Consider the following 56,459-nt stretch of genomic DNA (forward strand, 5'->3'; position numbering starts at 1 on the left):
TGCGTCAACTCACACCAGGTGCGTGTAGGCTGCGTAACGGCAGCGTAGCGAGCCGTCCGTATTCACGCGAGATCACGCAAGAATCCTGGATGTATGCGAGACCCCACAGTAAACTGTGTATAAAGAAAACAACAACAACAAACAGCTGACTTTGCTTCTGCAATGTGGAAGAGATTATAAAAAGCATCTGTTGTGTCATAAATGATTGTGTGTTGTTCCATTTCAACAATTAGTCTGTTCATGTTGAGACCCTTTGATCGATTGACTGCTCACCTGGTGCCACCGGTCATGACGTAACGTTGATGTGAAGTTGTGATAGGCGACATGAACTGCGTATTATTTCGAATAGGGGCGGAAGTTTATTATGTTGATTCTGTGTCGGATTTCCTGTCAGGTGCGATCTGCTATTTTAAAATTTACGAGGTTTAGCAGCTGCTCGCGTCAAAAATAGGAATGTTACGAAATGCTCACACCGTTTGCGCGGAGAGACGCTTCTGAGACGCTCCGCGGCTTGCCCTGTGTGAGTGCTCTCATTGACTAGACTGGCAGCGATCAGCTCCGAGAGTGGGCCTTGAAGAGGCCTTTACAAGTGCTGTGGACTACGCACTTAAGAAGCTTCCACTTAAAGAGGCACTGATAAAGCACACGCAATTTGTAGAGGGCTGAAAGTGGCATTGAAGATGTCCTCTACTTTGTTGAAAGGTTAGTTCTTTCTTCAATTACTGTCAGTATCATCCAAACTAAAATATGTTTTATGATGAGATATGTTCACTCCTATACTGTACATGAGTTGTTTTTATGTGACTTCCTCTAAAATAAACTTTTGCAGGTTGATGAAAATGCACCTAAAGTGCAACAACCTGTAACTCTTTCTTAAATAAGTTTCCCCATCTCCTCTCATTCCATGGGCCAGAGGAGCACGACCACCTGGAAGAGGAGTTTGCAAATTACCAGACAATGCCAATGACCTCCGTTCAGGATGACACGGAAATTGAAAGCTTCTGGGCTGAAATGGTGGCACGTAAAAATAAGGTACACATCTTATTTGTCTTACTTTTTGGCAGGAGTTTGCTATACTTTGCTACAGTATATGTACAGTATTACTCAATAAAAATATGGTATGTTTCTCCATTTTGTTCTTTCTTTATTTTCCATAGGTGACAGGAGCCAAAGAATTTGAGAGGCTTGCTGCCGTCGCCCAGCTGGTCCTGGTGTTGCCCCATTCCAATGCTGATGCGGAGAGGGTGTTTTAACAAGACCAAAACCAGAAATAGCCTGGCATTACATGGCACCCTGTCCTCGACAATGGTTACAAAGATGGCCAACCTGGAACCCTGTTTCAGATGGGAGCCCCCCGCTGAGGTCATCAAGGCCTCCAAGAAGGCCACAGGAAAGTACAACATTGCCCACAAATCCTAGCCTGTCATTGTTATTTTCATGTTCTTATGATCCATTGATTTATGATGTTTTGCTTCAAAGGCCGATGTGTAAGCCTAGTATTTGTGTTGCTTGTGGGCTTTCAATAGTGAAGCATTTCTCCCTAACTAATCTTGTGTAATTTTCTTGTTAAACATAAATCTGAGTGGTCTTACAAATACACTTATTAAATGGATTAGGTTTGAATGGAGAATTGGTCGAATACCACTGATTGTCAATGAATACCTTTGTCAAATCTTAAACAAAAGTCTATAATTTAATAAGGCGATATTGTGGTACATACAGTACACTCATAGGCACAACAGTGGTTTTCTGGTTGATGAATATTTAGCTCAAGTTTAGAAGGCCCTACAAGTCATGATCAGATGAACATAAAATCAGAATAAAGTATTACACATTTTTAGCATACCACCCCAAAATCCACTTGAATGCAGGAAATCACATCTCCTTAAACCAAAATTTTCTTCAGCTGTCTTTGCTTAACAGACTGTAATTAATATTGTCCAGCTCCTGTAGGCCGCCCCAATCAATGGCGTTTGGCCCCGCAAACCACTAGAATGCAGGGCACAACATGCGTAAAACGCATACGTGTCTGTGCGCGGTACAAATTTCTGGCCATCCCTTACAGAATCTCACTCTCTCACAAAGCTCTGGAAATGGTACTGGAAGAGTCCCCAAAATCCCCATTGTTCAGCTACTGAACACGATAGACACCCAAATGGAAAGAGTTAGATTGCTTTAACCAAATGTCGGTTTTGAAGCACTTTGTTGTTAGCAAGCTTATAATCATTCTTAATAGTTATAGATAGATCAGGTGTCTCTCGTATGTGTGTGCTGTTACAGACACACATAAACTCAGATCTGACTACATATATTCCCTGTCATAGCTACAAGCTGCTGTTGCATATAAGAGACGTCCCGTGTCACGTTACGGGATATTTTCCTCTGGATTCCGCTTAGGAAACGAGAGCAGTCTCAAGCCCTACATGCACTGACATTAGATAACACACATGAAAATGATGAGAAACCCTAACGTGATTATGTTAGTACACGATGTAAAAAAAAAAAAATGTTGGAAATTGAAATAAAGTAATGGAGCTGAAAATTCTGGCATCCAGGGAAGATGCATTTTCAGGATGTTGAGGCCTTAGCTTGCTAGTAACAGCTGTAAGTGTTGTGCTGAAGGCTTTTATACCGTTGCACTAGAGGGGCGGAGGTGCTCACTGCGTGGCGTCATGCAGTCTTGTTGCTAAAAATATGTGGAAAGAGTTTAAATAATATATTACTGAAATGTGGAATTGTTTTTCACCAGTTTTCAGTCCAGGATTTTTTTTGGGTGGTCCTAAAACGAGACTGCCCAAAGAATCCTGGACTGAAAACTAGTGAAAAACTGTTTGAATATTTTGTTCAAACTCTTTCCACATGTTTCCAGCAACTATTTTCCAAGAAAACATGAAATTGCCTTTACACAGACTTTAAGTCAAAAACTCGACCTACACCTTAGTCGACTTTCACTTCTAATTCTACAACCAATTAACCAATTTCAATATCATCATCCACCTAAATTTGAGACCAATCCTATCTTTAACGTAACAGGTACCAGACGAGTTCTAAATTTGACCACTGTATCAACTATAGTATCATACCACAAGTGAGAGGTACACAGGTGGCGCACTGCATATGTGTCGGTTTATTCTCTGTAACATTAAACAAAACAACTTCAAACACACACAAAGAAATTTAAAACACAGACACAATAGTCACAGTGAGTATAAAAAAAAGGGGGGGGGGGGGGGGATCCTTTATTACAACATAAAACATTTTTTTATTAAGTCAGTTTTAGCCCCAACAGCTTCCACGAAGTGGAACTAACCTCTTCTTTAAGCTAGTCGTGCTGGATGGTTGTGCGTGTGTTGTCACGACTAGTGTTCAATGTCTTAAGGCCCGCGGTCACCGGAGCAGATAGCTGCCAGTCTAGTCAATGAGAGCACTCACACAGGTCTCACGTACGTCCAGGATTCTCGCGTGATCTCGCGTGAATATGGCTGGCTCGCTCTGCTGCCGTTACATGGCTGACACGCTCCTGGTGTGAGTTGACGCTGGGCAAAGGACGCAGCTAAAATGCGGCACAGCCGTCCCGCTGCCGTTACACCTCCTGTGTGAGTCCAGTGTTACCTGCTCCCTTACTGACTAACATGTCAGTTATTTTACAGCACTTCGCTGCATCTGTTTAGCTTTTTAAGCCTCTCCCTCTCTGCTCCACCTTTCCTCTTGTGGTGTCGATCTCGCTCCATTTTTCAAGAATGTAGAACTACAGGTGCGGGAGAAGGGAGGCGGGTCGGGTTTTTGATTGGTTTGCGGGATGTGACGTGGGGCTCCGGTTTCCAAAAAGTTGAATCTGGCTCTACTTCTCTCCCGCTGCTGGTACGGAAACGCATGACCCCCACTGAAATGAATTGAAAGACCTCCATCTTTGCCGGTTTCCCGGTTCCTGTCTGAATTCTTACCCAGTCTGTGTGAGTTTCAGCGAGGCAGGAACCCTAATGAGCCACACGATTGATTGTTTATTTAAAAAAGAAGTGGGACCAGAACCGAGCGTTTGCTCCCAACTGTCGGCAATCGCAGAGCGGGCCAGTTCGGCGACCAGGTCACACCTGGTTAAAAATTAAAATACATGAAGGGTACAAAATGTAATATTAATAATATTTACTATATTAAATCATAAAAAATAGCATGCTATATCATCAGAAATTAAGGAAATATGCTAAATTGAAATACTAGCTCCTTGATGACAAAATTACAGTCACTATTTTCTCCTTTTGAAATTTGCCTTCCGTCCAGGAGGTCTGGTTGCGTTTTGCTTAATTATGTTCACCAGATAACAGCACTGATAAGAGCAGTGAACCGGGCAGCAGTAACATTTGCTTGTCAAACAAAAAAGCAGCGTGTACAATTTATCAGACACAGACCAGGATGTCTTTAAATGTCTTGTTTTGCATCACAGAAAATCTTCAAGCTGTTTTTATTTTTCTTCTTTCTCAATCATAATCTGTGTAGATTAGTTATATAAAACCTCTGCACCCTGTAGTGAAGCCACTGGGGGTCACAGAGTCTAAATAATAGGTGGGTGGTTTGTGAGACTAGTGACTCTGAAAGCACATGGAACCTGGAAAAGGTCTCAGAGTGAAAGCTAAAAGAGAACAAGTTGCTACAAGGGCCAGATATGAATTTGATTTATCCTATATTTGCACTTAAAGCCGCAGGCTGTGCTAAAGTAAGTCCTTAACAAGAATGCACTAGACAATTTGACTTAATGTACCCTGCAATTTTTTATGTATTACAATATAAACCATATTATTTTGACCTATAACAGAAAATAGAAGGAAAAGCAGGACAAGTCAGCAATTTATTACACTGTTATACCATAGTGGAACAAATAACTTATAAATATGCTTCCTCTGGCCCATAACAAACTCCTCTCTGCTCCACTCATGCATGGTCCAGGAGAATAAGCAGCACTCTTAATGGGATAGTAAATTGTTGTTGTCAAGAATGCAAATTCAGCATGTATGTCTTCCATCTTTGTAAAGTGGATCTTTTTCATCATTACGTCAATGCAGTAAATTGCTTTTTTTTTTTTTATCCATCAAGATCTTAAAAGAGTCACCAGGTTAATGTGGAGAAAGCATCATGTAAGTCATTTATCATTCTGCTGAGGGGGAGGTCAACGAAAAGTCCCATCGTGATTATATTCATGTCAACCTACACACCACATCTTTAATGTTAAATCCATGTTTTTACGTTAACAAATTCAGTTACATTAGCCGTGGTTACAGTTCTCGAGCGCTCCAGTATATTTGTCTTTGCTGTTTGTCACGATGCAAATCAGCTGATCGATGCCAATGGATTTTATGTCCATTGATCTGAAGAGAAGGGAACCACATTGTAAGTACATAAACATAATCAATTATGACATGTTCATTCATTACCCTAGGTTGTTTTTTTCCTTCGATATGACTGAGAAAATGGGACACCAATAATCACCTGTGTTAGATTTTTTTAAGAAATGTATTGATGAAATATGTCACAGTCTCGTATGAGGAAATGGTAAAATTACTAATTAATTACCTAATTAAAAACATTACAGTGCACCCCTGCAATACACTGAGGGTGTATTAGACTCGTCAACCTGATATATCCTCCTAGAAAAACAAAAGTAGAAAATGCTTCATGCAACCACACCCTCTCAAACAACAAATTCACCATCTTTGCAGATCTGTCTGTTTTAATCAAAGATCTTATAGCTCAGATGTGGCCTATAGGTCAAAGTACTCAGGTTTATGTTGCTGACTCATTTCTCAGCAAGGTCTGTTGGCAATTTCACATCTCTGTCACCATTTCCCAAACGTCAAGTGTTTTGCGCTTCAAGTCCCAAAAGCATTGTGAAATTTAGACTGAGCAGGCTTATCCACACACTGTGGTCAGAAGGACTATTGTTGTCAAGTTAAGAGAACTCATTGCCCATTACAACAAAGTAAGAAGAGTTACAACAACTTCAACTTGAAAAAAGCGCGGAAACTCGTTAAAAACCCACAAGGTGGGCATTTCAACCAACATGCATGCGTCCGCAATGTGACGTCACGCAAAGTCCTGAGCCGAGCCGTTCAAGTAAATACATTTAAAATGATTTTAGCTTAGTTAGTTCATCTGTTGGTAGTGAATTGATCGTCTAATGTCTCTCTGTCTCAAATGATCCGTCAACATAACCTGGGATGAATATTTCATGTTTGCTTGTTTTCGGAAATACGTTAGCATGTAGTGCTAGCTGGCTAGTGCCGCTGGAGTGAAACAGCAAATATTTAATGTAAGTAAGCCTCATATTCGACTGTAACAAGTATTTGGCACCGATAATATACTCTCATACGAGTTAAACAGTGTGAGACCTGTCCTCATTATCACTAAAAAATGTGTCAACAGTGGAAACATTATACGTGTGTCAACCCGCTAATTTACGTGACATTGCGACTCGTACAAGAAGCTTTGCATACACTCAATCAACCTGGCACAGTATTGACATAAACTGTGTGAGACCTATCCTCATTATTACTGAAAAATGTGTGAACAGTGGAAACATTATACGTGGGTCAACCGTGCTAATTTACATGACGTTGCGACTCGTACAAGAAGCTTTGCACACACTCAATCAACCTGGCACAGTATTGACAAGACAGCGAGATAACAGAGCAACTCATGGTCCGTGGGGAAGAGGAGTGGAAAAAACACTGACCACCGCCGTAGTGTATGGACTATATTTTTTTATGTATGTATTTTTCATGTGCGTATCCACTCGGTATCCATGGTTTGAAAACAGGTCAACCCACGTTTAAAAAAAAGAAACGTGTCAGGCCGCTAACCACGAGCTGCTTCCCCACTGAAATAAGTAGCGCGTTGCCATGGATACCGAGTGTAACAGCACAAACTCTCTTTTCTCGCTGTCTTGTCAGTGCTGTGCCATGTGGCTTCTGTTTTTACAATGTAATCACTTACCATTCAAATGCGTAACATAGATTAGATTATACTTTATTTATCCCATAAAGGTGAAATTCTTTTGTTTCAGCAGCAAGGGTGTAATATACATTATTACAGAAGTACAATAGAGGATAGAATAAAAGAATAGAAGTAGAATTAAAAATAGAAAAAAAAATGGGACCACTTTCTAATAAATTCATGTTTATTTCACGTTAGGCTACATTAAAATCTGAACTGTGAAATTTTTCGGAAACTTAGTGATGCACAGTACATTTATACAGTGTGTGTGTGTGTGTGTGTGTATATATTATATATATATAATATTATATATATATATATATATATATATATATATATTATAGTTAATCAGGTAATCTCATTCAACCTCAAAGAGGTTTCAAGGAGGGTCGTGCAAATAACAGGAGGAGACAAAGACAGAGGCTGATGGTGTATTCTTCTGGATTTACTGAGGCCAGTTTTGTATTGAGAGTTTTGCTGTCGTAGTGAATCAGATGTTGAATACATGCAGATTTCAACCATACGCACACACAATGAAAGCCACAGAGCACAATCCAACATATCCACTGGTGTCAATTCATTTGTTAGGATCAGCAGATGCAGACAGTCAGTGTCCACGTGTCTCATTATCTGTCATCTGTATTGTTGTTCCCTTTTTGTATCACATGTCAAAGGTCTGGTTAGTCTCTGACGCATGAAAGGTGTCTCCACATTGTACTGAGGCCTGTTTTTTTTTCTTTTTCTTCCCCCAAGCGATTCTGGATTCAGTTTAAGTTTGGTGATTCAATTTTAATCTCTTTGATGTGTTTCATGTTTGACTTCCTCACTCAGACATGCAGCATTTTGCTCCACTCAGGCTTAAATCATGTTGATGTGTGTCTTTACACGTGTTATGGAGTACTAACCCATCAAAACAAGACTGTAGAGGACATTAGGCCACAATAAATCTGTAGCATCACTCACCAGCTGAAGGAAAAGTGACAGGCCAGGAGTGTGTCAGCAGGTTTGTGTCTGATGTGAGCGAGCACACAGCCATCTGCCAACGCGGATGTTTTATTTAATCAGGACCATACTGTGTCTGTCTAAGCATGCATCACGTAGATACAATTTTACACTGTGACAGATTTTGAAAGTCACTGACGATGAAAATCAATATAAAGAGACAGAAGATGAATTTCTGACTGTTGCTGTTGCCAGGAAAGTAAAACTATGATAACTTTGGCTTTGAACCAGTTCATTACTTTAGACAAAAATTAAATATGTTGAATAAAAATATGTTCCGCTTATAATAGTTAAAATCTAAAATGCGGTGTCATTCACACTTTTAACTATTTTTTCATTATTAGAGGTGCACCATTTATGGACATCTATGAATCAGAGTCTGACCAATAAATCAGGCAATATTAGTTCATTGCAGATATATACTGTGTGTGTGTGTGTGTGTGTGTGTGTGTGTGTGTGTGTGTTGTCGTGAACCAGTGAAACGTCAAAAATGTCAGTGATGTTATGTCTGGCCTTTTCTCATTGAAGCCTTGAATGTCAGTGTCCAGCCCGTTTAAAATTTAATGAACAACTTTTTAAAGTCATCTGAAGCAGAAAAATCTATCAATAACTGTCCTCAGAACACAGGCAGCACAGACTGATGCAGGAGTATAATTATCAAGCTGAAGTTATCCAGTGGCCTGGAATACAAGTTAGTCACAGTCCAGTCAAAATGCCATGTTAAGGAAGCCACTGTGCCCCTGCAAATTGTGAGGTTATCTTGAACACCATGCTCTCATTTGTTGGAGTTCAGTTGAAATCTGTTGACTGTGATGCCCATAGCACAGATTTTTAAACCATGATTATTTTCATACAACAAAACCATGCAGCGACTTTTTATGGACGCATCTGCATTTATTATGTTTGGTTAGGGTGGTTTAGTTTGGTTTTAGTTAGGTGGTACCACTTTTCTTTCAATATTTCACCTGTTTGTACCTTCACAATTACAGTAGTCTTTTGCAATTTTCCCACTCACAAAAACATTTTTTATGTAATACTGAAAGGTTTCCTGGAATGAAACTGTATTTTCAGGCTTACATAAAAAAAATGTCTTTGTGAGTACTTTGGGGGTACAGAGGTGACATATTGAAAGAAAAGCAGTACCACCTAAAAGCCTAAACAAATGTTGCAGGTGTTGGAGTGACTAGGTAATTTCCCCTGCAGACTTCATCTGTATGTAGATGACGTAGATTGTTTATTTATTTAGAGCCCCATTAGCTGTTGTGGCAACAACCAGAGGTACTCTTCCTGTGGTGCGCATAAATATATTTATAATAATGAGGCTGTGATTGTTCAGATGTGAACTGAGACTTTGTTACTGCTCAGAATGGTACCAACAATCCAACAACCAATCCTTTCCATCCATCATCAAAAGAGTGAATGTGTCTCTTGAGTAACTGTGTGCATCAGAGAAATTTTAGAAATGGGACAATACTCCTGCTGATCCGGTATGGTAAGTACAAAAAGACCATCTTGTTGGGTAAAAATATGTCTTTCTTTGCTTTTAATACAGAGTCTATAAGCCTTGTTTTGCAAAAGCTGTGTAAATACACATATGGCACTTTGATGGAAGCTGTGGTGATGTGATGGGGGAGGAAAAGTGTTTCTTATTCACATCCTTTCTTTCCGGTTTCTGTTGCGTGAAACAGTCAGCACAAATTCATGTTTAATCAACTTCATGTATATCTGCTTTATGTATGGTTGGCTCGTATATATATGTTTTCATGACTTCATATCACAGTTTCTCTTGTTATGACAAAGAAAATCCATTTTCCATCTTACTCTAAATTGTAATTCTTTTCCAAGAATTATAAACAATTATAAACAGTCGTTTTTGCAAACTCTTTTTAAAGATACTCAGAGCTGTCATCTGGTTTAACAAAACATTTACGTTTGTGTTAGTAATCTCAGTATCTGGTAATATGCTGTCTGTGAGTCACAGGAGTCAGACCTAGAAGGGGCAGTGTGCTGCAACTCTTACTATACATGGACCAGATGGGGTGTTTTCTTTCTTTCTTTTTTTTTTGTTTATTTTTACTCACCCTATGATGAAATTCCAACAACAAAGATAGGGACTTCTGGGAAACAAATGAAACATCAGATTGAAATAGATCCACAATGAGGGAGGAAAGAATCTGTTCCGTCTGTCCTCTCACCAACACAACACACCTCAGAGTGTGAATAATTGATTTGATACCTCACCTCCACACGGTCAGGAGCAGGGAAAAAATTCCCTCCGGCTCAACCTGCCAACACATCCATCTCCTCCATGTTAACACTGACAACTCATTTCCTTACTCAGTTACTCAGGATGTTTCTTTATTCTAATCTTTAATCTGATGGACTCCCGTTGGAGGAAACATAAACACATGGTGTACTGACGACTCCTTGTAAAAGCGCATAGACCCGATATGTGTCAGCAGTAATAATCAGGAAACAAGAGGCAATTTTCTGCTTGATCTGTTTCCATGCATGTATGCAGAGGACAGCTTGTTATGCTTTTGATGGTGCAGATTTTAGGCCCAAGTAGAGAACATGCACATGTTGACTTTTGGGCACCATGGTGACATTCGAAACAGACTCTGCATCACAGCATTAGTCCACCAAAGTATCAGATCCCCGAGCTGTGCTGTTTACCAGCTGTTTGCTCTTTTAAGTCGAAATTTCGCCACATAAGGGATCATGTAGCCTGTCCACTTCATAATGTGTGGTCATATAAGTGTGAAATCAACCCTCTTATGACTGATGACTTATGATTTTCTGTTAGCACAACGTTCATGCTGATGTTTTTAGAGCCAGTGAAAGTTGGTTACTGTTATTGAATTTTCTACTCTTAAGTTTCACAAGGTCACGCGTGGGCCTTGAGGTCCTTGGCAGTAGTAATTGTTTGGCTTTGCTTGAGAACAGCAGGTACCAGCATATCTCAACTCTGTGGTGGCCAGGGTCAAAGAGACCTAATGTTGCCTTCGTAGACATAATAGATAGCTTGCGGTTAGCATTTCTTCAACATAAACAGACAACAATGTCTCCAGAGGAGAATGCGCTGATGGTAACAACAACATGGGTAAATACATTGACTATTTCTGGGTGTATAGTATTTGTGGTGTTATCTGTAGGGGTTTAAAGTCTATCCACCAGCATGAGTTCGGCAGAATGTGAGACCGACTCAGGCACTTCTGATGTACTTTGAGAGTGTCTCTAATTCTCCTTGGCCAAGTGTCAATAAATATTACAGCATCAGGCATGAGAGGCTCCTGAACACTTTCTTCCCTCCTGACCTCACCATTGACCATTGACTTCAGCAATTTCTCCACAAGTTACTCTTTCAGTTTTAGTTTGTTATATATTATACTGTAAGAAATACTGTGCAATAGCATGATATAATTTCATTATTACATTTATTTGATTATCAATAAAGTATTTATTGAGGTCTTGGTGCTGTTATTGTACTGCATTATATTGAAAGGTGTTTCTAATATTTGGGCCCTCTCATGTATGTAAAAAAAAACTAAAATATTAGATACACCTCTCAATATAATACAGTCCAGTTTAAAACTACTGCATACTACAACCTCAATGATAAACATAATAGTTAAATTAATACCTCTTAAACAACAACATAAACTGAAAAAAAATTCTTAAAAGCAGAATTTATGGCAGAGTTGTTGTACTGGATCACATTGGACTGTTCAAGTGTACCTAATGAAGTGGCCTGTCTATGTATATATTCAAAAGGAACTTTCCTTGAGTTGCTTTCTACTGTATGGCATTAAATTTCACACAGCGACTCTTGCCAAGAATTTATTAACTCTGTGCTCAATCCAGATAGAAGTTTCTACCAAATGGAGCATACATAAGCACAATTTCATTACCCTTGTCTCTTGCCGGCATCACTCATGACCTTTTCAATTCAAAGCCACTGGGTTGTACTGCTCATCAATATTTACTGTAACAAGGATGCAGACAATTAAAGCCTTTTTGTTGTGGCCAAAGCAGGTGTTCAACCTTAACATCTCTAACAATAGTGTAATCTATCACTTTGTTGAGAGGTCACCACATCAACCACGTTTAACCTTGAAGATAAAATGCTGGTAAAGATTTGGCACTGAAACATTTATGTCTGCAATTTGATTATACCTTGTGCGATGAGCGTGAATGTTTTTTTCCTTTCTGCCTTACGTCATTATATTTAATGGCAGCAGTGTTTCAGCAGACAACGTACTGTGAGTCATATTACAGAGAAACTGTCCATGTTCAGGTAGCTGACTTCAGTTGCTGTTCAGTTGTGGGTATAAATGGGTTAACTAACCACTTACACGCTGCTGCTGATGCTATGGTTTCTAGTTTTCCCAGAACAGCAGCAAAATTGACAAAATTCAAAATCAATACAGGTCTAATTATGTTCTTTCACCTTTCAATGCAGAGTGGTTGACAGCAGAATGAGGACTGAAACCCTTGAAACTTGTAATTATCGTTTTTGGTATACCTGACTGATGATCGGGTGTCAGTAAGCGCTCTTTAGTATTTCAAATCTAAATATAGATCCACACTTAGCATAGTGCAGTGATTTTCACTCATTAGCTGTCAAAAAGAAATGAAGTACTGTGTCACCCCTTGATCAAACTTTACAGTACAGAGAGAATGATCTTTCTTGAAACTACTGAATAACGTGAAAATTGTGGCCATTTTGTGTTCACTGGCCTAGAAACCATGTCAAGTGTGAGATTAAACTCTGTGTACACAGTATGTTAGTGTGAGAGCAGGCAGGGCTGACATTCAGGGCTGCAGGACCATTTATAAAGAACAAGGAGTGAATGGCTGTGCCATAAAAATGAACATCAATGTGGACGTGCGGAACAACTAAGCTATATAACACGGCACTATTCATGAAGTGTAACGAAGGTCAGCTGCACTAGAGTCACGTTTCTACTGCTCTTGTATGCTTGCATTTCATTTCAAGGGCCTTTTTAAAATATAAATTACATTTAAATGAAATAACAAAATGCCTTATTGAGCGTATTTTGTCATTTGTCATCTGTTTAGGTGGGAGATAACCAGAGAAAGCTGGTCAATGTGGGAGACAGTTAATGGGTTCAGGGACCATTCATTATCTCAACTCCCAGCTCTACACCCAATGTTTGACCAAATGGAGTTCTTTTACCAAACCAACAGTCCCCAAAATAGTGAATTTATTGTTTTGGTTAGACATGAGGTTTAGAGGCAGGTTTAAAAAAAGACACCAGAGAATCACCAGCGTAGTAATGTCCCAACTGAGCTCACTCAGTAAAGCGTCTCACTCTCAGAAGCTTTTGACCGGATCACATTCCAGTCATAGCAGTCACTACAGCACAACACAGTAATTTTGACTTATTTTGGGCAAGTTAAAAACCTGACAAGGGGGTGGCGTTTAGCTCAGTTGGTAGAGCATCCGCCCCGCGTGCGAAGGCTCAGTCATTGCTGCGGAAGCCCAGGGTTTGAATCTGACCTGTGGCTCTTTCCTGCATGTCATTTCCCATCACTCTCTCCCTGCATTCCTGTCACTCTTCAGCTGTCTCTGTCAAAAATAAAGCTTGAAAAGGCCCAAAAGTCAGAATCAGGATATTCACAGTCAGCCATCCTGCGTCAAAGCTTGTTGTATTGTTCAGATCATTTTGAGACAAGTTTGTGAGTTTATAGCCTGTCATGCTGTTTTGCTGTGTTGCACCTGTTTAAAATGCCAGACCTAAAAATAATAAGTGTTGTGATTAAACTGGAAAAATGCGGGTCATTTTGAGGGTATCTAGACTGCAGCAACACATTCCCAACTAGCTGAGATGCTATAAGGAATATTCTGGGAATGTACTCATTTGTAGAGAGTTACATAGGATTAATATCACTCTCTGTATCTGTATGATGATAGCTCAAGAGAGACGCCATTTAGCTTAGCCATCTGTGAAGCTCACCGATTAATATTATATGTTGTTTTTGTAATTCGTACAAAAAGACTGAAATGTAAAACAAGTTATGGTTTTACGTGGGATTATGCGCTGGACTGTTTGTTGCCTGGGAGCAGTGACAAGACTCCATGAAGCGACTGCTCACGGTCAAGAGACGGTTCGTCACATAACCCCACAATCAACCATTTGATTGTCCAAGATGAATTATTGTGTCAACTGTAGCTGTCCCCTGGTTTGAGGTGGAAAAACCGACTTAAAGGAAAATGTTTACCATCTGCCAAAGAGCAGTAAGTAAGCACTTTATCCAGAGGAAGATGGACTCGCTACTTGTGTCTTTCAACTCATCTCTTGTTAGTATACTGCAATTCTCAAACTGTTCACACTGACAAACAAATTCTTGAATTCAAGTCAATTGTGCAGTCACTGACACAGCAAGTTGCCCTCTAAACCTCTGTCTCATTTGTGTAAATGAATGTCATCTATGAGTCCATGTGATGGAGTGCAGATGGCCTCTAATGAATGCAAGTGGGTGGTTTCTTTTTTTAACTGTGATGCAATAGATTGAAATTGCACATTAGGAGTCATAACTTTATGTTTATATTGTCCACATTTGCTATATAAACTACTGATAACACATTATTTAGCAGTGAATGTAATACCATGGTCACGTCTGTAAAATAAACACCTCATACAGGTCATACGCCACAACATAAATTTATTGACACTGTCAGACCTTTATCCATGTTTAAGACTAATCTGATGAAGACGTGTTCTCCAGAAAAGGCCCTGGCTGACTGACAAACACAGAAAACCTGCACTGGATGATGATGTTTTTGAAAGTAACCACACTCTGTGAGAAGATCCCACAACATGAGTCAAGGCTGGCAGTGTTAAGAGCTGAATTTCAAACACCTCAGTAGCACCTACTTTTAATGCAACGCCTAACCTAATCCTGTTTCCATTTAGACCACCACTTTCCCCAAATCTATACAATCTAAGCGAACATGTCAGGTTTAATAATGTAGCAGTGTTTGGCGGTTGCTATGGCTGATTTCAGAGGCTCCTCAATGGTGTAAAATCAATTACATGGTCATAGGTAACTAAAAATTTAAGTTACAGTGAACCAAAACCTTAGAAGATGATATCAGATCTTCTAGAGAGGATAGAGTCCTCAGGTCTTCTTGTGGAAACATTGACTGTTATGGTCATTAGGATGTCAACTAGCTCATTTAATCCATCAGTTAAAACCCCAGCATGCAGCCCACCACTAGACACGCTAAATTGGATTTGGCGTATTGACTTCCTATGGTTACTGTTGCCAAACTCACAATTACACTGCTCGTGTTTGTACAACGGAATGGTTGAGAGGAAGTGAGAGACGCAGCAGAGACACATACTGCAAAGTGATTTTAATGGATTTGTCAGTTACATAAAGCTCATCGATCTTGAGTAGTCAGTCCCAAATGAAGAGTGTGTTTGAGCACTGATGTGATGTGCGTTTAAAGAGGGGAAAGCTGAAGGAGGGAGTGCCCAAGTGAAACCATTGTCTGAACAGACAAAAAAAAAAACATGAGTCCTGACCCAAATGCGTTGACTTAAGGTTCAAGAACACACATCAGATATCATTCTGAGAAATATTCCTATGAGAGCCTTCAGTTGTTTTCATGAAAAACCTTCAACATTGTCATTGCAGGGAAACTGCTCTCATAATAAGACAGTGTACCAAACACTGCCTCATTTGTCTTGAAGAACACTTGATAATATCAGATTTTTGCAAAACTAAAAATGCTGTTTTTTTATGGACTTCTGCATCCACATACTTCTTTTCTTTTTAATAGTTCTCAAGAGGCTCTAAAATCTTTGATCAGTGAAAAGAAAATTTCTGAGTTTTGGACAGCAGGTGGCGGCATTATTTTTCTCTGTAAGAGACTGATTAATCTGACTAATTGGAATTCATTAATACACATCTACGTCTTACAGAGCAAACTGTGCCAGATAGAAATAGGGAATTATTAATATAGATTACAGTTGCAGATGTACTGTGGGGCAGTGACATAAAACTATCCATTTGGAGACTTCTGTGCATCAGTACAGGGATGCAACCTGAAATGTTTGCAGGTTTTATAGAAAGATTATACAGAAAAGTTTGTGTTGGTGTTTTTCCAGCAGAAACTGTTCATATCCGTCTGAATAGACTGGATAAGACTCCACCCCTTTAAAGCTTCCAAAACAAAAACACATACAAACATAAAAACAAAGCCTGCATGAGATAAATAAGATTAGAACTGATGTTCTAGTAACGTAGGCATCAAAAAGATTCTCATGGCAACAATTGGTTAATTATTCACAGATAGTATGATTTGTATTATCTCAAAGTTGTTCCCTGATAGGTGAATCTCTGCTGTTTGTGCGCTGGACTGAGGTACCACACGTTGATCTGCGGTGAATTAAGACTTCGGGTATCTCTGGTCTTCATCGCAACCCCGACTGATTCAACCTCGGCCGCGAGGACGCCCTGAAGACATTTCATTTCTTCTTTGGATGCTATTAAAAAGCGAAAGTGACAAATGAAATCAATACTCATTTAGTCCACATCCAGGAAGCGTGGGACAGCCATGAGGCTAAAGTTAATAACATGCTACATGATGAGCTGAGGCAGGATGCCAAAATGTCTGCAATAAAAGGCAAAAGCAGATTAACAGAGGGCCCATCAGAGATGAGAACGGTCAATAAAACACCACAGGACACGTAATTTACAGCACAATGTTATAACTGGCAATAGCCCACCAAAGAGTTCCAAATGATTAACCAACCAAGTTTGTGAATCAAAACTAACCGCTGCATGAGGACATTTGACCGGAAATCTAATTGCCTACCCCAATTTGACCTGCCGTCCCATCCAATTAAACGTTTCACCCGTCAGAGGTGCCTCTTCCTGGGCCCACAGACAGTCAAAGAGATATTTGTCTCCATTTAATTTCCATTTGCTACAGATGGGCAGCAGAGGGATTCAAAGACATTATCTGAATCCAGAGGAGAGGAGGTGCAGGCGGGCATGAAATGCTCTAATGAACTCAGTAGGTGGGACTTTGTGGTGAACCATCCAAAACCAGCACACTAAAATGTCAGTTAACAGTTTCAATGTGATAAAATGTTAACCAACTTGGATCTTTGTGTGCCAAATCGATTGTAAATGAGCTGTTGCATTCAAGCCCTCCTCCCCTCCCTTCAATTGCCACATGTATAATTTAAAATACACATGTACAAAACTTCCACACTGGAAAGAGAAACAAACATTTGAAAATAAAAAAGGTCACCATGCCAGAGCAGAGAGAAAGACAGAGGTGTAATAAAACCTCAGATGTCTACACCACCCTTTGGAGCAGAGAGAGAGCTGTGATAAAAATGCAGATGTCTGGATGAGCCAAGACAGATCTGAGGGGCAGCGGTGCACAGCAGTGCACGGAGGTAAAAATAATAATAATAATAAAAAAAAGATGAAACTGAAGCAATGAACTTGAAAGTGGATTCTGGGAACACTGCAGCACTTCTGATGAGCCATCTGCTGGACCTCTAAGCAGAAATACTTTGAAATGTTTCCACTGCAGTATCACTGTGGAAAAGCATACAGGCGGTATAGAAAGCATTTTTAAGATATGACTGCACTTGTGAATCTATAAACATGTCCCATACTTTAATAGAGTAACACAAAAAAGTGCGATCAATATAAACTGTCAGCGATTTGCTGAGCAAGTGCAAATGGAGGAATATCCCCAATGGACTGTACTGAAAGGGACTTACCCGAGACTGCAGAGCATAGATACAGAAACCTCACGGTGCATCTGGTCGTGCAGTGGGGTTCATGGGGAGGGTGGATACACCGCAGCCCTTTACAAAGTGCACAGCATGCAACCACTGCATACCTAACTCAATCCTGGTCTGCGAGTCTTCCTGGCCTGGCTTGTCCTAAATATTCCCAAGATAATTTCCACTTCTTTTCCAAGCCGAATTTTGTCGTCAGCTGTGCCTTATTCTGCACAACATACAAGTCAAATATAAAATTTGATGTGTGCTTTGATAGTAAGCAAGTGGTTTGCTTCATTTCAACTAAAGATGGGAACAGTTTCTTGGCTTTTGCAATTAGATTAAAATTTTCTGAAGATTCCTAAAAATTTACTCCCTGGAAACTTGAGTGCAACTTCAGTTTTTGTGAAGTGCACCCATGTTACTCGTGTGACCCCACAAAGATCTGAGATTAAAGATAACCTTGTACTTGTAAAGTACACAGAGGCACAGGGTGCCTTTATCTCCTGATTAATCATTAGCAAATCTCACATGTGGCAATCTGGATCCCTTTCACAGCATTCAGACTGGAAAGCTTTGTTGGGATTAAGGGGCTGTGGGACATTAAGTCCAAATGAGAGTTTCCTCCGAGAACAGAGACATTTACATGAGCACAAAACTAAATGGCCGTGTTTGGCACTTATTGTGGATGTTACTTACAGCAGCAGCCAGTGCTTGCTCCAGGTCTTCAATGATATCTGCCTCATCCTCCAGTCCCACAGAGAGTCGGACCAGTGTGTCACTGATGCCCAGGGCAGTCCTCTCTTTTTCTGGCACTGATGCATGAGTCATAATCGCCCTAAATTATGATGGAAGACAGTGCAGTATTCATATGAGCCACATAGAAAAACATCCTGATATTTTAATAGAGATAAGAGCAGAGACATTGACTTCATAATACAAATAAAGTGTCACAATTAAAATTTTCTGTGTCTGATGATTTCTTTTCCTGTCCTCTGCTGCCCCCTTGTGATGCAGTTTGTTACATTACACCTTAGCTTTATTTGCATGCTTTTAACGTATAATTTGGATTATTTTACTTTACTACCATTTGTCATGTTAATTCCTGTCTAAACTGTCTGAGGTTTAAGGACAGTTGAATACCAAAATAATGAAAAACTGATGTATAATACTTACGGATGTTCTGCTAAACTTTCATAACCACCAAGACTCTCAGCTACCGCAAACATCTGAAATAAGAAGACAACAGAACATGAAGTGAATCATAAATAATGTGTACACCAAGAAAAGGTTTTCCTTCACCCGTTTTGTCCGTGTGAGAATCTAACAATTTTTAAGAATTTTACAAAAGCCCTCCTAGTCTGACACTCTTCACATGACCCATTTAGAAAATACAAAACTGAACAGTCCAGATCAGATCAGATGAAGTTCTAGTGAAAGTTCAGCCCGGACACACTTGCTTAAGCCTGTTCTTACTTTGAGGTTACTGAGGAAGGTGGTAGCATGCTCAAGTTTCCCCTTAATGAGGAAGGTGATCATCCCCGGACACCCGGTGCACTGTCTCTTCATCACATCGTGCTGCGGGTGAGAGGGCAGGCCTGTGTCAAGAGAGCGGGGAGAACATGAACAGTCAGGTGGTGATTACAGGACCTTTCTTTTCACTAAAGAGTGAAGAAATGGAGGTGTGCCCTTTCATAGACACTTTGTTCATTTGCTTAGTGTGAATTTCAAAATATATACATGCATGTGCCTTTTTAAATGTGGATAAATAAGGGCATTAGTGCTAAACAAGATAGAAGTTTATTCTAATACCGGATCCTTCAAATAGACATAAGGTGTGGCGGTGGATGTCATCAGAGGTAACAACTATGAGTTCATGAGTATACGGTTGCTTTTTTCTGCAGTGGAAAACCCTGTTGGTTTCAACAAGTCTCTGCAAAGAAGAGAACAACCTCCTATAAGCACTCTTAAAAGAAAATGCCACGTTTTAGGAGGTGGGAAGTGAATTAATTCTGTTGTATAAAACGATTGTAACAGATAACTAAAACTAAAACAACTTGTCTTTAATATTCTTCCATACACCATGAGTTAAAAAGTGATTGCAGGTGCCTGTGTACCGAACAGTTCTTCGGACAGTTGAATAAACTGACATGTCTCAACAATATGCCATCTGACAGGAGTGCTGACTATTAAGGGTTACATATCAGTGTTAGGTTTTTCCACAGTGTTGTGAAATCACCTGGGAAGATGACACGCTCAACCCTGGGGTCAGCCTCCAGAAACTTGGCAGCAGCCATGGCATTCTTGAAGTGTCGCTCCATCCTCAGGTGTAGCGTTTTCAGTCCTCGGTTGCACAGGAAGCAGTCAAATGGAGACGGTACACCACCCAGTGCTGAACCAAGGCAGGATCACATGAAACAAACAAAAAAAAAAACACAAAGAGGTTACAAAGCCTCCCAAAATCCAGATCTGGCAAACAATAAAAGCATAATAACAAACATTTGTTGTGCAAAGGTTTTAAAATTGGTTCGGAACATTGGACCCAGGAGCTTGTTTTTTTTTTTTTAAATGAGTGAATGTAGGTCAGGTTGAAATAACGAGCCTACCAAACACTGAGTGTGGCAGAACCGTTTTTTAGGTGAATAGATCACAGAAGGACTGTTCACTCTCTGAGGTAGGTGTCCTGAAATGAACTAGTAAAACTAAAGCCAGCAAACATAATGCTTCAACCATTAACAAGATCTTTGGTGACGTTCTGTTAATTGAATCTTTATGTTTGTTGTGGAAGCTTCTCATAAAATGAGTTATGAACTTAAAACTTTGCTTCAATTAGATTTAATTAACTTACCATTTTGGAGAAACTTCAGTCGTTCGTACAGATCATCCCGGTTCAGTGAGACCAGACCCATTACCACATCACTGTGACCTGTCAAATTAAAAGGCAGGAATTATAAAGATAAATAAAGGTATGGGCTGATATGGAGCAGGAAATCTTTCATTGGTTTGTATGAGAATGTTTTCATGAAACCTTGTGTTAATAAAATGAGTACATACCGTTCATGTATTTGGTGGCCGAGTACATGCAGATATCTGCTCCCAAAGCCAAGGGGCGCTAAGGAGCGAGAGTACAAGACAAATACACAAGTTAATCAGTGACTCGTCTTTCACATGAACTGAAATTTGAGTGCAGTAAGCATTACATTAAACTGCTGTTTTAAAATCAAAAGAGCATGAAGTGCACATCAGCGCTCTCACCTGGAAATAAGCAGACATGAAGGTGTTGTCCACAACCACCACTATGTTTTTGTCGTGTTCGTGGACCAAGTCAGAACAGGCCTTGATGTCAACCACCTTCATCATTGGGTTGGTGGGCGTCTCGATCCATACCAGCTACACAGAGAAAGGGAGCGGGGGGGTTTAAAGGTTTGGCAGTTCATTGCGTGGGTGCTTTTAACTTTAACAAGAACAGTGATCACACAAAGTGCTGATTTACAAACAGGTTTGCACAAATGACACACCCTGTTATTAAACACTAGTGAAATGCTAACATGATCACATCTTCACAGTCCAACAAGCTGCACACAAAGAGCACTTTATTCTAACAATATCAACCTTTCACTTACTTTGGTGTTGGCTTTCAGAGCAGCCTTCAGCTCCTCTGGTTTTGTACAGTCAGCAAAAGACACATCCAGACCAACTGTGCTGGCAACTTTTTGAAAGTAGCGGTTCGTGCCTGGAATATGCGTGAAAGTGAAAGTGTTCAAAATGTGCTTCCTCTTTCAAACTGAATGAATATTTTGTAAGAGTAATGTATGATTTTTTCTTACTACACAGTCGTCTCAAGTTACAAAAGGGTGTCTCACCTCCGTACACGTCATCCATGCAGACGATTCCATCGCCAGCCTTCAGCATGTGAGTGATGGTCACCGTGGCTGCCAACCCAGAGGCGAGAGCAAGACCTGTAGAGGAAAAAAGCACACAAGTTTCTTCATGTCTAATGTCATGTCTAGTTCAAGAGGGAACAGAGACTGCAATTTGGATACAAAGTCATACTTTATGATTGATGATTTAATCTGTTAAATACAGAGTTGTAAAATACTTCCTGTTTCTGGGGATTGCTGTAATTGTGTGAGAGTCTGATGCAATAGTGTTACTCACAATACTTTGCTCCATCCAAAGCAGCTACGGCCTTCTCAAGACAGTTTCTTGTAGGGTTTCCACTCCGGCTGTATTCAAATCCCTACATAAAAACACAAGACAAATCTAGTCAACAAACATTTATAATATGTTGTGTTCAAACAAAAAGAGGAAGCAGTCTTTTCACATTCAGGTTGCCCAAACACAACTGTGTACTAATACACTTTAGGTGTTGTGCACAGCTGCACTAGAACATTCCTTAATGCACTGTAACTTTTATCACTTTTTAACAAAGACCAGCTGGGAGACACCTCAACAACAACAGCATACCATCTCTACTTGTACTGGCTTGCCATTGTCAAAAACAAGGAACCTCAGTGTTGTGTTTTGAATAATCTGTTAATACGCAGGTGTGTGCACGAGAAACCTGTGGGAACCACTATCCACAAACCATTGATTATGCATTATGAGATTACGTGGATGTCTGGTTAAAGTAACAGGGTTAAATGGTGAGAACAGAAGACTTCAGCCAGTAATTTTCCACTGATATGAGCTGCACTAGTTTAAATAAAACGCGATACATAAGTGGAACTATTTAGCACTTCTGAAGGAGATCACGGAGTAAAATACTATTCCAACGCAACATAAAAACAAAACATATGTTTGGATAAATGATATGAACACTGGAGGTCGTTGCCTTTAGTCATACATGGAGCTTGAACAGCCTTGAACAGAGGGTTTGTGTAGTCGTCTCTCTGTGAACAAAGCCATTTGTAAATACGTGGTAGTAAGTGGATAAACTGAATGTTACTGTTCTAGTGTCAGATTTGGAATATCTTTATATCTGAACAACAGCAGCAGCAGCCTCTGTAAAGTAAAATAGGTATTCAAAAATCTTTAAAATAGAGAGGCACTGTGTGCTCTGGGAGAATACTGTGGGAATATTGGGGCCATGCACACCAGGTTCTACAAAACAAGTTCAAGAGGTCAGGAGATCAGCGGGAGCGGTGGGTTGGGAGTTCTTTTTTTTAGCCTGATCATTGAATTAAGGATGCAGTTTTAGCTCCAAACGTTGAACATATGTCTCAAGATTAGTCTAAAAACCGGCAAACATTAAAGACCTTTCATTCCCTTCCTAAATACACTGTGTGGAAAATAGACAGGATGAATGTCAATCATTCATTAGAGGCACTATCTGTGTGAGCTTGAGGAAAACTTCCAAACCTGTGATCTGTGAGCCAATTCATGATTAACCTACCGTATAATCATTGAAAGAGATAAAAGAGAGTTGTAAAAAAGTCAACCATGGTTCCAAGAAGAAGAAAAAAATGCCTGCAGCCTTGTTTGATCTACGGGGAGAAAAAAAATATTGAGGAGCATAAACTGTGTATTCCTCCTTACCACACAGGCTGGTTTACCAGGTCTCATTGCCTCAGGATCAACGAAAGGAAGCGGCTTTTCTTAAAATATAATAACTTTTACCTGAGAACACACACAAATGTGTTGGACGTGTGACATGTAACAGGGAGTACAATAGTATTACACACACAGAGTTTCCAATACTCCTCCGGCTATCTGTTCAATTACATTGAAGCATGTTGCCATATCAATAAAACACAGACTTCCACTGATCATGTTTGGTGTTAGCAGGCAGTACTGATGAGTATGTCTGTTATAACTCAATTTGTGGTTTGAATTATAGAAATCAAAGATGCAAATCACCATATACTGCTGATATTAAAGAAATAATGGGCAGCAATCACCATATACTGCTGATATTAAAGAAATAATGGGCAGCTAGAGGGGAGTATACTATAGTATAGTGTAATTTAGCTCTACTCGCAACATGTGAGTAACAGCTGAATGTTAATTTATAGCCCACTGAAGTCCTCGCGCATGATCCTGACCATCAGCTTCACGCACGTGCATACCAGCGGGTCTTACCCCTCTTCACCCCCCGCCAAGTCATATCAGGCTACTTACGGCATGGTTTCCTGGTGCGCTCTGCTTGAACGTGGTAGAAAGAGAGATCGGCGGCACCACAGCCATCGACTTCCACTGCTCCGGCTCCTGTCCGACGTGGATCGCCTCTGTGGCGAACGATTTAAAAGCCGTGCTGAAGCCGGCGTACAGCTCGCTGCGCTCCTCTTGGTTGTGATTTTGCTCCATGACAGTGCTGCTTACTCAGCCGTGAACTAAACTGAGCTGAGGATGAGTATGCATTACCGCTGTGCAGTAAGGGGAGAAGCCATTTAACGTAGCTGCGCGCTGCGCCTGTCCCCGTCAGCCAATCAGAGGCGTCAAACGCTCATCGAAAAGCAGCGGCAGCCGCTGATTGGTGGTTCAGCAGGGGCGTCGTTTGGACGTATGCGTGCACGTTGTTTGCGCTCTGTGTAATTGTTCTGATGAAATATTTCCTGTTGTTTGAGTCAGTCAAGTTACATTTGGTCTCATTCAGTACAGATTTACTTCAACGGGTTGGTCACATTAAATGGAACAAACACATTTTAAGAGATAACTTGTGTAAAAAGAAAAATGTAATTAATGTATTTTTATCTCTTTGAAGTAGACAAAATGAAAGAACATCTTCGTTACTAAATCTTACCCAATACTCTCAATCACCACCTTAGCTTTGGTTGTAAATGTGAACTGATTCATTGTACGTGGTAGATTTTTGTTCCTCGAGGCGCACACAACACACAAGTTCAGCTGCTTTCCCCTCTGTGAGCTACAGGGGGAGGAAGTGCTCTGCAGTGATATCACTAGAAGTCTGTGCTGCTTTGTACATGTGTCACTAAGTACGCCCCACAGTGTGCAGTACTGGACCAAGCCATCAAATATACTAAAACCACTGTAAAAGTACTCAAAAGTCTTGCATTTGAAATATTATGTAAAAGTATGTATGCATAATAAAAAGTGCTGTAAAAAGTACTCAATGCAGACAAATGTCCCCGGTGACTTTTATGCTATTATACTGTATATTGTGTCATTAGACTATTATTCCTCATGCATTAAAGTAAAAGCAGAATTCAACTGATTAGTTGATTGACATGAGCTCATTTCTTTCATGTCTTTTATAAAGGACTGCAGCTAGTGATTATTTTATTTACGGATTAATCGATTAAATAATAAAAAGAAGTAGTCAAAAATGCAGACACAATTCCTCAGAGACCAAAGTGATGCCATTACTTGCCAATTGTTCAAATAATGTATCAATCATTTATCCTTACAATCGTCACATTTGTGTAGCTGGACCCATGAAATGTTTTTGTATGAAAATTAATATTATAGAAGTGAAACTGAAATCGTTATCAGATAGTTTCCAATTAGTTTTCTGTTAATTGATTAACAAGTTAATTGGCATGTCTCATTAATGCATGTTACTAACTAAACTTCTTCCCTGGAGTGTCTGTGTTCTCTCGTCCAGCAGGTTCTCATGGATTGTGGCTGCTGCTGCGATCCTGCACAATGTCCACTACATATATTACTACTGTCATTATTGCTACCATATCTCCATTACAGTTTATAGTTAGTTTATGATTTACTGCTGCTGTGCATCTGTGTCTCATCTCTATCACAGGTTCCACTGCTACTGTAATCATTTTATCATTCATTGTAATTCATTGTCCAATATATGTACAATATGTTTGTGTTGACCTTTCTCTCTGTTTTTTGTGGGCAAGTTTTTCCTCACTCAAACCGAGGGTCTAAGGACAGAGGGTGTCACTCCCTGTACAGATTGTAAAGCCTGCCGAGGCAAAATGTATTTTGTGACTTTGGGATATACAAATAAATTTTGATCTGATTTGATTTATAGGCAACTTGTATAAACTGTTGGGTACAAAACATCTTTATACATTTGTATGTAATAATATTAATTTGTATAAATACCTATTAACTAAAGCTGTCACATAATTGTAGTGAAGTCAAAAGTACAATATTTCCCTCTAAAAGTATAAAGTAGCATTAAAGGTAACAGAATCTCAAATTTGTATGTAGTACTTGAGTAATTGCACTTATGTCATTTCACCACTGGCAGTGAGTCCTTGAACGATAGATAGAGAAGCCAAGTCACATAAATCATGAAACAAATGAGATAAAAACATTCAGTGAAGTAGGTAAGAAAGCAAATGCAAAAACAATCCTACATAAAATTTAGTATAGCAACTGAAATTAAAACTGGAATCTACTCCAACTCTCCTACTTCCACAGTAATTTTCTGTCCAACTATAGACAGGTGACAAATTAAAGGAAAAAAACAACCCTTGTTTGAGCACTGTCTAACATGTCAGTCCAAAATCTCCCATAGGTGGTCAGTTGGGTTGAGATGTGGTGAGTGTGAAGGCCATAGCTTGTGATTTACATCATTTTCACATTCATCAAACCATGCAGTGATGGCCTAGGAAGAACAACTGTACTGATTTGTAGTGACCCCTGCCTCTAAAGGGACAAATGGACCTAAACCATTTTACAACACAGACAGAAGATCACCTCTCTATGGGGGTCAAGCATTTAGTACCCTTCTCTTAGTGTGTCCCACACATGCTCTTCACCACTGAACTCTTAAATGTGCATTCATCTTTGTAATGAGAGATTTATTCACTGCAGTCCTCTCTATTTTCTTGCCGACAGCCTGATCATGTCCTGCGCTGACATTCTCAGCCACTTGAGGAAGAGTTGCTCTTCTGTTCTTCATCACATATATACAGTAATGTTCAAGCACCACAAGTCATGAAATGTGCGCTCTCCAACACAATCTTCAACAATGTTTTCTGATGTTTTTCACACAGATCTGAATGCAGATTCACTCACTGTTACTATTGAAACAAAAACTGAGCAGTTTTTGTGACTGAAGCTGAATAAATCCTCTTTCAAACTCACTTAGCTCTTTTCCTCTTGTCATCTTTATACAAGATTAGAATCAGCTGGGCCTGCTGAACATTTTTATACATGCAAGAGAGCATGATGAGATGTTAATTGCTTACCCTGTGAGGAAGTATCTGTATTCGTTATATTATGCTTATTAATTCAGGGTTTTCCTTTAATTTGTCACCCACTGTGTACTGAGCCAAGTGTTAGTTTGAGCTTACATAGATAGATAAAATGAAGTACTTTATAGTTGTTATATGCACTTTCCAGCAGCATCTGAAAAGAACAGAAAGCACTGGACAGACTGAACAGCAGTTGAGTTAATAATATGATATGTGATAAAAGTAAAAGTGAGCACTTTTCTCTAGTTATGGGGAAGAAAAAACTCTTGAATGTTTGCACAGGATTTTTATTTGATTTTGCATCATATCATTTTGCTGTCTCTAATGGAAAATCTTTCAAGCATTGCTGTGGACTTGGAGATGTTTTATTACACGTAGGTTTATATAGAGAACAAAATGATAAACTGTAAGTGATTATGAGACCATAATGTTTTTTTTTGTTTGTTTTTTTGTTTTTTACTTGTCTGACTATACCCTGAAGTCAGCTAGAGGACTGGAAATAATTATCTGTCTGGGGCTGCTGCTGGTCTCATCTTTGATACATGTTATAATCAAAATGTAAACTGAACTTTCATTTGCTCTCATATTTTCCTCAGGCTTTGGTCACATCAGGCTACTGCTAATAGATTTCAAATACAAGACACACTGTGCTTACACTATGCTGGAGTAGACTGTACTTTTGTGCAGTATTGAAGTATTTTCATTTTAATTCAACTTTTTTGAGTTGGAGTGAATAGTTAGAATACTAAATGAACTCAACTCAACACTCAAATGCAATTACCACATTAATATTGAGTATTATTAACAATTTTATAATGTTATATATAATAACACTCATAGAGGCATTTTCTGCATAACAAGAACTTCTGGTTTTAAATATACAGTATGTTTTATTTGTGATACTTGTGTGTACTTTTACTAAAGTAGCAGTGGAGGGAGAAGTGGAAGAAGTGTTCAGTTTAATTCAGCTTAAATTTTATTTATATAATGCCAAATCATAACAGAAATGATCTTATGACACTTTCCATACAGCTTGGGTCGAGGCCATGCTCTTTGTAATATTATTTAGAGACCCAACAACTCGCCACGAAAAATTCAGATCTCTTTTCTAGATAGATATAGAAATAAATATTACTTTCTGAATGATCTTGTTAAAGACAAGAGCAAGAGTGATACTTTTTAAACTTGTAAATGTTAATAGACTTTGCATTACTTATAATAAGTCATGTTTAGAATGAACACGATCTTAAGATTTGTATCGACTTTGCGCAAGTTTAATGTATTTCATACAATTTATTCTTTGTTATCTGACTCCAGATATGAAAGGAAGGAAGAATTGGTTTTTAGATGTGTTCACCTGACTAGCTTAGATTTGATTACATTGTCATTTAAAAAAAATATATATTATTGTGACAATGAAAGCAAAATTGTTACAGATATAACAAATGCACTATTTGTTATTGGTGATTTTATCTTTTTTTTTTTTAATTACAAAATGTTAGTATTGACCCCTGGGCATCTTCACATTGCCAAATCTCACCCTCTTTAAAAAATATATTGGACACCTCTGGTTTATAGTTTATGTACAATGGCTTATAAACTGATCAATAAGTGTGTAAAACCATGCCATGAGAAGTCACTGCAGTTGCTATAGCTGTGAAATGTAATAGAAATAGTACTTGAGTAACTATACTCACTTTTACAAACGTACTCAAGGAGTAAGGCTTAGCTGGTGACCGTTAGTAACCTCTCCAGAACTCTCGCGATACTACGAGGCGGAAGACAATCTGAATCTTCCGTACTAGTCAACTGGAGCCGTTGATGTTGAGCAGCGACCAACGGCAGCTTTGGCCGTGAGGAGGAGAGCGGACTGTTTGTTTTCATAGTAAACCGGTGAACGGGAGCTTCAACCTGTTCGTCTTTCAACAAAAAAAGGTCGTTTTTTTTTACCCTTCAAGTCCGGTGGAGTAGTAAGTGTTTTCATGTTGTACAATTCACAGTGTTTGACTTCCAACTGGCGGATCGCATCAGTTCGCCCGGAGGGTCATCGTCAGCGGCGACACCCTCTGCTCCGCTAGCGTCAACTGTTTAGAAAATGACCGGAGAGAAGATCCGCTCCCTGCGCAAGGACCAGAGGCCGAGCAAGGACGAGGATTTACTGGAACCGGACGAGGAGGCTGCCACCGGGACGTTCACCGCCTCCAAGACGAACAAGAGCAGGACGAGTAAAATCTTCAGCAATCACAAGTTAATCAAGTCTTCATCCACACAGCAGCAGCAGCAGCAGCAGCAGCAGTCGCAGATTAATGCGAACACCAACACACTGTCAACATCCGATGTTATCGATGACAACAACAAAAACCCCATTATCCGAACCGGGCAGGACTTTCCGGTGCATGAATGTGTGTTTAAAGGAGATGTCCGACGGCTGTCCTCCCTCATACGGACGCAGAATATCGCCCAGAAAGACCTCCATGGTGAGTCTACCAGCTGCTTATCTGTTATCTGAAGGCAGCACCCCCCCCAAACCCATCACAGCCCACCACTTTCAAGGTGCAGCTTAGTTTTAGGCCATCAGTGTCCAACCGCACTGGAAGTAGGCGAGGCTTCTCCCCACCAAGGCCTGCATAACTGATCCCTAAAATAGTTTGAACCCAGCACCCCAAAAACTTCTCCCAAATCCAGGTCCTTCAAGTTAACAAAACTAGTAACAAAAACCTTCTGAGATAAGTCATCTTTGGTTTCATACTTAATAGAAGTTGGTCCACAGCCAAGAGTCAATAAACAATAAAAAAAAAGGGGTTTCTTTAGACTTTGGGAGACTGATATCGCCTCATCTGCAGGGCAAAGTCTGCTCAGATAACACCACATTTTCAAATAAACCCTCCCTGAACTGGCAAAATGATAAGAATGGTTTGTTCCAGTTCACGTGCTGGGACAAAGGATACCTGTATTTGTGCTCAATGTCGGCACTGGAATGTGGTTTGTCTTCAAACCAAAGCTTTGACATGGTGTAACAAGGTATCAGACCGGGCATCTGACTCGGGTGTTGTTTTGGAACTTGAGTCTGTATTTTTCAAAGGTTTTTTTTGTCTTGTTGACGTGTGGTATGACACAGTTTGTGTGTTTACACTCACACATTAGTTAAGTCCACTGGATACAGGCTGTCATGTAATGTCAATAAAATCAATTAGCTCTGATTAGCACTCAGTAGGACATGGACAAATAAATCATTGGCCTAACACACACACATACATACATATGTATGTGTCACTTGTGCACCAGTAGTTTTATCAACCATTCACATAATACTGCTATTATGCTCCAGTGTTTCCAGTTATCCAGTGTAATAGGGCTGCAACCTAACCTCTTAATCGGTTATAAAATCTCAAGAGAATAATGAGAAATTAAGCTGTTAAGTTGCTTATTTATCCAGTTGAATAAAATATATTTAATTTTCAATGATATTAACAGTGAAAAGCCAGAAGCCTTGATGTTTGAGAAGCTGGAACCATTCATTTATGGCAGTTTTTACTTGATGAATGACTTAAAATGATTCATTTATTAATGATTGTATGAAGTTAATAAATGAACTTATCATTTCAGGATTATGTTTTTCATATGTTCACAATAGTCCCAAATTAAAGCTATTGAAAGCAAGGTCTGGATTATCTCGTAAGAACCAGGGCAATCATTTTAGAAAAGGCACATAGCTGAATGTGATTCACTGCCATTACAATGATTTTGCAGGCAATCTTAGACGTGGATATGTCCAAACTTCAACAGAAGAAAACTACAAGTATCTGCGTAGGAAATACCACCGCTGCTAGGTGGGGAAATATTTTGGTGAACTGACCTTTTCAGTCATTTACAGTATTCTTGGTTCTTGAACTGCAGACGTGGTAACCACAGAACCACAACATCTTTGTGTACCCACAAAATAACCTCAGCTGTGATACTGCCCTATCTGTACAGTTCACAACATCCAGTGGGACTGCTAGCTGATCCCCAGCTTGTATTTTTGCTCACATCAGGGTGTCTACAAGGCTGGTCCTCTTTACTCTGGATGACTGCCCACTGCTCTTCCCCTGGAAGAGAAGCTTGGAGGAGCTGACTGGGCAATTTGGCTTCCTCTTGAGGGATTTTCCAATGCTTATGAGGCACATTTCACATGCTGGGGAAAAAAAACCTGTGCTTCTCCACACCTGACTTAAATCTTATTTTTTACCAGGAGTGTTTACTTAATGTCTGCTAACAAGCCATGTCCCTGTCAGGTAAATGCAGCTTATTTTCGTGGGTGTAGCAGGTTAATACACTATAATATGTCTTTTCATGGTAGGAGCACACACAATAGGCATATACTTACCATATCATTTGAAATATGGTGGTCTGCCACCCAATTTAAACATTCATTCACCTTGAGCGTGACAGTCCTAGAGCCACAATGAATGTCATCTATTATCAAGACATCCAACTGTTTCTTTCTCTTCCTATAGGAAACACACCGCTGCATCTCGCTGTCATGATGGGGCACAAAGGTGAGTAATATTTAAAGATGCTCTTCCATGTGGTTGAGTCTCTCTCTGAGCATCTCTCTTTCTCGTTTTCTAAATGAGTCCCTCCGAGGGTCTGTATGTCTTTTTGTTTGTGTTTCCATTTGTGTTTATTTTTCTGTGTGTGTGTGTGTGTGTGTGTGTTTGTCTGGCTAAGCACCACCAGACATTTGTCACAGATCACCATACAAATCCCAGATGGCAAGATGCTCATGCATGAATAAAGAGGTTGTGTTTATGGATTTTCGCCTGGTGAAGAAGCCGAATTGAGCGAGGAAACTATTTCCTCCTCTTCTATTTAGCACATACATGGAGAATGTTAGAACTTGTCTAATCAGTGGGGATTAGATAATGATGACACTGCAAGAAATGGGATCCTCTCGGTGGTTAAAGTCTTTTGCCCTGATTGATGTTCCACCGTTGGCTTAAAGACTAATAGTTTTAAGCTGGCTAAGGGAATAATTAGTTGAGATAAGAGCTGTCTTTTTCCAGCTTCCACATTATTTGCTTAGTGTGCTGTTATTAGTATCCTGTTGGCGTCTTTTGTGCTGAAAAGGTTACAAAGTTATTATAACAATCAGAACGTGGTACTCGTCATGTTCATGTCAGAATGTATCAAGGCTTTCTACAAACCTTTACATGATTTTGTTTTCAGCTGAATTGCACGGGTTGGACTAAAAGCTTGTGCATAAAATATTAATGTGCTGCCCCCTTAGTGAGTCGGTGCTTACATTTAATTTCATAAGGATACAGAACATGCTATTGAAAAATTAATCCCCCCCCCCCCTTTCTCTTTTGCAGCACGCTCCCAGTGAACAGTCCAAGTATAGGGTTACTCGTACTGCGCGTTCCCATTTGTTTAGTATCTGTTATTGGAGCTTGGGTTTCAATTGATTTCACATTCGCAAAGTTCAATTCCTGTCGCTGGAGTGAAGGCCTTGCCACTGCCTACTGGTAATTCAGATAGCGGAGGGCTGAAGTATAGTGGTGGAGGGGATGCTATGGAATTGATTGTGCTAATGAGGTTGCCTATCTCTTGCCTGAGCTGCTAGCCTGTCCTCCAGGGATACTCAGGCCAGACAGGCTGAAGGCTACAGCATGAGATCATAGTCTGGGTGTGGCTGGTCTGTCGGGATGGAGAGGATAGGGCTCTCTTTGTGTATGGCTGTGTCTGTTTATTATTTACCAGACTAGTAAAGACAGTGATTCTTATATATAGTTTGTTGACATTTTGTGTTGTGCAGGTGAAAAATGTCTTGTAAAAGACGTTATTTGTCCCTAATGGAGTGCATAATGCAGTCCAGATTTGTAGTTCTGCCATTGATAACAAATGAAACGGTGAGAAAGGAGTGTTGGTATACGTACAGGCACATAATTATAGGTGCAAGGCTAAATTAACATATGTCCAGAAAGAAACAAGACGCCAGCTCTCTTATTATTTTACCAAAAGGGCACAGCACATCAAGGCATAATTCTTCATCCACACTTACTTACTCTGCTTTTAATGGAAAAATGCTTAAAATGCTTTATGCTGTCTCTGCTGCTTTTATAGAGACGCTTTTCTTTTCTCACAGATTTGTAAAACTGCTGTTATTTACTCTGGTCTGGTAGCACAAGCTGACTTTTTCAAATGTTATCTTTTTAATTTTTTTTTTTTTTTTGCCTGATTAGCACATTAACGCTTTACAACCCTGTTGTCTTCTGTTTAGTAGTTTTCTGTCAGCCAATTAATCAAAGAATCAGCTCAATCATTTCAGCTCTAGAAAGTTAGTAAGTTAACAACAGTGGATAAACCAAATGAATAAATACGAAAGCAACTCTAAAACAATGATGCACCTTGAATGTGCAACAGTGTGTTTTTCTGTCTGACTCATTATTTCTCCCTAATGCGTTTTCTGGAATTGAAACTTGTGTATGTCACACCCCAGTTTTGAGATGACACTGTGCTCTGAGGTATAACACATGTTTTCTCCTGAAGTCTGTTTCCTGTCGTGTCCCTTCAAATGACTGAAAATGTTTTCCTTTTGTCCAATGGTTGTGATATTTGTTACCATGGCCACAAAGATAAAAACACCAGATATTCAAATTACTTTCAGAGAAACAAGATAACAACCAAGAGAGTGTTTGGAGCCTATGTGACAGTCTAGTTAGTCTTCCTCTTTAATAGCAGATAGGTATATTTTATCAGGACATCACCACCAAAAATTCATTTTGCTTGATGGTTTGTACTCGTCTACAAAGCAAACCAGGTGATCATCACTGAGCATCAGTTTTGCCTCAAACAATCTATTCTTTCAACTCCTGTTGGATTCGGTTTGCTGAGTGTGTGATCGATGACGAGGAAGTGAACGAAAAAGCCGCTTTATAGATGTACTCAGCCTGAATCAGAATGGATGCTGATGGTGGGGATTTTAACAGCCCACAGAGCCTCTTAACAAGTGCCCCATCTGTAGCCAACGCACGTAGTGAAGCATTAGATTAGCACTTTATTTTCTCCATCCCGCTCTGCTTCCCTCATTCCTCGGGTGGAGTTGTGAGCTGGACCTCCATTCAGCTGCTGAATGTTCACTCAACCCAGAGACCCACAGGGAAGACTTTCTTTTATCGATACTGCGTATCGGATTGAATCAGACAGCACACCATGACTAATGAGTTATAGGATAAATGTTAATGTTTCCAGGCAGCTCTTTTCGATTTGGTTCAAGTCAATGACCAGCAGTTGTTTGATTATTCTTTCTCAGCTTCCTACAAGGAAAAAAAAAAGGAAAAGAACAATCATTTATATTAAAGTACATTATGCTGTTTTATACTGTTATATAATATATAGCCAAAACAGTTACAGAAAATGATTGATTGATTACTTACTTCATTTTTTAAATGTTTGTTTTAATTAGCTGGCAGTAGAGAGATGACGGAGTGATGTGTAACACAGCACAACTGGACGCAAACCAGAGATATTGCACGTCCTGCTTGACTTCCCAACTCCTAGCATCCCAATCAGCAATCGTTTTAATAAATGGTGAATCATTTCAATTATTTTTCAAGCAGAAATGCCAAATTTTCTGGCTAGCTTCTCAAATTTTAGGATTTACCATTAATGTTAGGAAAACTGAATGACAAATTTTAGGATTTACCATTAATGTTAGGAAAACTGAATGAACAGAATACATAATGAATATGTCACCTGTTACGTCCACTAGGACTAACCCAGTCAGAAAACAACACGATAATCATAAAATCAACAAAGTCTCAGTGGTAGTGAAAGAAAAATGGTTTATTTATAACAAAAAAAAGATACTCAGGTGGGGTAGGATGGCAAAAATAATGAAATTAATACAACAAAAGTCGGACTGTCTTATCTGGAGCTAAAGAAAAGAAACACAAACAAAATGCCTAACTGGCTAACTAACAAAAGAACTTCTCAAAACAGTACAAAGGTGGCACAACCAATAATCCTAGTGAGGTAACAAAAAATGCCTACATGTGTGGTAGTGTATAGGGTAACCCAACTTACCTAGTCCCAAGTAAAAAAAAAAAACCTCCCGCCACCTCTAACAACTCTGTAAGGTTCACAAGAATAAAGAAAGGCAGCACAAGCACAAGTGGGGAAAAAAAGTGAGAGAGCGAAGGCCGGCTTCTCTGTCACCATAGGCCAGCCAATGATCAGCAGCACCCTGCCTTCACAGGTGACAAGTATTCGTACTGCAGTCACTTAGTAAAAAAAAAAAAAACACAGGGAAGGGGGAGGAGAGACACAAAATACACACCTTGCGCCTAGGCATGTAGCACATGGGTAATGGCACTGTACAGTAACACATAGAGTCAATCAGTACAACAGGATGTGTGATGTGTGGTCAGAGATCTCGATTATCATCTGGTAACTAGAGCTTGCTCTAATTCTTTGAGGTTTGGCAGAGTGAGAGAGGACAGATCCAGAGACACCTGATGTAACTCTGTAATTCTCAGGTTTACCAGTGAAGTGTATAAACCTCACTGCAGTCTACGTTTGCAGCTGTGCGAGAGTGTGACAAAAAACACAGGGAAGGGGGAGGAGAGACACAAAACACACACCTTGCGGCCAGGCACGTAACATCACCACAGGCTTTTTCATTTATAATGGCTGTTATGACATTGTTATAGGGAAAGTGGTTAATCTAGAAACAAATCTGCGGATTAATGAATGAATAAATTATTTGTTTGCAGCCCTATAATAGCTCAACAAAAATAAAAATTGAAGACAGATCTATAACATGTATACAAAGCATAGAACATAAATGGTATAGAAACCCTGTGTCCACACACTATGGTGGGTGACTCAATCGTTCAAATACTCCTTCTAAGGCTGAACTAGAAGCTAACAGGACAGCAGCTCAGGACACATGGCCTGGCTGGTGTCTCCATGGTTATGTAATCTATATCTGCTAAATGTTGTCATTATTATTACACAATCATTAGATTTAGTGGGGTGATATATAGGTCAAAGACCGGCGGGAATACAAGGCTTACGCCAGAAAGCAAATGCTCGGCCGCCTGTGTTTTCTCAACATCAAACTCTGTTATCAGCTGCTGAGCCCGGGCACAGATCAGACTAATGCATAAACACAGAGGTTTGCTTTTTTTATTCGCTGATATAAGGCATTCTGCAGTTACATCCACCCTTCCCTGTGCCAACACAGCTTCTTTATTTAATTAAAGCATGCAATATGGCCAGCATTAGTCAGTCTTTCTGAAGTGGACACTATTTGGGCAATATTCAGCACTTAATGCAGATCACGTCGAGACTTGGGTGGAAATTTGATAAGAAAACCATTATATACCAGTCGTGAGCCAGGTCTTTGAACTTCAGCTGCTTCGGCCTGTCTTTGTTCATTTTGATATTCTCTGCCACGCTTTCAGCTTTAAGCAAGCTGTACATTACAGTTATGGTGTTGCTTATAATTGTTTTGATACAGAATATAGCCTAAATGCTTTGGGTGCTATCCTCTTGGGATAGCCACATTCGTCTTTGTTGTGTGGGTAATATGTTTAATTAGGAAGAGTTTCAAAATGTATTCCTGTCTGTCATAAAGAATGTATGAGATCCTGGCCTCTTTCTCATTAATAAAACATGGTCAGTATGTAGATCAGAAGGGTGATGTGGTATTTTGGACTATGTGCCAGTGTTGTCGTGTGTTACGCTCTGTTTTCAGAAGGCAGAAGTTGTTACCTTTGGTCCTGGGCATCAGCATGAGCACGCCACTTGAGGCAGGTTCTTTAATGGCTTTCATACTAATGTTAAGCAGAGAAACAAGTCTGAACATGAGAGCATTAACCGGTTTGAATTTGTTCACATGACTAATAGGATTGACTCTGCAACGAGAGAGGCTGCATTGAGAGCTTCTGCGCTGCTTTTGTGAGCCGAAACGACCATTAAAAAGGCCGGTCAGGCAGCTGTAATAAAGCTCAAGTTCCTGCCCCATCAAATGAAAGCCCTACATATCCACTCAGCAGCAGACTGATAGCAGTCAGCCTCTGCTTTGCATTCGAGCGGCTCGCTGCTCACAGGACTGTGACTGCTCCCGCTCAGTGCAGAGACAGAGCTGCACAGGCGCCAACATTATAATGAATGATGTCATGACAAAACTGACAGCTGAGCCGGAACAACGGGCTTCATTTTTGGCGAGCTGTAGTTTGTTGACAGGCTTCCCAGAGAGCGAAGGGATTTTGTGCTGCACTTACTGCTGATCTCGCCATAGAAAAGAGATGAGGCTGTTTGGCTGTTTTCCCATTGTTGGAATACAAGCACAGCTCGAAGAGTTACTCTAAACAGTACCCAGGGATGTCTTCTGACGTTTGACATTTTGTTCCTGAGAATCCTTCCTCATTTTATAGCAGACTCTAAAGTAGGATGCAGAGTCTTGTGTAACTGTAGGCCCCATATGGCTCATTGGTTAATGGGTCAGCTATGATCTCAATCCTACAAACACACAATCTGTCCCTCCATAAAACCAGGATTATTTTTATATAATTGATTTGATGCTGCAGGAAACATCTTCATTTTGAACGTCACATGTTTATAGCAGTCAGCCAACATTTGCAAAGTAGTCCGATAAATTTGTGATAAAAGCATGATCAGTTTAAACAAAAGCAGCCCCAGGCAGCACAGAAGAACAAAGTAAAGCGAGCAAGCGTCCTAGACTGCATGTTTGGTTGGTTTCTCTCTCGAGGGCGAGTTAAACACAAAATTAGAGCTTGGCACAGTGTTGGCATGGAGTTAAAATTAGTTTCTTGGGCTTTTGTTTGTCTATTTGATGAGTGGGGGGGCTCTGAGTATGTGTACGTCACCATAGCAACATCAAAGGTGATGACAAGAAGCAGCTCAGGGGAACTGTGGGATGTTAGGTTAGTCCCAACTTATTAAAGTCCTATTAGGACATAGCAAATTGTTTGTCTTACTCTGTGTCTCAACATTTTGTGTTCATGTGTCACACCAGAAAGACTAATGAGGGAGTCATTTCTCAACCTCTTTCTTTGAATAAATGTCATCAAACGTCATCAAACGTCCATCCGTTCCTCAAAATTTATTTTTGTCTCTTCAAAGAGCACTCATTTCCTGATACATACGAGTCATTTCACTAGGCTGTCTTGTTTTGCTCTGGTCAAAAGTAATGGTGCTTACATTCATCATTTAATCACCTCTGATTTTTATTGCCTGAATTCAAAGTATCTTTTAAGCAGAAGCCAGGATTTTAATTAAAAAAGGCTCTTCAGATGTTGCTTTAGTGGTTTGTTGCCTTTGTTATGGAACCACCTTTTACAGATTTTTTAAAGCACACATAAATGATTGCAGTAATATTCCAAGTTGAGCTTGCATTCAACCCTCCATTCCTTAACACACGTGTGCTTATTCAAACAAAGTCTAGACTTAAGAGTAAAAACAAACACTTTTCTGATGAGAGCACTTCCCTGAGTCGTGTTGGGAAGGTACATATTTATGTACCGCCGCTTCTTTTTCCTCTTTCTGTGTTGTTTGTGCCACTGTTCTTTTGTTTACACGTATGATGTTATGTATCTTGTTTGATGCTATTAGTTAAATTTATCAGTTGTTATATTTGTATGCATCTATCTGACAGTTTTCCTGTCCCTCTTACAGAGTGTGCCCACCTGCTGCTGGCCCACAATGCACCAGTGAAGGTGAAGAACGCTCAGGGATGGAGCCCCCTCGCCGAGGCCATTAGCTACGGAGACCGACAAATGAGTGAGTACTTGTGACTGGCTGACAGACCTTTGAAACTCCACCAGCACTGCGTACAGAGATGTTGGGTCAGTCAGCTTGTTCACTGAAACCGCTGTGGCTTCAGTAGATTTTTAGTTTGGGTTTTGAGGTGTGAGAAAAGTGATGGAGGACAAGACAAGGTGTGATCAACAGATGCGAATCAACAGTTGTGTCTCTGCACTTTCTTCCACGCTGTTGCCTCCAAGCGAGGCCATGACGCCGGCCTGCCTCCTTTGTCCCTCAGAGAGAGGGGACATTCCTCAAGGCCCTCTGGCTTTTGTGTTGCAATGAAAGGCAATTCATTAGATGTTTTCCTCTCCCCTGATTGGCTGATTATGCTCAAGCCCCTGCCTCACCCATTTTCTACCCACAATTCATAGCGGCTCAAGTTTTCATTTTAAATCATTTTAATAGCTTTTAAAAATGGTATTTTGATTTGAAATTGATTTATCCACTATTACTACTAACTAAAACATCACTGACATGTAAGTGAAACCACTCACATGTTGAATATCTAATTTCCAAACCCATAATGAGCATATCACAAAATGTGTTTTGGTTTGTAAGGTTGTTTATTGATACCACAAAATCTATTGTTGCTCTGTATTTGCATTTGGCCATTATCTATTTAAAGCTCATGATGATGGGGACAGGAAGGCCTGAGGTTTTGTTCTGTGTGGTCGAGCTCTGTAACAGTGGTGGGATGCAAAATAAGAAACGGAGTTACAACACTGCAACAGTGCTACAAACTCAGTTGAAGCTGAGATGTTGAAGGCCCAGTGTTGTGAGCTGATAATGGCATATCGCATGGTACCTGGTATTGGAACACTACCTTTTAAGCTGATAAGTCAAAAAGTGATTCTTCCACTTTATCTTTTATTCCTGCAGATTACTGCTGGGCATTAATGCGACAATATTTCACTGAGACATTTGCAGCAAAGCTACAATGAAGCTAAAAGGCAGAACAATGGGAACATTTACCAAACACATGTTAAATGTCGGCCCATCAGACTGGAAGAAGTAGGATTCATAGTGCAGGCACTTAGCACCAACACTGAGCAATCATACAGGGAGAAGACTTAAAGTGTCTCCATTGACTGCATCCTCTAATTAACTAACTAATTCCACTTACCTTGCTGGGCTTACAAGTGTTTCTATTGACCGAAGCCTCTAATGAACTCTGAAACACCATTTTTCTTGACCACTGACAAGATCTGTCCTTGTCTAAGCTTGTACAGACCACTGTGTATTGCAGCTACGTGACATATTGTGTTTTAAGTGAAGGGCACAGCTCTTGCTTTTTCCCTCTTGGAAAAACTTGCAGTTTTGCGGCTGCTGCAGTCTCCATTCGCCATCGCTCTTACATGCTGATCGCAGCAAGTTTGCGTCTGGTGTGAGTATTGTTAAAAGACATTCTGGGAACAAGAGAAAATCTCTGACTGCAATGAGGGAGAGCTGTTGTGCCATAAAACTAATGTAATGTTGTGGTATATTATATAACAATGCAAGAGTATGTAAGGCTCCCTGTTTAAGTATGAAGTTCGTTGTTCAGCCTGTGTTGTTTTAACACAAGCAAGCAGAAGTTATTCTTTTCATTGTCATATTCGCTTTGTTTTTGGTCTGGACATCATAACACTTGTGCACCACGTGAGTGAGTCAAAGATAAATTCACCAGGGCTTTACTTGCTTCTTCTGGATCTGGACCAGGGAGAAGAGATTGTAAGCCAGAGCTTAGTGGTCCGGCCTGTATCTGTCAACTGATTCAGGAGAGGTAAAGACAGGTACAGGCTCGACCTGTTTGCAGACTGCTATAGTAGGTCAGTCTGCTGATCGCCTGCATGAAGCGCAATGAAGGGACTGCAGCTTCTGTTACACTCTGAAGCTGTCGTTGTTTAACCCTCTTTGTGTTTAATGGTGCTCCAAAGTACAGGGCAGGTCCTCTGTTGTGACAGCTCAGCTCCAAGTGGCTGAGTCTGCACACTGTAAAACAATCACACACACTGCCTTCACTGTATAAAAGTTTACCTGGCTGCCATGGCGACGTTAAAGGAGAAAGGTAAAACAGTGACTGTTTTTCCTATTAAGCGTAATAAACACAGAGTCCTTTACAGGCTTAGCCTCACAGAGCCCTGCCCAGCAGTTATTCAGTATGAGCTGAGTCAGCGTCAGTCAGGCGTCTACGATGGAAGTTTTTGTTTCATTTACAGTATAGCAAGTGTTCTGATCAGGTTATTGAGGACTACATTTCAATAGTCGTCCATAGTTATTGTCAGATTAGCCTCTTTCTTTTCTGAACAAACATTTTCATGAATGAGATGAAGTTCCCAACTCTCGCCGTGTTATTTTTAGATGGTGTTTGTGACTAGTTTCCATTGATGTCAACCCACATTTGTTGTAATTCGACGTGTCAAGTCACCTGATTTACTTCACTCATGGTTTTCCATTTTGAACAAGGAGGCAAAATGTCGCTCCCAAATAGATTTTGTCATGTGTTTTGTTCAATGAGAGCTATTTCTGTCTTCAGTTGCTTTTCCACTCACACAGCTGTGTTGTGTTGTCAGCTTCTGGAGCTTGTTTACAGGCTGCTGTAGTCATTTGGGTGTTTATTAGACGGAGAACTGCTCACTTGGCTCCATATTATAAATGTACAAGATCTAATGATAAAAATATTACAAACTTGAGCTTTTTAACTCCCTACTACATTTATGCATAGTTTTTGAAAGCAGCTTGTAATTTTTAATCAAACATTCAGAGCTCTCCCTTCTATATGTGTACAAGTTTAAACATTTCAAACTACCTCTGTCAATATTGGCTTATTATTGGCTTTATTATTTTTGGAAACCTGCCAGTGTCACTTGTCCAGTTAGATCCGAGGCCTAATTGGTAAATAGAGTCAGGCCACGTTTGCATTTGAATCATAATAAACTACCACTGTCTGTTTTCATTAATACGCAGAGGTGATATTACTGAGATCACTCACCTAATTAATGCCAGGAAAGTGCCCTAATCAGTATCTGGGTGAATTGGTGCCAGCGTGAAAAGTCACTTTGGGTTAGCGTTCAAGCGGTCTGCTTTGGTTTGTTGGCCCGCATTGGCTGGGTGGTCTGCGGGCAGATGGTGAGATTGGAGTCCTTTCCCGGTCCCGTTGAGAGGCGGCGAGGATCAGGGGGAGCCCCATCCAGAGCATGTCCACACTCATTAGGCAGCCGGGCCACAAAGACACCCTCGTCCTGTACTCATGTCTATGTCAATTGGCACGTGTGTCGTCATGTGTAACTGTGTGTGTGTGTGCACATGCCCGTGCTCTCATTTTGCCTTGTTAACCAATCGAGCCCTCCGCCCCCTCTGTACTGCCTCGTAGGGAGTAACAGTAAGACAATATGAAAAACATGTTTGTGTATGTTTACTCACCATGTGAAGCTCAGGAGTTAGTTAGGCTAATGATTACTCCACATGTCCACCATCTCTTTTGGTCCTGTTGAAATGTAGGCCAGTCTGGGTGTCACAAGCAGCCAAGCAGTTTCTTTTTTTTTTTCTGTTTCTGTTAGTTTATAAGTGGCACAGTCATGTCGTTATTTAATCCCCTCCTGGCTTCATCAAAGCACCGCAATTATGTCAGTGAGCAGCTGAGGCTCTCACTCCTCTTATAAACAACAAATAATATTTAAATAAATGCTTTATAGATGGGTGTGGATCCTTTTTCTCAACCCTGTTTTCTTTCGCATTAACAAGTCTCCTGCAGCTAAAGGGCTAAAGAGCTGTGAATACTCGTTAATCTGACCCGCCGTGGTTAAAAGTCTACTGTGAGTACGTCTCTCCCCCAGGTCATTAAGGGGGTTAAAGGCGCAGCTCATTAGCAGGCAGGCTTTATATCTGAGAGGCTGGTTCCCTTTGAACTTCCTGGAAGGTTTTGATCCCTGCAGGCAGTGTGCGGGGATTGGTGCGATGCTGCTGGGAGTGTCCCTTCTGGTCCCAGAAAGTCGGCATGTGCCTGAAGCATAAGCCATCCTTACTGTAAATTGTGTGGTCTTTGCCTTTAGCATGACTCATTGCTGACAGGATTTGCATCGTGAGCCTGTTATTAAGCTGCAGCTATTGTAGTGGTGGCTGGACAGTAAATTTATGCAGGCTGTATGTCCTCCTGTACATAAAAAGGCAGCCGGTTATAAACGTAAAGCTCACAATGACACACAACCACCTTTATCATGTTTGAGGGGAAAAATCTGAACAGCAACTTTCCTGTACAGTGCTATATGAACGGCATATGAACTATATTATTTGTTTTTATTTGTCATCAATAATAATGAAGGATAGTACTACAGTATCCAAAACGTTCATCACTTTCTTTACATTAAAAGATGTGATGCTCCCAAAAAAGCTCCTAATGGAGGAGAGCAGCTCTCTAAAAGTGAGAAAAGTTTCAATGTTTCAGAAAAGCCCCCATTTCTTCGGCCAACTAATCGTGATTAAAGGGAGTTTGGCTTTGCTCTTTTTTTTTTAATTTCCCTGCAGCTTTTTAATATAGTTAATAAATCTTCTTCTTGGAGCGAGTTAAGTGGTGAGATCAGATTCAGCAAGGCAAAAGGTTATTTGAAATAATTCACAGCCGCTATGGGAACAAATTGCTCCAATAAACTTTAAACTTTTGAGTAGAAAAAGCTAATTCATCGTTGATGCTTTTGGTCTGACTTGTGCTTCTTTTCATCTCTTTTTCTCTCTCTTTTTTTTTTTTTTTGTTCCTCTGTGTCTTTCAGTCACGGCTCTGCTGAGGAAACTAAAGCAGCAGTCCAGGGAGAGTGTGGAGGACAAGAGGCCCAAGCTGCTGAAAGCCCTGAAAGAAGTAAGCTGTTCTCATTTGTCCACTTTGTTCTCTGTAATTGTGCTGCTCATAAAATCTTGATGATGTTTCTTTCTTCTGCTCATCAGATCTGCTCCCATCTTATTGCTCCCTCCCTCCCTTTTCTTAAAAAATTCTTCCTCTCCTCTCGTTGCACCCACAAATACACAAACAGTCAAGTTTGTCATTTACAAATCACTGTCATCAAAGCCAGGACAGACACAAGACATGGTGTTTAAGGCTAAATAAAGCCTTGCTGTGCTTTTGTGGCTGCCTGGTCTGATGTCACATGTACACAGACAAACTGTAAACATGTAACTACTAACAGACATACTATACAGAGCCGCAATTATCTTCCAGGGTTTGTTGTGGCTGTCTTCCTGACATCATGTCACACATACCAATATATACATATATATGTATATGTTTCCAAAAGCAAGTAAACATGCAACCTTTCTGTGCTTTTGTGGCTGCTTAACATGAAGTTATAGAGGCCAAATTTGTAGTCGTAATCATCTGGCGATTTTAGCTTCCAGGTCAGCTCTGCAGTGATGCCACCCACAAGAGAGTCAGGGAGCAATGAGGCAAATACAAAACCAAAAGAGGTCAACTATATAAAACCCTGTAGTTTTTAACCTATTTTAAAGAGGCCAGATTCTGTTGTCTGTACGAGTAGTTTAACACTGAGCCAAGCCTGTGTCAGACGTGACATGATGTGATCCTTTCCTGGATGATGAGGCAGAATAGCACACAGATGAGATTTTTTCGTCTCTCGCAGAGATTATACAGCTCTGGGAAATGATGATCTCCCGCCAGCCTGACATCATCACCGAATGCCAGATTGAGACCACCAGCGGTGGTGATGAGATCGGTTCATCCCATCAGAGTACCTCACAGGATGATTAGGCTGCATTGAGTTGTGTCAGTCAGGCGTGATTTGTTATGGATGGACATAAGGGCTCATGTGTTCTCTGATCGAACTGAAAGGCTTTCCTACACTGATTTGATTTGAATTGTGCAAAGATGTCTTCTTTATTGTCTGTAAAATGTCCTACTTTTCACAGTTGTTGCTGCATGCACATAAATCATCACAAAGCTACAAACATATATTTTATACATTGTTTTTAAATCACAAATAGCTCTGTGTCTCCAACTTTTCCACTCATTTGTAACTGAGACTTCTTTGTCTTGATTTGCAGCTCGGAGACTTTTACTTGGAGCTTCACTGGGACTTTCAAAGTTGGGGTAAGTTGAGCCATACGTTCTGCCATCTTACGATCGTGAGGTTGACAGAGGACATTGTTGTTTCGCAGACATTACCCACTCAGAAAATGAACCACGTGTCCTCAGTAAGAGTGTAGTCTAAAACACCAACAGACTGTGTTGCAGACAGGAAAGTATGATGGCATCTGTCAGTGTTGGTGAGTCTGGTTTAGTGAGTGTTCATCTGTGCCATCAGGCGCTTTGCCTGCCGTGCTACAGGCTGAAAATGACTCCTCCTGCTGGACATGAATGGACACACCATCCTCTAACGCCAGTGCCCCTTCCTGTATGGCTGTGAGGGATTTGTTCTCCAGTTGCAGTGAATTCACAAAGTATATTTCACCTTGTAAACTGTTACACAATACAGGGTGAAATATACTGTGTGGCATTGGACTAAATATATCCGCTGGTGTTGCAGTATTTGCTTAGTCTGCACAAGTCTGGCCCCAGAGTCTGAGCCAGGACGGAGTTCGGTGTACTCACTGTATCTTTGTGAATTATTGATAAGGTGGGCAAGATTATGTAATGGACACATGGTAGTAAATTAAACAGTGTATTTGCAGTTGGAAATTGGGTAAAATGGTGTGATGTGATGTCATCTAAATATTCTAATTGTAGGTTAGAGAGCTGAACATTTATGTGCTTAGAGTAGAATCCGGTTTAAACCAACATTGTCTCATGGAGAGGGATTTCTGGCTTTGTGCCCTTCAGGCCTGTTTGGTCTGTGGTGCTCTGCTGGGATGGAGGAGCCACTTGATTTTCTAAGAGCTTCACAGAACTGTTTTGGACTTTTAAAATACCTCTTGATTTTTCTTCACCTGGTGAGGAATGTGAGTCATTAAACATTTAGCTACACAACGACACGTTATATGGCCCTCGAGTCTACACAGCTATATGCTGCTGAGGCTTTGAAGGAGATAGGGATCTTCATTATTGAGTGAACCTTTCTAAATTTTGCTTCACGTGTTCTTACTGTATCTTTTTATGTTGCAGTGCCTTTGCTCTCAAGAATCCTGCCTTCAGACGCGTGTAAGATCTACAAACAGGGCCTCAACATCAGGCAAGTCCCGTCAACAATTGTAATGCATTTGGGGCACCCTAGTGGCTCATCTGATGATAAGAGCTTGCACCCCATATACTATTGCAGCGTGCCAGGTTTGATTCCTCTCTCCACACTACAGCACTTTATAGAAGCACTTTGTTACTTTCACCTTTCACTAATTTACCTTTCAACAGCCTATTTCTCCTCTCTTTCCACTTCCCATTTTCTCCCCTCAACCTTGTTTGGCTAACTAGAGTGTGAAATCAGCCCCTCACAGTATGAGAAAGCAGAACGGCGATGCTGCCTCTGTGTGCACATCTTTTATTTCTGTTTCAATTTAAATCAGAGCCTCACAGAGGGAGAGTTAGCATTGTGTAATGTGCAGCCTTTAACTCCCTTACAAAGGAAGTCAGCAGTAATTCGTCACACTCTTGACACAGGCTGACACACAGTCACAACAATGAATATACAGCAGGAATACTCACTGCTGTTGTTACATGGCCCTGTGGGTAAAAAGCTAACACCGGGTTCATATCATATCAACACATGAATCTGAGTTTTGTCACTGGGTTATATGCTCTACAAACCAGGGCAGCCATTTCTCCAGCACATAATGCAGACACTTCTATATTTGGGTACCGTATCAACTAAATCTATCTGAAGAATGAACTCAGTGGGTTTGTGTCTCTGTGTGCTGTTCCTGTGTGAGATATCCTTGATGTGGAGCTTGTCATTATTCTCTGAAACTGCTCCTGGCTGTCTCATTTGGTATTTAAAATGCCCTCTTATTATCCTGGAGTTGCAGGGTAAAAAAAACAAAAAAAAAACGAGAGGGTAAGGCAGCGAGAGTGAAAGAAAAAAACTGTCAAAGCAGGTTCATTTACATTCTAGTGCCACAGTGTGTCAGGCCTGTCATACCTACCCATAGCAGCTACCACTTTGTGTCTGGCCTTCACAAGAAGATTAGTAATTCTCTTTGCTGTCAGGCCTCATTCCAGGACTACCCACTTTGACAAAGTAAAAAAACAAAAAACAAAAAAAAAAAGATTCCTGAAATGTGCAGTTGGTCTCCCATGGCAGTGATTACCATACACATTGTCTCTAAACTTACAGAGCAAAGGTGTGACATCCATCAAAGTTTTTTTTTCTTACTTACAGTTCTGACAGTATGTTTGCTAGTGTGTCCACCTCTTTTGCTGTCATCCTCTGTTTCCTTTTGTCTCATTTGGCTGTCTCCCCCTTTCATCTGTCTAAAGTTTCCCACACTAAAACTACTCTCTGTATTTCTAGATTGGACACTACACTGATAGACTTCACAGACATGAAGTGTCAGCGCGGCGACCTCAGTTTCATCTTCAACGGCAACGCCATCCCCTCAGAGTCTTTTGTCGTGCTGGACAACGAACAGAAAGTCTACCAGCGGATACACCATGAGGTGTGTGAGACATGCCGATAGAAGTCTGGGAGACAAAGAGCCTCTCGTGCGCCCCCTGAAGTTTCCAGTGCTTTTACATCCCATATTTAGGGCTGCAACTGACAATTAATTATTAATTAACCAGCCGGTTATTTTCCACATTCATTGTTTTTATTTTTTTTGTACAAAGTGTCAAGAAATACAGAAACACTGGTTTACATTTTCCCAGAGTCATATTAAAACACTTTAAAGCTCAAAAATCTTCAGTTTGATGCCACCTACGACAAAGAAATGCAGCCATTAGTCATGTTTGAGCCTGCAATTGTTTATTTTTGCTTGAGAAATGACTCATACGAATCACTGATTATCAAAATAGTTGCACATAAATTTTCTGTTCAGTTGTTTTCGCTCCACTGCGTTACTGATCTTGGTTGAAAAGAACAACAAATTGGCAGTTGTCATTATTAGCATTTCCTCATACTGTGTCCATCCTTGCGTTAGTGCCTCTGTAGTCTTCTAACACTTTCATTTATTTTCAGGAGTCAGAGATGGAGACGGAGGAGGAAGTGGACATTCTGATGAGCAGTGACGTGTACTCGGCCACGCTCTCCACCAAGTCCATCACCTTCTCCAGGGCGCAGACTGGCTGGCTGTTCAGAGAAGACAAGACGGTTGGTGTCAGTTGTTGTTGTTGTATTGTGGTTGATCTTATAATAATGATATTATATTTCTTCCATCACCACCACTTGCTCAACTTGTCTAGTTAGTCAGCTAAGGGTCACAGGGTTTTACTTGGCTGTGGAATTTTGCGTAGCTTGACCCAGACAGAAAGTTGGGATTTTGATCAATTCTCTGGGGAAGGTAAACAGTACACATGGCTCTGTACACAGATTGTACTTTGTGTATAACTTGACAAATTATGCAATATATAATGATTTCCAGCTGGACTGTTGACCACTTAACAACTTGTCTGACCTGAAAAACAGACAAGATGATATTTTAAGGTCTGGATGTGCTCTCCAATAACAAAACATTGAAAGACTTTTATTTCACTGTAAAAGCAAACGTTTGATAGATTGACTAAACTAGGCTGTGTTGCATTAGAATTTTCTGGGTTTTTTTGGGTCTAACTTTCTGTCCTTTCACTTCGTTTGTCTTTTTGATGTGTGTTTGAAAGGGAAATTGGTGAATCAGCAGGAGGGCACTTATCTAACTTTTTCTTTTTTACCTACAGGAGCGCGTGGGAAACTTCCTGGCTGATTTCTACTCTGTGAACGGCCTGGTGCTCGAGTCCAGGAAGAGACGGGAGCATCTGAGCGAGGAGGACATCTTAAGGAACAAAGCCATCATGGAGAGCCTCAGCAAAGGAGGGACTCTCATAGAGCAGAACTTGGAGGTGAGTCGGGCACTGAATAGGGCTGATCATCACTTCAGCAGAGAGAAGGCTATTCCATCAGAAAATCTAATTTACAGCCCCAACCATCATTTTTGGTTTTTGGGTGCCATGGAGCATCATGCCACTGACATATCCATTATATATGACATCCTTAAAGAAAAGATGCTGTTTGAGTTTGATGGATTGAACACCGATTGAACACTTTTTGCCTAAATAGTATAAAACCAGAGAAATTTAACTCAGAAACTAAACTAAAAACTGTATTTCGGTTTGTGTTTTTCACCTGACCACAGCTCTGCCCCTCCCGCTGCGGACTCACATGTGGCATCTGCTACACGTTCAGATATTTGAGATACACGTTCTACAGGTCTGATGAGTTGATTTTCTTACAGGTCATGAACAAGATTCATTCAGTGATTAAGTTGCACCGTGAGTCATCAAAACCTGGATAAACCTGCTCCGTTTTAAATTGGGTTTTGTTAGACCACTGTCACCAATGATCGCAGACACCCTGGATCTCCGTTTTCAAAAACAATCTTACAGTTACTCTCTGGCAACTTTATTTTGTAAAAATGAGAACTAGCTGGAGCTCTGCTCTGTCAATAAACATCCTGTTTACTTATACCTGCAGCGTTACCACCAGTCCAGTCCCGAAACTGTCCTGTCCCGCTGGAATCTTGGGGTAGGACATGAGTCTCAAGCAAAATAAACCTCACAGTTTGCACTGTTGTATCTGTACAATAGATCCTGTAGAAACAGCATGGACTTCCTGCCAGACTCTGTCCATCAACTTTGCATGGTTTATTGAGAAATTCCTGTCTGACTCCCCGCTGTTGTTTCTTTGATGTTTTATTTGTTTCGGACATGAAAACAAAATGAAAAATACCCCCCCACCGACCCATCACCGTTGTTTGTGAGACAGGTCCACCTGCCCTCCTCATCCACTATGCATGGATTTAAGTCCCAGCACTGCCACCTAGTGGTTAAAGCTACAAAGCCGCACCTTATTCACAGAGATGGTTCTCCCACCCATCATCACTTCACTACAGTATGTTCGAGAGTTTGCTTAGCTAGCCCCCGTCTAAACACCAAGCATAAAGCCAGCCACGCATTGACGACAATACCTCTCATTGGATGCCTTTTAACTGCTCCGTTGTTTTTTGTCAACTCCCCCTTGTTCTGCGTTGTGCTTTGTCTCATCACAGCGTCTCTGTTGTCAGTCTATTTACACTCATTTGAACCAGTGCCCACTCATGTTTAAAGCAAACGGGCTGCGCTGTAGTGCATGCAAACGTAGAATAAGTTTCTGTTTCTACCAAAGCGGAAAATGATACACGGAAGTGGGAGAGAGTGAAAATAAGCAGCTGCTGTGACGTAGCTGTGTTTACGAGGGAGAGCAGGTCAGCCCTACGCCTGTGGACACAGGGAAGCGTGGCTTTCAAACAGGGCTTGACACTATGATCACTGTGATCACATGGATGAATGCTAAAACCTTTGGTGCCATGAAATGATGCAGTGGCAGGACCGGCATACCAGCAGATCAGGGCCTCCGCAGGCTGTGTGTACTCTGTTCTCGTCACAACAACACGGCAGAGTGTGAGAGAATGAGCGCGTAACAAGGTCGCAGCCCACTGTGAGAACCGCAAACTATTTCTGTGATCACTGTGTGACGGGGAATGAAGGAAAACAAAGACATCGTCTCCATTTTTATTCACACCGAAAACAGCTGACTTCTGGGAACAATCAGGTGTCTCGTCATCCACAACATTGTTACACATTATTCTGCCCTAGTTGCCTTATTTAAACACAGCTTACAAAATACAGGTCAGCTGGCGTGAATCCTTTTTTTCTTTTTACTTGGACGTCGGCTAGAATAGCCAGTCAATTTCAGGAGAAACGGGATGGAGGTTGTTCCAGTTCTAATTCAGGATCAGCAAGAACAGATTGTCCGATCTCAAAATAAACCGACTCTCACAGTTCAAAAAGACCGAGTCAAGATCATTTCCCTTAAGTAGCTTAGATCATCTGATATGAGGAGGAAACTCCTACTTATGTTTATCCAGGTGTTTTGGAGAGAGCTTTCTTTTATGCTGCTTTGCTGGTGGCAAGAATCACAGAAGATGATACAAAAGATCAGAACAAATGCTCTGAATGAAGTTTCAAGAAGTTTTGTTATCAACATCATTACAGAGTAAAGTATTTTCATTATGTTATTAACAATGGGGAGCGAAGAAACTGGTCCTGCTTATGATCTTTCTGTATTGTGCTGTATGCATCTTAATATATGCACTGCACCATTTAGGTTATACATTTGTCCATGAAAGGTTTGAAGAGTGTTTATGTTTTTTTTCACAGTGTTGGGTAGATTTTTCATTTCTGTCTGTCTTCCTATCCATCCTCCACTCCTCCAAGTCCTTTGCTCCAGATCTTTGCTGTAGATGTTTTGCTAGTGCTTGTAAAGTTACAACATGCAACATTTTGTCGTGAAAATGTACAAAAGGAAACAGACTGTACTCTGATTCGATGTCGTTTACTGTTTGCTGCTGCGTTTAGAAATTAAGAGCAAAAACTGCTGTTAAGGACGGCAGGGGCAGTATATACAAAACTAGGTTTAAGGTACACAATGTTTAATATCATCTCAAGTATCAGTCTTTACAAATATTTAGTGGTGTATTAAACAGCTAAAAAGAGGTTACTGTGGGTTAAGTAGTTAAGTGATGTGCTGGGGCCCTCTAGTGGCCTATACTGTGCATTTCACCAGTCTGTGGGAGTAACTAAAGGAAAGCAAGATATACATAAGGGTACAAAGTAAAACTAGATTTAAACCAGCTGACCCTAATGTCATAAAAGCATTTTTGCACACCCACATTTTCACAGACATGGATGTAGTGAGCTATCAAGTGCTCTAACTATATGGACAATTAAGGACAAAACTATAAAATCAACCTGATGTTGTCACTGATTGCCATAATAAACACTACTACGTCATTTAGCTGTCGACACGCAGCTACCGTAGTGTTCATCCAATAATACTCATTTAACATCAGTGTCACTTCTATCTTTTGGGTTGTGTTTTTAAATGTTTGACTGCAGCAGTTTAGTCTGAGATCTGACATTTATCTGTTTTCTCTCTCTCTCTCTTTCTAACTCTTCAGCCGGCGAGAAGGCAATCTCTAACTCCCCCTTCACCAAACACTATATCCTGGGAAGAATACATCACTGCTGACAATGGAAAGTAAGTGTCCAAATAAACAAAGGCTTCATTTTTAGACTTTTACAGTGTAAACCAGGGTATTGTCAATCCATACTTCATTTCCATCTTGAGTCTGAAATTTCCTCCACTCTAACTGATTTCCATGAGGTATTCAATTTTCCCTCAGCGTATCTGCCTGAATCAGCATCATCTTATTTAAAGACTTTTTTCTAGACTTTCACAATGTACAGCAGACCACTTAGAGGAAATAATGTTACTCTGATACGGACAAGACGTTATTATATTTGTGAATGACGTTTCTGATTCCCACTCCAAATGAACCGCTACTTTAGTTTCCCCTCACTAAAATAATTTTAAAAATAGGCAAATATATGGCTGCAGTATGATTATGTAATTTGTGTATTTTACATACATGTTGTAGACTACATTGTCTACTCGCTCATGTCACATGCAATATTATTTATATATACTTACAATTTTACGGAAATCTCCATGTGAAAACATCTGAGTTTGAATGTCACACAAACGTTATCTGCACTATTAAGGCCGGTTGTTTCCACTAACTCAGTTACTGTTTGAATGCTGAAAAAACATAAACGACAGGAAGCACAGCGGGTTACTTCCATAACAATAACGGTCAAAATTACAATACAGAGGCTTAACACAAGCCTTAATCCTGAGATTATATTCTGACAGATTGTTGCTTCTCTCTCCTCAGAGCACCTCATCTAGGAAGAGAACTGGTCTGCAAAGAGAGCAAGAAAAACTTCAAAGCTACGATAGCCATGAGTCAGGACTTCCCTCTGGGCATTGAATCGTGAGTGTTTTTTATTGAACTTGGCATCCAGACTGATAAAAAGCCAGCAGCCAAAGCTCCACCCTGTTCTTGTTTCCGGGCATGTGGCGAGTACTGATAGAAAGTTTCTGATTTGTGAAGCCATTTGTTGCTTTTGTTTCTCTTTCAGGTTATTGAATGTCCTGGAGGTGATTGCACCCTTCAAGCACTTTAATAAACTCAGGGAGTTTGTTCAGATGAAGCTCCCCCCTGGTTTTCCTGTCAAACTCGGTAAGCTTCATTCAAATAATTCAAAGAAGCGTAAAATAGAAAGACAGACTTCATAAAAATAACGTCAGCAAACCAAAGGATTGATAATTGAAAGGAATTCAGTATTTTCTTCTAGTCATTTAAAAATGGAAAGAAATCTACCGCAGACAGGTGTTAAATTTCAAAGTATGCCATTTCCAAAGATAAGATTGTAATTCTGCTCATGTCTCTCTGCAGACATCCCCGTCTTTCCTACGATCACAGCCACCGTGACCTTTCAGGAGTTTCGCTACGATGAGTTTGATCAGTCCATTTTTACCATTCCCAACGACTATAAAGAAGACCCCAGCCGCTTCCCCGACCTTTAACCCTTCAAGCTGGAGCAGGAAACAAACGTGCAACGAGGCAACATAAAGCTACAAAACGTACTTTTTGAATTACAAAAGGAAGATTAAAAAAAAAAAAAAAAACTGGGGTTATCGTTTCTTGACCCCAACCCTTGACCCCAACCCCCAATCCCAACCCTGAATACAGGCGGCAAGAAGACAACCAGAGTTTGACATGACAAAAATCGTGTCAGCAGAGAGGATGGAGTCAACATCCACTCGTATTAAGAAATTGTTGTGCAGGTTCTTACTCTCACTCAATGATGTTTAATCCAGCAGCCGAGGCAGGAGGTGCCTCTGAGCTGTTAGTCTGAACCTCCCATCAGTGAAAGGGCATTGAAGTTCAAATGAGTTACAGCAGAGCAGGTGAGTTTCTGTATATGGGGTATAAGTAGACAACAGTTAACCAGTTCAGTTGATGCTAAGTATTTAAGTATGTAAGTAATGTTTATAAAGGGAATGTTTTTAACTGACTTGTAGTAAAGCACTGATGTTACTGTATTGAGGAGGAATTCTACCAAAAAATGACTTTTTAGGTTCTTTTCCCTGCTTAAGTCGACTTTTAAAGATTCAATTTTGTGACATTAGATCTGAGGTCAGTGAGAATTGTACATAATCTAATGCACACCTGTTAGACAGGTGTGTAAGAGAATAAGATCACTGCTTTTTTACACTCAATTGTGTTCCCGTGTTCCCAAAGATGTACTAAACACAGAATTGTCAACCTGATACAGTCCATTTACATCTAGTAACACTGACGCAGAGCCACGTGACCATACAGGTTTTACTGGAATTTTAATAGTGGAGCGAAGCATGTCTTGAGAAGACATGTTGTTTATGAACAGTCTTGATAGCAGCGTCTGTCTTGTCTATAGCAGATGCCATTGTTCTTACTCCCACTTGGTTCAGGTGCAGAGACGACACTTGACAGCAGCTCGACAATGGTGTTTCGTCCCCTCTGTTGTGCTCATTGGATAATCGCTTTTTAAACCGAGAAACTGCTGTTTTATATCATGACCCAAACCAGTCAACCTGGTGGTGGGGTGTGTGAGCCAGGCAAACTAAACACTGATTTAAAAATTCAACACTCACCTTTTGGCAAATGTTTAGTGAAGAGAGACTTTTGTAGGTTAAAAACCTAAAAATCAGTTTTTGCAGAATTCCACTTTAACTGCATTATAAAAGTGTGTGTGAGTGTGTGTGAATGTATGTGTGTACCCTTGATTTTAATGGGCATGGAGTAGCATCACTGAACATTTGGGCACCACTACAGCCACATTCAGCTGAGTTTATACACACTTATTTTGTGATACTCCACCCTGTAATCCTGCGTTTGAATTATTATAGTTTCATGGAGGCTAAATGCTAGACATGCTGCAATTTTTATGGTACCACAGTTTTCTCTGTTTGTTTGAGTGGCAGCGAGTATAAGTTATGACGTCTAAGCCTTTTGTTTCTTACTACACCTTTGTAAACTGTTGAACAAACTGTACAATCATGCTAAAAGAAGTAAACCGGGGGTTGTATGGTAAATAGATAGCAGCGAATGAATGAATGACTACAACATTCATGCCATTTTTACACACAATAAGAACCAGGCTTTTGCCCCCATGCACAGTCTGTAAATACAGGTTTGTCTTTTATGTTTTCTTTGTGCTGATGAGTTTAATGTCCTCTGATGGAGGAAAAATTGTGGATTTTTTTTTTTATGTAGCGTCAGATGAGGTAATTTGAGGGTTTATTGGTTTATATCATGGTGGCGGTTGCTATTTTTGTACATAACTGTAATGTTTTAAAGAAAAAAAAATGAATCTCTTAAATCTCCTGTCATTATTTCCCTTCCTGTTGTATCTGATAAACCGTATGAACCTCCTCCAGATGTGTGGAACAATCAATCACTCCCACAGTGTGAAAAGCACAAAACACCAAGGCTCCTCTGTTTAAGTCCGGGAGGTGTTGACTGGAGGCTGGAAGGAGTGTTTCTAGCTGCTGCTGTGGTTCATGAGCTTTTAATCATGTTGACACGAACAGATGTTATGCTCATGTTTGTTAACTCGCCTGCTCCCTGAGTGTAAAAGATGAAGGTGTACACAGATGTGGTGGCTCCAAGTATTGTTAGAAAAATGTGCTTATTCACATCCATATTAAGTATAACCAAATGCAGTGCAGTTTCATTTCTCACCGTACAGGCAAGTGCAGATTATGTTATTGATACTGTGCCTCCTCACCTACACAGCGCTTTACACCTGTTTGAATTTTACATTTATCTAACGCTACATGTCCGTTGTACAGCAAAAAAAAAAACTTGTCTGCAACACTATTTTCATATAAAATGTACTAAAATAAAAAATTCCACATATCTAACAGTTTGGACTCCATGTTTTTTCACATCCATACGTTACTATTTCTGATGTAAGAGTTTGACATGTCGAGAATACATTAACTCGCTAACGGTTTGACCATTAAATATGAAGCTACAGTTAACCACGCGTTAGCTTAACTTGGCATACAGACCGGAAATGGCAAACAACAGCGTAGCTTCTGTCAGACACTGATTAAAAATGAACTCACCAGCACCAGCAAAAGCTTAAATTAATTAATTAAGTAAAATCTCATTTGTTTAATCCTGTTGAGTAAAAACAAAAGTGTAAACCCGACAGTTAGCCAATTTTACTGGCGATTAAATGGTCATTGAGTATTGATTAAAGTTAAAAGTTATCTCAAAATGGTCCGGTGTGTAAGATTTAGAGGGGTTTACTAATATGATATTACTATTAAAAACATAGTTATGTTCTTGTTAACTTAAAATAAGTCTTTATTTGCAGATGGAACGGGTCCTCTTTCATGGAGTCGGCCATCTTGCACTGCCATGTTTCCCAAGCAGCTCAACACTGGGAGTACTGTTAAGTAGTCAAGAAAATAATGAAATAAGTCATTTCCCAACTTTTCCTTGAGCTCGATAGAAAACGTCACAAGATCAAGGAAAGATGTGAAGGAGAATTTCTAAGGAGTTAGGAAAAGATAGCTGTAGTGTTCAGAGAATCAGACTGCACTTATACTAGGCTACATTGTGACGCGACAGCGGCTGTTATTGACGTGATGCATGGTAAAATTATAATTCAGTTCAGAAGATGAACTACAAAAGAGATCCTTCTCTCTGT

The 56,459-nt window shown here is 40.2% G+C and overlaps 2 protein-coding genes across 2 annotated transcripts; one reads left to right on the top strand and one right to left on the bottom strand.

Moving 5' to 3' along the window:
- Positions 1–15,355: 15,355 nt before the first annotated feature.
- Positions 15,356–24,170, bottom strand: cth (cystathionase (cystathionine gamma-lyase)). The gene is made up of 12 exons (XM_019253617.2): positions 23,886–24,170; positions 21,924–22,005; positions 21,629–21,724; positions 21,389–21,498; positions 21,021–21,155; positions 20,820–20,877; positions 20,614–20,691; positions 20,005–20,157; positions 19,242–19,363; positions 18,942–18,994; positions 18,465–18,603; positions 15,356–16,505 (listed from the first exon to the last, which is right to left on the bottom strand). The coding sequence occupies exons 1-12, from the start codon at positions 24,069–24,071 to the stop codon at positions 16,488–16,490; spliced, it is 1,230 nt and encodes a 409-aa protein (XP_019109162.1). The 5' UTR covers positions 24,072–24,170; the 3' UTR covers positions 15,356–16,487.
- Positions 24,171–28,673: 4,503 nt separating this feature from the next.
- LOC104917764 (ankyrin repeat domain-containing protein 13C) lies at positions 28,674–55,664 on the top strand. Its single transcript, XM_010729298.3, has 13 exons — positions 28,674–29,370; positions 31,390–31,431; positions 38,579–38,683; positions 43,456–43,541; positions 44,738–44,783; positions 45,795–45,861; positions 47,134–47,278; positions 47,797–47,928; positions 48,492–48,653; positions 51,809–51,888; positions 52,586–52,684; positions 52,833–52,933; positions 53,150–55,664. The coding sequence occupies exons 1-13, from the start codon at positions 28,989–28,991 to the stop codon at positions 53,278–53,280; spliced, it is 1,578 nt and encodes a 525-aa protein (XP_010727600.3). The 5' UTR covers positions 28,674–28,988; the 3' UTR covers positions 53,281–55,664.
- The last annotated feature ends 795 nt before the right edge of the window (positions 55,665–56,459 follow it).

The sequence above is a fragment of the Larimichthys crocea genome, chromosome XVII, assembly GCF_000972845.2.
Source record: "Larimichthys crocea isolate SSNF chromosome XVII, L_crocea_2.0, whole genome shotgun sequence".
Classification (NCBI taxonomy): Eukaryota; Metazoa; Chordata; class Actinopteri; family Sciaenidae; genus Larimichthys; species Larimichthys crocea.

Excerpts from the sequence above, each read along its gene's own strand:
- LOC104917764 (XM_010729298.3), top strand. The coding sequence starts at position 28,989 with ATGACCGGAGAGAAGATCCGCTCCCTGCGCAAGGACCAGAGGCCGAGC. Across the intron at positions 47,929-48,491 it reads TGTTCAGAGAAGACAAGACG|GAGCGCGTGGGAAACTTCCT; the intron begins GTTGGTGTCAGT and ends TTTTACCTACAG. Across the intron at positions 52,685-52,832 it reads TTCCCTCTGGGCATTGAATC|GTTATTGAATGTCCTGGAGG; the intron begins GTGAGTGTTTTT and ends TTTCTCTTTCAG.
- cth (XM_019253617.2), bottom strand. The coding sequence starts at position 24,071 with ATGGAGCAAAATCACAACCAAGAGGAGCGCAGCGAGCTGTACGCCGGC. Across the intron at positions 22,006-23,885 it reads GCGCACCAGGAAACCATGCC|GGATTTGAATACAGCCGGAG; the intron begins GTAAGTAGCCTG and ends GTTTTTATGTAG. Across the intron at positions 19,364-20,004 it reads TGAGCGTGTCATCTTCCCAG|GCCTGCCCTCTCACCCGCAG; the intron begins GTGATTTCACAA and ends CTCTTGACACAG.